Source organism: Andrographis paniculata, unplaced genomic scaffold (genome assembly GCF_009805555.1).
Source record: "Andrographis paniculata isolate CXL003 unplaced genomic scaffold, ASM980555v1 Contig70END, whole genome shotgun sequence".
NCBI classification, from domain to species: domain Eukaryota; kingdom Viridiplantae; phylum Streptophyta; class Magnoliopsida; order Lamiales; family Acanthaceae; genus Andrographis; species Andrographis paniculata.
In genome coordinates, this window is record NW_026137607.1 from 1,794,201 (window position 1) to 1,866,289 (window position 72,089).

At 29.8% G+C, this 72,089-nt stretch overlaps 3 protein-coding genes across 3 annotated transcripts; 1 reads left to right on the forward strand and 2 right to left on the reverse strand.

Annotated features, from left to right (window-relative positions):
• Positions 1 to 10,264: 10,264 nt before the first annotated feature.
• LOC127264518 (probable protein phosphatase 2C 11) lies at positions 10,265 to 15,638 on the forward strand. The gene is made up of 8 exons (XM_051294087.1): positions 10,265 to 10,676; positions 11,048 to 11,190; positions 11,382 to 11,480; positions 11,574 to 11,732; positions 12,760 to 12,846; positions 13,283 to 13,374; positions 15,041 to 15,112; positions 15,195 to 15,638. The coding sequence occupies exons 1-8, from the start codon at positions 10,492 to 10,494 to the stop codon at positions 15,318 to 15,320; spliced, it is 963 nt and encodes a 320-aa protein (XP_051150044.1). The 5' UTR covers positions 10,265 to 10,491; the 3' UTR covers positions 15,321 to 15,638.
• A 9,095-nt stretch (positions 15,639 to 24,733) lies between these two features.
• LOC127264357 (acetylajmalan esterase-like) lies at positions 24,734 to 27,277 on the reverse strand. Its single transcript, XM_051293838.1, has 5 exons — positions 27,058 to 27,277; positions 26,137 to 26,346; positions 25,413 to 25,561; positions 25,022 to 25,307; positions 24,734 to 24,942 (listed from the first exon to the last, which is right to left on the reverse strand). Exons 1-5 carry the CDS (start codon positions 27,275 to 27,277, stop codon positions 24,734 to 24,736), a joined length of 1,074 nt encoding a protein of 357 aa, XP_051149795.1.
• A 23,704-nt stretch (positions 27,278 to 50,981) lies between these two features.
• Positions 50,982 to 54,426, reverse strand: LOC127264500 (acetylajmalan esterase-like). Its single transcript, XM_051294060.1, has 5 exons — positions 54,150 to 54,426; positions 53,349 to 53,558; positions 52,379 to 52,527; positions 51,990 to 52,275; positions 50,982 to 51,377 (listed from the first exon to the last, which is right to left on the reverse strand). Exons 1-5 carry the CDS (start codon positions 54,424 to 54,426, stop codon positions 51,169 to 51,171), a joined length of 1,131 nt encoding a protein of 376 aa, XP_051150017.1. The 3' UTR covers positions 50,982 to 51,168.
• Positions 54,427 to 72,089: the final 17,663 nt, after the last annotated feature.

A 72,089-nucleotide genomic window follows, 5' to 3' on the forward strand; every position in this document is an offset into this window, starting at 1 on the left:
TTAATTTGTACTACGTATTCATATAATAATTAATATTAAAAATAAATGAGAACCTTAATGCTAGACGAAGATAGTATATTCTTTCCTTTATAAAATATATCATCATTATTATTTTAATGCCAAATTCAAGTAAATTTTTTTCCAAATCTATAAAAAGAAACATAACTATGCATGTAATTAGGGTAAGCCCATTAATTTTATTTATCCTTGCTTCCAAAATTATATACTAACATATTATAATGGGTCAGATAAATTATTTGATTTAATTACATTTAATTTGATTTGGGCTTCAATAAAGAGCAACTGAATGGGCTCAAACAAATAGCACAATAAAAGTTCCAATATGCCTTGGCAAGGCATTGTTGGTCATCCGTCCCACTTACTGTATCCGTTTTTTTCTTTTTGTTTATCTTATTTATTTTGTCATTCTTTTTAAAAAAAGAACAATAAATTTTAATTTATAATTTTATAATTATTTTTATTGATATATTTTTAATTATTTAAAAATTATACCTCTATTAAATTCTTATGTGACATTGTAGCCGGGACGAATGGAGTATTACTTAATGAAAAAAGAAAAAACACACCACATTAGACAACAAGATCATTTGTTCCCTTAAGTTGTTAAAAACTAGTACTAATCTCCTATCTGATAATTGAAGCATGAATGTTCTGTTCTGGTATGGTCTTTAGTCTCCCATTTCTTCAACTAAACTACTAAGGTTCTTATTAGAAAAATTTAAAGAATATATGGGTGTGTACATTTAATATTTTTTGATTGATCTGATTTCTAAGGAATATTATAAAAAAAATAAATTATATACATATTTTTAGGCAATACATAATATATACTTCATCCGTCCGACTCTAAGGTCTTATTTACCTTTTGCGTCATTGTAATTAATATTAAAAATATTCTTATATTTGTATAATATTTTGTACAAATATCCTTTTATTAGTATTATAAGACACTAATGGAAGCATTTTTGTAATTTTTTCTTAATTTGTACTACGTTTTGATATAATAATTAATATTCAAATATCAACACGCAAAAAACTTAAATGAGACCCTTAGAGCCGAACGGATATAGTGTATTCTATTTATCATAAAAAATTAATAATTTAATATAAATATTCTTATTTTTATATTATTTATATGATTATCTATTCCTAATATAAAAATATATATATATATTTACTCTATGCTATGCCAATGTAACAAATGAAATATTATAATTAAGGGTAAGATAAATCGTATAATACGACATTATGTTTCTGTTGAAAATTTCTGTCTGTTCAAGATCTAATCCAACGAGTTTTTCGATAATACAATAGTTGACCCACTACTTAGTTCAGTCCACCGGACTCGACCCAATCCCTTTAACCCAAACTCAAATTCTTTACATTAAATTCAAATCACAATTTCAAACTTTTAATCCTAAGCCCATTAGTTGGGTTTGTTAGATTATTTTTTGGGAAGTTATGAGAAATAGATAGTGAGAGGGCTTAGAACAAAAGGAGAGAAGAGAGAGCAGCTTTCTGAGAAGTTTTCCGGTGAGGATTATAAGTCTTTTTTTGTGCCGACTTCGGTGGATGTTGAAACATAGAGTAAGGAGCGACTTTCACTTTGAGACATGGTTACCTCATGCCATTTCGCACATTGGGCTGTGCCGAACAAATCGTCCCTATTGCAAAATGGAAGTACAGTCAATTTGCCAAATGATGCAGCTGTTGCTAGAGCCAAGCCAATGTTGTTTGTCGGAGGACTGTCGGGAGACTACCATCGTTGAGCCGCCGCCGTCCGAGAGATAATAACGTAGACACGGTAGGTGGAACAAAGAGAGTATCAGATTGTATTAAGTCCGTTCTTGAATTCTAATGAGCTTCCGACAAAAATAATAAAAAAGTATATTTTTTATTTAATTTTTATATTATTTATTTATATATAAATAATATGAAATTTTTAATTATTTATTTATTTTAGTTTGTTTGATTTTGTTTTTAATAAAAAAAATATATATATTTTTTTCATAAATCATCGTATCAAAATATTTTTAGATAAAAAATTCAAATTTAAATGTAACCACATAAATTTTAATATACGTTCTTTCACATTATACATATATTTTATTTTATTTTTGCTTTATATATATATATATATGGTAAAAATAGGCCAAAAAATTTAGAGTCGTAGATTGTGTAGAAAACACCAATTAATAGATAAACACTAAGCTTAGGAAACATTTTGTAATACAATTTACTCATAGTATCTTTTAATGTCATGTTTGTAACCAACTCTCTTGATCAAGATTAATCAAACTTCAAGGGTAAATCTGTTTTGCTTCTGTATAAAAGGATTATTAGGATACAATCAATAATTATATTGGATACTAACATTTAAGTAAGAAATTCTATACCAAAAAAACTGCTTAACACAAGCTAAATTACTTTCAAAATTTACAGTTGTGTTTGTTTGGGATTTTTTAGAACATATGTTACAATTGCCGTGATTGTTTTTTCAATTTTTACTATAAAAATTAATTACCTTTCTTATTACCTCTTATAAGGAAATACAATTATTATATATTTATTATATTTCTACTGATTACCTTAAAAAATAATAATAATAATAATTAAATATTATTCAAATTTTTTTGAAATTTCAAGATGTTAAATTTTAAATTTAACATAAATTATATATAAATATAAATGTTGATTTATTTTGAATACTTTCAAATTTTTAAATAGTAAATTATATATTTCAGCATATTAAATTTTATACAGATTAATATTAAAAAATTAAAATATTAAAAAGTTAAAAAATAATATTATATAAAAATATTATTAGACAATACAAATATATAGAAATATGTATATATAAATAAATAATATGTATTATGTGATAAAAATATATAAAAATAAATAAATTATTGTGAGTCTTGGGTGATAAAAAATAATAGTTATTTGAATGTCGAGATAAATATAATGTGGATGAGAGATAAAAAAGATAATGAAGTAGACACTCCATATGCTCTTACAAGAATTTTATTATTTATCAAATATCTATTTTTTTATATTCTATTTAAAAAATAATATTTGTATTTAAAATATCGTATCAATACATATTATATCACACCAAATAATTATTCAAATTAAATTTTTTCTATTTAAAACTCAAATTCGAAATTCAAACCTTCAAATAAACACACTCATTCGTGAAGTCTCGTAGAATCATTCTTCTGTTTCAATTAAAAAAAGAAGCCGAATATCAACAAAGTTGCGATCTTAGTTACATAACTATTCTTTCTTCTCAACCCAAGTATATAAATTACTTCAATGACGCTTGTACTTTTTACTTTTTCTTGATGGCTCTTGGACTTGAGTGTGAGGTTGTGTGTGCATCCAGAGGCGGAATTAGAACTTAGCCGGAGGGGTAGTTAATTTTCTAAAATCGAAAATAATACAATTATATTTAATTTATACATACAAAAACATATATTTATTTATTTATTTTCGGGTAATTATATTTTCGAGTTATTATACTTTAAAAATTATGTTAGATATGATGTTGATTAGAGTTAATCATTACTCACTAAATTGTAATATAATATGCACAATATATTTTTGTTGACAATTTTTTAACATACTGACAAATAATAATTACATATTGTAGATATATTTTTTATATTGTTTAAAATTGATAAATAATACATATATTTTTTTTAAAAAAATTACTTTTATTAAGAAAATCATTAAAGTTAATTATTTCATTCCCACAACTAAAGATTTGTTTTGTTTTAATTTGAATTTAAATATTATATTTTTATTTAAATAATATTTTTATATGATATTTTAAGAAAAAATATATTTTTATTAAAAATTATACAAATTAAATAATAATAATTTTGATTTAAAATGAAAATCTAACAAATTTTCAGTATTCTTTTTATGATTTTCTATCAATTTTTATATTATATTTACATATATTTAATAAAAAAAAAGGTCCGCCCCGCGTGCATCTCTGTTACAGCGATGTCCATTGTCTACTCTTGATGTTACTATTTAGGAGATTATATTTGAGGAAACTCGACTTCAGTTAGATAATGCACCAAACTCTGATTTTATATTAGTTGTATCTTCTTCTACTAGTGGATCTGCTTCACCTCGCCAATCCCGACTACCTAGTATTGGAAAGTGTTAGGTTTGCAGGAGTTGTGACCACACTTTTGCCACATCTTCGTAGACCGAGTGTCGCTTCTATCACTTATGAGGTCATATTGATCCAGATTGTCCCATTAGATCTCAGCGTTTATGTGGTTCTGCTCCTAAATACTCAGGTGGCTGCTCTCCGACATTCAAGTTGACATGGCCCGATACGTTCACAAGTGGCTCAAATTCCAAGCCTCGAGAGACTCATTCATCGATTGCTTTTTAGTCATAGTTGTTGTTACTGAGCCTCAACACTCATCTTACACTCTTCAAGACAGAGATCCCATCCTCAAGCAGGTTATCCATGCCAATTAAGCCCTATTTGTCAATTCAGATATATTTAATTGTATTTTGATTTTGGTTGTTGTAATCATATGATCTCAAATCCTCATAATTTGTCATTTATTTTTCATGTCTTCCCATTACAACCTATATACACTACCAATAGTACCTCAATGCGTATTATTCATACTGGTCTCACGTCTTCCCATTTCTTATATATTTCTGATACATATTGCATCACTAACTTAATATTAAATCTTATCTTTATTGATCAATTAGTTGAACAAGATCTTACCATAACATTTTTATCTTGTGATGTGGGGGTTTAGGATTCACGGACATGTCATATTCTCATGATGGGCCACAAGACAGGCCGATTATTTGAGTTAGAGTCTCTCCGTACTTCTCATATATATCCTTGCTCTGCAACTCTCACCTCCGAAAAATTTAGTCTTCATTGGTATCGTCGTCTAGGTCAAGCATTTTTTAGTAAGGTCCAGTCTCTGAATAATAAAGTTCTCTTTTCCAAAAATTCTTCTACGATGACTCAACTTTTTTCTTTAGTGCACTATGATATTTTGGGTCGCTCTCTTATTGCATCTATAAATAATTTTTAATATTATATTATATTTTTGGTTGATTTTTCATGGTACACTTAGATTTAATTTTGAAAAATCTTCTGAATTGTCCGCTATATATGTTCAATTTGCTTAGATGATTCGAACTCAATTCTCTCGTCCTATTAAAGTCACGCATACTAATAATACTTATGGGTACAATGAGTTGTTTTTTTATAGTTTCTCTTTAGTCAGGGTACCACGGTACTCCTACCCTTATACATCCCAATAAAATGGGAGGGCAAAACGCAAATACCGTCATATTCACTATTTGTGTCCTTCTTCTTTTTGTTCAATGTCTTAATTGCTTTTGAGGTAAAACATCTTTAACTGTTGTTAATAATCTTAACCGATTATCCCCGTCAGTTCTTTAGAACATCGGTCCCTTTGATAGATTATATGGTTAGTCCCATGATTATAGTATGCTATATCATTTTGGTTGTATGTGTTTTGCGTTTCAATCTTCTTATGAGCGGACAAAGCTACAACCTAAGACTCGTTTATATTGTTTTTAGACTATGGTGGTAGAACATAAAGGCTATTAATTTTGGGATCCTATCTCTAATAGGTTACATATCTCCCGTCATATCACATTTTGGGAACACAATTGTTTTTTCATCTTATCGAAGTTTAGCATACCTTTTAACACGATTCTCCATTTGTCTCATCTCCTCCCTCTGATGTCTTTCTAAACATTCCTACCTCCTCTCTCCCACGACTCACTAATTAGTCAACTTTGCCATCGTCTTATGAAATTTATTCGTTAGCGTCTCTTGAGCCACCGCATTCTCTTGATTCTCCTACTAATCGCCATCGCTTCACTTGGGTAAGTAGACCTCTCGCTCACCTTATTGACTATCATTGATATTCTATCATTTTATTTCATCATGAAACTAGGTTATTTTATAAGGCGACTGCTGATCCATTGTGGCAAAAACCTATGGCTGAGGAACTACAGGCTTTGAAAAAAATTCACACTTGAAATTTGGTGGATTTGCCTTCTGCCAAGACATCCATTGGGTGCAAGTGCGTTTTAAAAATAAAAAATAAATTATGATGGTCCCATTAAGCACTACAAAGCTCTCCTGGTGGCTATGGTTATTCCCATGAATGTAGAGTCAACTCTGAGAAGACTTTTACTTTTGTTGCTCGACTCACTACTATGCGTTGTCTTCTTGCAGTTGTTGTTGCTCGTCGCTGGTCCCTTTTCAAGTTTGATGTCAAAAATACATTTTTGCATGACATTCTTTTTTAGGAAGTCTATATGACTCATCCTCTAGGTTTTCCATCTTCTTGAAAGATTTTTTCGTTTATGCCAAGTTTTATATGGGTTGAAGCAGACTCTTTGAGCTTGGTATGCCACTTTTTGCTCTGTCTTATTGAAGTTTAGTTTTACTACGAGCGATCACGAATCTGGATTGTTTCTTTTTCGTTCTCCCTTAGGGATCATCGTCCTATTCCTTTATGTTAATGATAAGGTCATCACAATGATGATGTTTTTAGTATTTCTGACCTACATACGTATCTCCGTCAGCAGTTTGAGATGAAGATCTTGGATCCCCTTCGCTACATTTTGGGGCTAGAGATTTCTGATTCTCTAGATGATTTTTATTTGTTTCAGACTAAGTATGCCTCTAATCTTATTTCTTGAGCTAGTCTCTCTGATTGTCAGATCGCCTCTATACTTCTTACCCATGCCATTCGACTCACTCCTCATGATAGTTCTATTTTGATGTTACTATATACATTTTGTTATTTCAACACTATTTTTCAATTATGGTTCTAAAAAAATAATAATCAACAACACAAAAAACTTTTTACAAAAATAAAATAAAAAAAAAAAACTTCAAATACTTATTACAAAAAATCAAAATGTCAAATATTCAACTTCAAATAATATATTTTATACTTTTGAAACAATTCTCTGTATCACACACAAAAAATAATTCATCTTAAAATGCTATGTGAATGCGTGGACGAGCCATTGTATCGTCAGCTTGTTAGGAGTCTAATTTATTTAGTGTCACTCGATCTGATATAGCTTATACAGTTCATATTGTGAGTCAGGTAATTGTTGCTCCGAGGACTATTCACCCCTCCGCCGTCTTACATATTTTTCATTATGTAAAGGTAATTTCTTGCATGGTTTACACTTCTTAGCTCATTCTTCATTGACACTTAACAATTACTTTTATGACGACTGGCCTGGTGATCCTACCGATCATCGTTTGATTACTGATTTTTGCTTTTCCTTGGTTATTCTCTTATTTCTTGGCGCATCAAGAAACAGACTTTGATTTCTCGATCGAGTGCTGAGTCAGAATATTATGTTCTTGATGACTCTACATTAGAACTACTATGGCTACATCGGTTACTTACGAATCTTGGTGTGCCTCAACCGGTAGTGAGAGTGGTATGAACATAGCCATCATGATATTTTTCATGAGCGGATCCAACACATTGAGCTTGATTTCACTTCATTTGCCAGCATGTTGCCTATGAATCTGTATTGGTATTTGTATTATTTATGAGATATTTGACAATTAGTTGTTAGGTGATTTAATTAGCAAGTTTGACTAGCTAAATATTTAACTACCAGTGTTAAGGTGTTTGGTAAAATAATTGTTTGTTTTTAGTAGTTTATACGTAAATTGAAATTACTGATAGTTTATATCTTATTTTTAAAGTATTTAATTGTGTTCCTTTGGTGCGTAGGATTTTAAGAATTTTTGTTATTAGTTATTAAAAATTGTTAAAATATTTACTTTTGTTATTTTTTTTAAATATTTTGTAAGAAAAATAATACTCCATTTGTCCCAAGTTAAATTATTATTTTTACCATTTCACATTTCCCGTTTAAAAGTATCACTTTTCTATTTTAGTAATCATACACTAATACCAAAATATCCTTAACTTTTAATTAAATTATAAGTATACCATTACAAATATAATTACTTATACATAAAATTCAAGAGCAAATATGTCAAAACTTCTTACACACTTTCACTAACTAATAAAAATATTAATATTATTTCTTAATCTATTACAAATAAAATATATATTTTTTTCACTAGATATAATATAAAATATAAGAAAATAAATTCTTCGTATATTTATATTTATTAGGTTAATTTTTTTTATTAATTTACTTTTCAATAAAATTATAATTTCAAATAAATTTATTCCAAGATATTTATTTTTAATAAAAGGTCATATTTGGCAATTAGTTGATAGCTGTTAGTTGTTAGCTGATTCAATTAGCTGATAGCTGTTAGCTGATTCAATTAGCTGGTTTGACTAGCTTATTCGATTAGTTGTTTGTATTAAAATGTTTGGTAAAATAACTATTTGATATTAGCTGTTTATACGTAAAATGACAATTGAGGACATTTCTATTTTATTTTTGTTTCTAATATATTCAATTATATTCTTTTGAGTTAAAAATGTTTAAAATTTTTTGTTATTAGTTATTGAAAATTGTAAAAGTGTTATAAAAGTATTTATTTTTATTACAGTTAGATTTAAAAAGTAATATATTTTTATTAAAATATATAAATAATTTTTTCTATTGAAAATTTTTGTTATTAATTATTGAAAATTGTAGAAGTATTATTAATATATTTTTTTTTACTATTTTTACATATTTTTGTAAAAAATAATACTCCATCCGTCCCTTAACAATCTATCATTTTTTTTTTCATTTTATTTCGTCTCATAATAAAGTATCTATTTTATTTTTTTTAGTAACTGTACTATCTACCTAACTTTACAATTCCCTTCCAATTTACAATATATTACACAAATGTGATTACCTTTATATCATATAATACTAATAAGATTAATTTAGTCTTTTTACCTTTATTTATACTATATCTCAATGTAATATTAATATTTTTAAAATTTCGTGTAAAAAATAAATATATAGATAAATATGAGACGGAGAAATTAATATATTTTTATTAAAAAAATACTCTAATAATTTTTTTATTGAAATAATATAAAATATAAAAAAGCAAACGTCTAATATATATATATATTAAATATTAATTAATTTATTATTAGTATTTTCAATAATTCAATATATATAAAAATAAATTATATTTTTAAAAAAAATTTAATAAGTTAATATATTTAAAAAAATAAAAAAATAAAAAAATTTAATAATTTTAATTACTTAAATTTAAAATGTTAAACCATAATTTACTAACAATAACAAATATATTAAAATAGTAAATAAAAATGTGTAAAAAAATAATTATTCGAAGACAAACATAAAATTGTATCAATAATAAAAAAATAATACTCTCTCTTTCCCATTGAAAGGATGTCATTTTTCATTTTCGTCTGTCCTAAAACAAGGTTACTATTTCCTAATTTAGTCATTGTACTATTTACCTAACATAATAAATACTCTTCTAATTTACAATATATTACACAAATGCCATTACTTTTATATTACACTATACTGATAGGGGTATTTTTTGTCTTTTTTAGTACAATCCAATATAATACTAATATTCAAAAATTTACCTATAAAAAGCAATCGGCACTCTTTCACCGGAACTAAAAAAGTATTAAAAATAATTAATAATAAAATATTTAATAACATAATTAACTATTAAATTAAAACATCATGTGCTGAAATAAAAAATTCAAACAGCTGATCCACCTCCATAATATTTTATATTGAATTTTTTTGTTAAAATAAAAATAAAATATATTATATGAATATGAATATATATATATATATTGTATTTTATAATATTTATAGAAATCCTATCACATGAACAAATCCTTTGTATTTTCAGTTTTAAATTATTTTTTTTAAAGACTAAATATTAATTATTATATCAAAATACAGTAAAAATTAAGAAAAAATTGTAAAAATACTTCAATTAGTGTCTTGTAATAGAATGACAATTGTAAAAAAAAAAATTATACCAATATAAAAATATTTTTAATGTTAAGTACAATAACGCAAAATATAAATATATCTCTACGGACGGACGGTGCGAATAATTTCATAAAAGAGTAATACTCTACATTATACTGTTATAAAAAACAAGTAAAATTTTAATTTTGTAATGAATATAAAATCAGACATAGGTAAACAAGAATTGGGTTGTTATTACAAAAAGATATCCTTTGCTTATAATTATGCATTATTCCGTACTCTTAGCTGCGGTTAGCCATTTAATAATGGGTGCTTCGAGTTCGACGCTGTAAACTTCCCCATCAAGATTGCGATTTTCGTCGCGAGGAGACAGACAGATTCGGCGCCTGATGATGAACGAATGAATCAATTGAGGAGAATCTTCTGAGTTCCAACGCCGTTGTTGATCAATTTCTCGTCAAATTAAGGCTGTTTTTGAATGAATGCACGATGAACACTGCTCCAGAGCAATACCAATCACCATCGCCGGCGCCGGCGGAGGCGCGATCTTCTGGTGCCCAGGAAAAGGCTCCTGCAGCCCAGCAGGTGTCGGTGGCTGAGGAATTCAAAGCGGCGCCGACTGCGAAGCTTTCGTTCCCAGATCGCGATGCCCTCGTCAGCGGCGGTGGAAAGAGGTGCATTTCGTAATCTGAAATTCCAGATGATATATATATATATGTATGTATGCATATGTATATGTCTCAATGTTGCTTGATTAATTATTAATTTGCTCGATCGATCTTGTTGGCCATTTTGGTAATTGATTAATTAATTTGCTCGATTTTTGGCTGGTCTTTGTTGTTTGGGTAAAACATTTGAGATCTGTTCTAGGGTTATGTGGCTGCGGAATGATGATAGGTATTCTTAGAAGCATAAAGGGAATTAGAATCTGAAATGTGTGTGAGAAAACATTTGTTGGGATTAAAGGAATTTCTTGAGTCATACATTTTAGAAAGAATGTGGTTGTCGTTTTAATTATGACTTTAACCCTTTTGAGTTGCTGCAGCTTTCTTACAGGAGATAAAAAGGGCAAGATTACTTATGGATATTCCAGTTTCAAGGGTAAACGTGCATCCATGGAGGATTATTATGAGATACGTGTCTCAGAAGTTAATGGTCAAACAGTTGCCCTATTTGGAGTTTTCGACGGTATGTCTCGCAGTTTGTTGGACAGCTACTGCATTAAAATTCTCATTTTTTGTCGTTTCTTGATCGAATGTTGCATGATATCATCAGAATATTCATAAATCTCTTAAAATAGTTTTATTTCTCTGACATGTTGTCTCATCTTAATAATTCGAAAGTGTACACAAATTGATCTTATTACTGTTTGATATCAGGGCATGGTGGATTCAGAACTGCGGAGTACCTGAAGAAAAATCTGTTCAAAAATCTAAGCAACCACCCAGAGTTTATGCGAGATACCAAGGCAGCTATTGGTATGAATTTAAGAAATCTAAGTCCATAAAATGCATATGAAATTAACAATTTTGTACGGGATTCTAAGTAATGTGAAAGGCTATTGGTTGCAGTTGAATCATTTAGACAGACGGATGATGACTACCTTAATGAGGAGAAGAACCAGCAGAAGGATGCAGGTTCAACTGCATCAACTGCAGTTCTTGTACACGATAAACTTTTCGTTGCGAATGTGGGAGATTCTAGAGTTGTTGCATGTAGAGCCGGTTCAGGTTTGATATCTTTCGAAAGTGTCTTTTCACCGTTTTTCCGCACTGATTACTTTACGTAACTTTCTCTCAGATCATGAGTAGGATGATTCTCTCTCTTGTTTTTTTTTTTTTTTTTTCCTTTTAAATTTCTAATGCATCTTTTTATCTAATAAACTAAATTTCCAAATATGTCGTCCTTAGTTGGTTGGCTAATAATGAAATAGGTATGTAATTTATTACAATAACTTGCTGAAGTTGTTAGGCTTATATTGCTTGGGCTGGTTGGAAATATCCATTGTGTTCAACTCACCTATATCTAAAATATCTTACTTTATGTCACAATCATAAATCAACGAATATAATATTATGTTCATTAAGACCCATATTAAGCTCATATGAACATATTTATCAGTGGTCGGGAAGAGTTAATTTTCAATTATTGTATCTATAGGTAAGGATAGAGGCTGTGTACGATAAGATTGTATCGTTTTGAAGTTAATTGTTGATATTGGACCCATGTAAGTGCTAAAGTATTCAATACTCTTATGCCAAAATAATGAAACTACATAGATTTGTCACTAAATAGTCGTGCATTCTTCACGTTGTCTTCCCATAATTTTGATTTTATTGTTAAGCCATTAAATATTTTAATTGGGCCCTAGTGGGCATTCACACCCCATTTGGAATTGACGCCAAATTCTTGTTTGGATTTTGATGCTAGTTTTGTTTTCAAAACATTGAGAGAACTTGAAATGCTCCGTAAGGAAATTTCGCTTTTTTGCTTTTCCACAAAATTTTTAACTCCAAAGTGACATAAAACTCTATGGGAAGCCAATTATTTTCATTGGTAAAATAACTATTAGGCGTGGCATTGATAACAGGTTTCTCTATATGAATGTTGCAACTTAAATATATAGCTCAATTTCTTTTATTTGCCAAGTAGAACAGCTTATAGTTGTGGTCCTTGTGGATTATAATGTCCTTGGAAGAAACTAAAGTCACATATGCTTTTCAAGTTGTTGATGGTCGCTCTCACTGCTTTATGTAGCTGTTCCTTTGTCTATCGACCACAAGCCTGATAGGTCTGATGAACGAGAAAGGATAGAACAAGCTGGAGGTTTCATAGTTTGGGCAGGTACATTTGGCTTCGCCGATTTATCTAACTCTTGTTAATTATACATTTTGGGACTATATTGGTATATTATGCGTTATGTGGAATTCTTGCTGTACTATTTTTTCATGAGTAATAAACTGCCATGTTTTCAGCCAAAGATTTCTGAGGAAATAATGTAGTAATCAAAATTAAAAACCCTTTTGTTTCTTCTCATAATGATGGCTGTTAAGGATAATTTTACATCTTCCCCTCTAGACTGCAGTTATCCCGGACATCCATATTTCTGGTGTAAATTCAATTGTCACTAAACCTGGTCGGAAAGAAAATGTTTTTGTCGTGTTGGATTTCTTGTTAGAAGTCAATGTAATGTACATTGCAGATTTGAATTGAAAGCTACTGTCTGTTTCGCTATCATCTTTTCCTTCATCATATAGTTGATCTATACTGTCTTTGTCAGGGACATGGCGAGTTGGCGGTGTTCTTGCTGTTTCTCGTGCATTTGGAGATAAATTACTTAGGCCATATGTAGTGGCTGAGCCTGAAATTCAGGTACTGCTCATCTTCAACTCAGTCATTTATAAATTTTTTTCATATTCTAGGATAAGTATCAAAATACTAATTTGAGTTTTTGTTTAAATAGTTTTTTGATATGATTTTATTTTTTAGAGAAAATCACATATTTTTCTTGAAAATCGTTCGGGTTGAATAATATAAATCTGTGTTTGAAATCATAAATAAACAAACCCCATCTAGCCTGAATAAATTCCAACTACAAGAATTTTGTCTACGTGACACGGCATGACCGTGTATAATTATGCTCATAATAATTTTATTAGTCACAAAGTTCAATAAAGAACCAATGGTTCAAAATATAGGTGAAATAAGGGAGAATAAAGAAGAAATCGTTAGTGCAAAGAATGTAAATTAATATGGATGATAACTAACTATGGGAATAAGTCGCGGACCTAAATCAAAATCATAGTTAAAACACAAACAATAAGCTAACTCCTACTGCAAAGGATTGGAGACCACGAACCGATGGAATTACTCCAAAGAATATCTAAGTAGAAGAAAATCACATTCTAACACTAGACAAATATTGAGAGGGAACAATAAAGAAAATTTATTAAAGATTCACTCTCCTCTATTAGACAAGGATCTTATACAGAGAGGAGGTCTTTGAGGAAAATATCTTATATAGACAGGAGGTCTGAGGAAAATAAAAGGCAATAAATAATAAAGAAAATAGTCTAACTATAAGGAAACTTCTAGTTATAGAATTTTATTATATGAAAACTTATAATAAAAAGTAATACACCCTCTGTCCGCCTTTAAGGATTACATTTACCTTTTGCTACATTGTACTTACATTAAAAATATCTTTATATTTGTATAATTCTTTGTACAAATATATTTTTATTAGAAGTATTTTTACAATTTTTTCTTAATTTGTATTACATTTTGATATAATAATTAATATTTAAAGATCTAACACGCGAAAAGTAAATGAAACTCTTAGAAACCCTTAAAACCGGACGGAGGTAGTATATAATAAGGTAACGTTGAGATTCTTTTTTAATTATTTATTGTCTTAGTCTCGAAGTCCTGGTTCTTGTGACCCTGGCCCCGGTATGACACGGCTGGGTGACTTTTGAGTCGGATACAAAAGAATTGTAATGTCTAGCAAGTTCATCTTTAATAATTTTTTTTTTTTTTTTTTTTTCTTGAGCTTGGATGGCCACGTCACTAGGTGAACTAGATGTATCATCTCCTGATTGCTTTTGTTCTCCTTATATGTATAAGCACTGGACCGGTTCTGTATCTGCTGCTTTGACCTTACAACATATATTTGACATGTAATGATAATGCAATATACAAAATATATTCTAATAGGACATGACATCATTTCACATAACATTGTATATTATTGATTACAACATACTAAGCATATATATACAACACAATATAATATATAAATTACAAAACGTATGTTTTTACAAGATACAATATAATGCTGTGATATATATATGCATGCACTTTCGGACTAGCTGATTCGTGCTGACTGGATCAAATCAGCATAAACAGTCTCTGTATTGTATATATGTTTACCTACTTCCCTAACTATTCCCAATATCCTCTACGCTGTTCTATTATCTTGCCATTTCATTTGAAACCAAGTTGCTATGATCTTTGGCTGTTCTCTCCGCTTCCTCAGGAAGAAGAGGTCGATGGGGTGGAGTTCATCATAGTTGCAAGCGATGGGCTTTGGAATGTTCTCTCAAATAAGGTTAGTCTATTTCCATTTCAAGCTTATAATTTTCTGCCGAGGTGAACAATCCAAATTGATTACATCTGTGTTTCTTATTCAGGATGCTGTGAATATCGTGCAAGATATCACAGATGCTGAAGCAGCTGCACGAAAACTCATTGAAGAAGCGTATGCTCGAGGGAGTTCAGACAACATTACCTGCATAGTAGCTCGTTTCGAGAACTGACAGCAGACAACAACAACTTTTACATTATCCGGTTACTTGTTATAGCTTCTTCTTCTTTTTTTTTTTTTTTTTTTTTTTTTATGTTGGGTCATAAAATTTGCAGGCCTAAGTTTTCAGGTAGTGTAAGTTATGGAATTAGTTTGTTTAGTCCTTGTGGACAATAATCTTTGAAAGGGTTGGAAACAAATGACTACCATATATGAACCCGATTCAATTCTCTGATTGGATTTGTTTTGTCAAGAACAATTTGTATGTTGTTTTGCTTCTTTCCCTGGTTTAATTGAATAAAGTGGTTAAAATAAAGCTGTCTGTGTGTTTTCTGTCTTTGCCATTGATTCTAGTTCTGTCCCACTGTGATGTGTATGACTGTAATTTAAACTTCTGTAGTCATTATGTTTTTAATTTTTTTTTTAAATATTACTCTCTCCCTCCAATATAATTTGGCTCTATTTTCTATTTCGGTCTGTCCCACGTAACTTGTCTTGGACTTTAATCGCATTTTAAATTTTAAATTTTATAATTTTTTTAATTTTAATTAAACTATTTATTTATTTTAATCTTATTCTATAATTATTTTTATTAAATAATAATTATTTTTACTAATACATCTCTTAATAATACATCTCTTAATTACTTAGTAATTATACTTTACCTAAATTCTTGTCTCTACAGTCATACACCCATATTACATGAGACGGAGTACATCATGCTGTACCATTCAAATTTTTCTATTATTATCCCTTTTCATTAAATAAATATATTTATATACAGTTCAATTTCATTTTTTTTTTAATTTAAAAAATATAATATATGTCAATTATAAATAATTATTATTTACAAAATGATATTCATAAGATATATATTATATTGAAATATAATTTTAAAAAATGTGAATATATTTAATTTTTTTTAATTATATTTATATTGTATAATAAATTAATTTTTAATTCAATAAATTACTTCCAACTTAAAATTCAACTGGTAACAAGACGCACAGCAAATATTTGGGTCTATTGTGACGATGAGTTCAATCCAGCAACACCTTGCATCTTACTGCATGGGCCCCTCTCTCTCTCTGCATTATTTTTTGGCAAGAACTATTGATCTGTTCGTGCAATAACGAAAACGTGATGTCACTAGAGCTCGTATGTGAACTCGACTTGATTAAAGTTCGTTCGCGAATGTTAACGAATTGAGTCGAACAATATAAACAGGCTCGTTTGGTTAACGAACGAACCCGAGCTTTGTTTGCAAATGATTCGTTTAACTAATAAATTTATTATAAATATTATATATACATATAAAATTATAATTTATAAATAAATAAAAATATTATTTTAAAATATATAAATAAAATAATTTTAAAATTTCTTTATAATTTATATATAAATTTTAAAAAATAAGACAAACGAGCTTGAACGAACCCGAACGAGCTTAATCGAGCCTAAACGAGCCGAACACGAACACGAGCTCAAACAACAAAAATTGTTAACGAGTCAAGCTCGAACTCTACAAACAAGCTCGAAAGCTTAATAAACGAACACGAGCCTTATTCGCAAACGTTAACGAACACTTAAAATTTGGCTCGGCTTGGCTCGGATCGGATCGTTAACAGCTCTAGATGTAACCTATATAAATTTTGAAATACATCAAAAGCTTAAAATTTGTAACAGATACATATTGCAAAATAGTAGAAGGATTGGCAAAAAAAATATGGATTGCTCAACCATTTCCACTCTATTTATGTGTTTTATATTTTATAGGGATGATCATAATTATTGTCCTAATACTTGTTTTCAGTCCGTGTTCATATATCTTTAATTTTGCAGAAGAAATTGTTCCTAAAAATTACTAATAAGCGCAAAATCTAGTCACACCGTTAATTAGGGTGTAATTAGTTAGTTCTGTTGACAGAACTAATACGTGCTTGACATATGACTATGTTATACCAACTTAGGCAATGAGTTCACTCGATTTCAGTCAAGCCCTAGCACCAATCGACTGTCGCCATCTGAAATCGAGCTCCATTGCCGACCAAATTGACCAATTTTCATCCCGATTATTGCAAAATGATATCGACATTTTCATCCTGAATGATTTTCTTAAGAAATCTGTGGATTTCAGAGTCCTTGGTCGAGGATATTCTCAAGTTGGTGTGTAAATATGGTAATGAGCTTATATGCTTGCATCGTAGAGCACAAAGTAATCTTAGTATGAGATAACTTGATTTTCGTTTTTTTTTTTTAAAGTTTATGTTGAAGCTGAATTTTTGTGAATTAACATAATTTTTGTAGAATGGTGGAAATTACTATGATGTGTTCGAATAGTGGGATAAGAAAGCCCCTATCATATATAAGGAAGCGATCAATGCATTAGTATGTAAAATCCATAGGCTCGACAATCTTCAGAAAAGAAAAAATGTTATCGATGTCACTGCTGATGAAGTTCAACAAGACAAATGGATGAAGAAGATAAATATATTAGAGGAGAAATTTAAAATACTACAACTAAAATATAGTAGACCTTGAGCGGTGCAAGTAGGCTTTGTTAAGGAGCATGACAATTTAATACTCCCTCAGTCCACTTTGAAAGTTTACAGTTACATTTTGCGTTATTGTACTTAACATTAAAAATATCATTGTATTTGTATAAGTTTGTATACAAATATCATTATATTTGTATTATAAGACATTAATAGAAGTATTTTTGTTTTGTTTACTTAATTTATACTATATTTTGATATAATAATTAATATTTAAAGAGCAACACGCAAAAAGTAAATGTAAACCTTTAAGGCGGACGGAGGAAGTATTATTTAATATACGTGTTGTTGATATCGTTTTTCTAGTTTTCGTGTGTGTAGTCATAGTTACCACCAACTCACCTGCTAGGTTGGCTTTGACCGATTGGTAATATTGGTGACTATATATGTGTGTTCTGTGTTCCGAGTGTTGAATTATTGTTGTTTGATCCAAGGTTGTAGTACCGGTATATTGACTTGATCTTTTGTATGTTATTTGAAAATTTGATGTACTTTAAGGGATTTGGCTTAGGTTGTTATTTGAACCTATGTTATAGGTTAAGTATATTGGATTGAGTTGTTCTAGTTTATGAGAGTTGGCTTGGCTTGTGTTGTTATTGTTTGAGGCTATGTTGTATTTGTAATGTGTTGGCTTGAGTTATTGTTGTTTGAAACTATTTTGTTTCGATGAAATATGGTCTAAGTTAATAGTTTGTGTATACGTAAATGATGTTGATTTGTTAGGTTCATGTAATGTTGTGATACACATCTGCCCATGTATAGAACATAAACCTACACACAAATACTTGCGACTTGATTTATATTGCGACTCAAAATGAGAATTCTATACACTACTACTATCATGAAATAGGCTAATAATGCAAACAAAAATTTAATTGCAACTCACAAAATATAAAACAAAGCATATTATATTAACTACTGTGTCGGAATATATGTTTTACTAATAAATTAATAAAATTTTATTAAATACTTTTATTTTTCTTATTTATATATTATAAATGCAAAATAATTCTATTTTCTTTTTTATTTCCCTTATCTAACAAAATATAAAAATACTATTTTTTACCACCACAACATACTATTACAATTTTAATATTCTTTCCCCTCGCTTCGTCTCTCGTCCTTTAAACCAAACACACCCTAAGGGTCCTTTCATAAATTTTCTTAATAGCCGTAACTCTTTTATCTTTCCTAAACTGTTTTATTTGACTTAGGGTTGGGCTCTCCTATTTGCTTTTCAGATGAATTCTTACCGATTTTGGGCTATACTCACAAATTCAATAACCAAGCACGTTTGTTGGACTTTAATTTGGGCCGTCTTTCATTTGAGACTTTTAAATCTTAGGCGAAACATACTTTGAACTTCAAATTTTAGTTAATCATAGTTGCGCTTTGGATTGATGGTAACAATTATATTTTTGTAAAATATTGTTGTAATCATATTCAATCTATTTAATGAGATCTTTTTGTTTGGTTTTGGTTTGAATTTGAGACTTTGATTTAAATACTATTTTAATGGGAAAAAAATTATTTTTTGTCCCAATATAATAAAAATTTATCAATTTTGGTCCCAATATAAAATTTTTATCAATTTTGGTTCAAATATAACCAAAACTCATCATTTTTGGTCTCAATATAACCAAAACTCATCATTTTTGGTCCCAATATAAAATCTCATCATTTTTGGTCTCAATATACCAAAACTCATCATTTTTGTCATAATATTATCAAACCTTATTTTTTTTTGTCCCACCGTCAACAAACCGACGGAAAATACTGACGTGAACTTGCAAGATTGTGCAATTTCTTCAAATATAAATATAAGGTTTTATTTCTTTTAACGCTAGCATTTTCCGTTGGTTTGTTGGCGGTGATACAAAAAAAAATAAGGTTTGATTATATTGGGACAAAAAATGATGAGTTTTAGTTATATTGGGACTAAAATTGATAAAAATTTTATATTGAAACAAAAAATGATGAGTTTTGATTATATTGAGACAAAAAATGATGAGTTTTGATTATATTGAGACAAAAAATGATGAGTTTTGATTATGTTGGGACCAAATTTGACAAGATTTTTATATTGAGACTACAATTGATGAATTTTGGTTATATTGGGACCAAAAATAATTTTTTCCCAAAAATACTAACTCCGTCCAAGACGGAACTTTCCATTTATATTTGGCGTCATTGTTGTTAGTATTGAAATATCCTTATATCCTTAATTTGTACTATATTTTGATATACTATCTCGGTCCGGCTCTAAGGGTTTCATTTACTTTTTGCGTGTTAATATTTGAATATTAATTATTATATCAAAACGTAGTACAAATTAAGAAAAAATTGCAAAAATACTTCCATTAGTGTCTTATAATACTAATAGAAGAACATTTGTAAAAAAAAAAAAATATACAAATACAATGATATTTTTAATGTTAAGTATAATGACGCAAAAGATAAATGTAACCCTTAGAGACTGACGGAGAGACTAATAAATAATATTTAAATATTAACGTGCAAAAAATAAATGAGAAGTTTAATCTACTTTGAATTGTTGATTAATCATTAGATTGGACAACGGTCTATATTTTATGTGTAGTATGCACAATATTAATTAAATGTCAATCAACACTCTTAACCATTTTCGCCACCACACAAGATAGGTGTGGGAAATGGTTCATAAATCTTAATAAAATAGGCACACCCTAAGCACGACAAGCCTAAAATTGAGCTAAGCATTTAGGATCCACTCCATTTAATTTTAGTTAGGCATTAAACCTCCCTAAATTTTCAAGATCATTGAATTAAAAAAGATGTTAAAAAATTAAATTCCAAAAATTTAAATTCCAACTATAGGGTTTTTAGATATTTATTAGCATTCTTGGTAACATCGAAGGTTGCATCACCTATCTTGTTTTCTTTGTTTCTAGCCAAAAATTGGGCTGAGAAACGACGAACCAATGGATAAAGTTTAAAAAAATCTTTGAAAGGATTCAGAAAATTCGAGACATTTCTATAATTATATAGAATTGCATATAATCTTTTAGAAGCTCTAGATCTTACCAATGGATTATATTAGTTGTTACGTCGAATTGATCTCTATTGTTAATGAGCAAGGGGCAAATGCATTTTATAAGAGTGAGTTTATTTATACATTCATCGAACTTGTAAATAGTTTCGAGTAATACAAAGCATTCTCCAAAAGTTCATGTATTCTCGTGATATGTTCGTTGGCCTTGGGAGTTCACTTCTTTCCAAAGTTGAGTCACTATGCCCTCTAGTTATTCGCTATCATGTCTTTAGCTCAATAATCTTCTTGTCGAGGGTTGTTTGCAGGGGCGGATCTACATTATATCTGGTGGTGGTACTGTTGCGGAAATATTAGGAAATCAAGATGAGACGAATAAGGATACAAAAATACAAGAATTTGGTAACTCAATTCGATCAGAATTATCTACGTCTGTGGCACTGCCAAGTCAAAAATTTTACTATAAAGTACACTGACACACAACACTTATTAAAATGCGTGATGTAATATTCAAATCATATCTCTAGATTTTAGATATAATCAAGCTTCGTATCCCAACAACCACCTCCTACCAGTTATTTTTATATCACCAAAATGAAATTTTATAACTTAATAATTATGCAACCACTAAAAAATTGGAGTGCCGCCGTTTAAAATTTGAAATTGATCTTTATCCCAAAATTTAAATGAACTGTTTAAATTTTAATATTTAAAATGTCATTAATATTCAAATAATTGAAATTCAATCCAAATAAAATAATTAATTTATATTTTAAAATATAAATATACAAAAATAATTTTATATTGTTATTATCATTATTATTATTTTAACTTTATATATATTGTGATACCAGTGAAATTTTTTTGTAAAACTCAGTTGATGGCTGTTTGGTCGGCTTGAAAAGTAGCAATGCACTCTATGAAGTCTATCTTCTAATTGAGGGTTATTCCTAGCCTCAAGGTACTGATAAATACAAATGTAGTTTGAGCCAGTTTTGATGGTTTTGGAATGCCAACCAATTAGTCTTGTCCATGTTACTTTTTGAATTAAATTTTTTATGAAGTGAATACTTATGAACAAGTAATAAAGCCTTGAAAACTGCGCCTTAGTTATAATTTTTGGGTAAATTATATAACATTCTTTTGTGTTTTTAGTAAAAATGCACAAAGCATCCTATATTTTATTTATTGCGTGAAATCCCCGTGTGTTAATGTAAAGTTTGCACGAAACACATTTTTTGTCCAAAACTGATATTTAGTTCTAAATAAAAGACCTAAATTACGCAAGTTTTATACAAATAAAAAACGTAAAATATCTTAAATATTTTTTTTGCATTAAATAAATAAATAAATAATTTATTAATCCTTCATTTTATATTTTTTTAGACAAATTGTTGTTTGATTTTTATAAAAATTATAAAAATAAATAATTGATCAATTATTTATTTATTTATTTATTTTATTCAAAAAAATTTATTTAAGATATTTTACGTTTTTTATTTGTATAAAACTTACGTAATTTAGATATTTGTTTCAATCCAAACATCAATTTTGAACAAAGAAGATGTTTCATGCAAACTTTTCATTAATACAAAGGGTTTGACGTGTTTTGTACATTTTTAGTAAAATACAATAAAATTTATATAACTTACCCATAATTTTTTTAATAAATAACTATTTAGATAATTTTTCGCTGTTAAAATAATATATATATATTTTTTATATTGATATAATTTTGATAACTTGGATACGTTCATGCCATATCACACCAATTTTTCCGTGTCAATCTTGTATCTATTTTTCTAACAATGTTTTAAGTGTAGAAGTAGAGCCGACTTTTAGCATGAGCAACTTGAGCAATTGTTTAGGGCCCTACTTCAAAGAGGCTCATATTTTTTAATTTTAATTATTATTAGATATATTAAAATTTATTTTAAATTTTATACCATAATTTTCTCAACAATTACCTAATTTAATTTTAATTCTAAACTTAAATTCTAGTCAGAATTTTTCTATAATCTCATTTTTCTCACATTTGGAATTCATAAATATTTATAAAGTTCATAATTATTATTAGATATATTAAAATTTAATTTAAATTTTATCTCTCTTTCTTTCTTTTTTTTTTTTTTTTTTTTTTACAATATACTCAATTCAATTCTAATTCTAATAAACCTTATCAATTTTTTTTTTTTTTCTAACGCTTATATTCTTTGCCTTTAGAATTTGTAATTATTATTATTATTGAGTTATTGGCTTTATAATAGTCAAAATATTATAAATTTTTATAATGGTCAACATATGTATCACAAACTAGGTCCGTGACGGGACACATATATTTCGTTTATTGTATATATAATTAATATAATTTTTATTTTAGTGGAATTTATTATCGTATTGTTCGTTGATAGTATTTTGAAAAAAAAAAAAAATAATTTGTTCATAGGGTCTATCATTTAATTTTGCTCAAGGTCCTAAAAAAGTTCAAGACAGCCCCGTATAGATATACTCCCTCTGTCACTTAATAATTTATCTATTTTTCCATTTTGGTCCGTCCCATAACAAAGTATATATTTCATTTTTAGTAATTGTACTATCTACCTAACATTACAAATATCCTTCTCATTTACAATATATTATACAAATGTCATTACCTTTATATCATACAATACTAATAGGGTTAATTTAATCTTTTTATTTTTATTTCTACTTTATTTTAATATAATACTAATATTTCTAAAATTTCGTATAAAAAACATATGAATATATAGATAAGACGGAGAGAGTATTAAACAATCCATAGTAATGATGATGTTGTATGGGAGGTTCATTATAAACAATATTGAGATATATTTTTGAGTTTACCTTAAATTTTAGCTTAGTTTAAATTGCTTGGGTTAAGACCACGGATTCAACATTATAAAAAAGAAGATAACTAGTTCGTTTTAGATAATAAACTTATAAAAATTAGTTACTAATATATATATATATGCGTGAGTTTATATATTGTATTTGTATTATATTATATATATCTTTTGTCAATTTATGCTTCATATGTTGTTGGTATATATTTTATAGTGTAAATTATATAATATCTCCTTATGTTTTAAAATAAATAACTAAAATACCCCTTATTCTATTTATTATATGAAACTTTTTTCGTCTTAAATTAAAGTTTGCATAAATACTCTTTTAGTTCAAAACTAATGGGTGTATATACAATTCTATTTTATACAAATAAAAGAGGTAAATATATTAAATAATATTTTTTGAAATAAATAAATAATCCTTTTATAAGTTTCAAAGACAAACTTTTATCTTGATTTTTACAAGAACCGTAAAAATGAAAGTCTTGATCAATTATTTATTTATTTATTTTATTAAAAAATGAATATTTAATATATTTTACTTATTTTATTTGTATAAAATTTGCATAGTTTAGGTCCGTATATACAACCAAACAATATCAGTTTGAACAAGAAGAGTATTTTGTGCAAACTTTAATTCAACATAAAAAATTTCATGCAATAAACAAAATACAATGCATTTTGTGTATTTTTACGGGTTGTTATATAATTTAGCCTATTTTATATGTTATGATCGACTATAATTAGAAAGCACAATAATCGCAACAATGTTGCGCGTATTTAAAAATAGAAATTGCATATTTCCCATCAAATTCAGGTTCACTAACCTCTGGTATTCAGTTTTATTCTCTTCATGAGTACACACAGTTACATTATTCATAGCCACACTACAGCTTCGACATATGATCACACTTCTTTTATTTATTATTAAGATGCATATATATATATATATATGCATATCTCTTCTAAATAACATTTAAATGCATTGCGCCTTCAGCTCACGTATGACAAATCGAGCCATTTGTTTATAAGAAGCTTGTGTTAGATGAATGCCATCCCAATGTATATGGTCATTCGGATTCGGACACAATGGTACGTCTCCGTTTCCACAAAATATCGGCCCTAGAGTGAGATAAAAACCCGGGCGTCCACAACAAGGCTTAAACAAAGTGTTTGGGTTAAACCCTGAAAAAAAACCAAGAAAAAATCGATTAGCACTAAACATTTTAAATTATATGCGCCGCGACAAAAAATTATTACATACCGAGAGCGGGTGCTTTTATAAGAAGTGTTAGAAAAGCATTATAGAGGTCAGAGTAGAGTATGTTGACATTAGGAAATTCGAGCCGGAGTTTGTTTATATCTCTTTCTAGGTCATTGTTTCGAGAACGAATTAAATCATTCAAGCCTTTTAGACATCCAAATTCATCTTTGGTTCTTTCATTAAGCAAGCTATGATCGCGATCAGCCGAGCTCAGAGAAAAAGGGAAGCATCCGAGTGGATAAAGTCCGGGGACAATGACTTGGTCGGCGCCTAATAGGATTACCTCCTAAAGAATCGAAGAAAACAAGAATAATTATTTATCACTTGTATATTTTTTTCGATAATAAACTATGTAATAGAAACTTTGAACAAGTATTGAGTCTTCGATTACTCTTGTCGCATTGAGGATGGCTCCATTAACGAGTGGCAAGTATGTTTCGATATATGCAAGGGATTTCCCTTGTTGAAATGCGTATGCAATGTCATTGTACCCGAATTCACCCACAAACACGAGCGATCTTCTGAGCTTTAGTTTGCAATCTAGTAAAAAAAGAAAAAAAAAAAGACATTTTACTTTCGCAAGAATAATGAATTTGTGTTATGGTTAACCTTAATATTCTATGGTGCTTGTTGTCACTAGTCCTTTAAGTTTTTTTGGGTAAATAACTTCGATGAATTATTTGATTGATCAGCGTAAATAACATTATACCCCTTATAATTCACCAAAACTTATCATTATATTTATCTATATTTTGTAAAACTCTACTCAAAACCATCATCACCTAAAATTTAATGAAAAATATGTATCAAATGTTGTTACTACAAGTGAAATTGTATATTTGGCTAAAAACATTGTTCATCTCAATTTCAATACTAGCAAGTGTGACTTAACATTTGATTAAGTTGAAATTTACTAGGTTTTTTGTGAATAGTTTTTCAAAGAACATTATTTTTAAACTATAAAAGAGAATGACGTTATTAAATGAAGTGTAATAACAAATAAAGTAAAGTTTATGATAACGCGGAACGTGGAAGGTTCGAAAAAAAAAATAATTTTCATGTCTTCTTTTCGACAAGCAATCGAAGTAATATAAAATTGTTTGTGGTGATCAAACCTGCTGGAGTGAGGCAAATCTTCTTAAGATATTTCTTAAACGCCGCCAATTGAGCAAAAAGTGATGGAAGTGGTAGAACCTTGGTCCCTCGAGCTGCATAAAACTTAGGGCTGAGAGTCGTGCTTCCGGCCACAGCAAAATTTACGCCATTGAAGAACGTAGCATTTTTGTCCAAGTTAGGATTCAATGGCGGAAGCCCAAGAGATGCAGCTGCGAAAATATGTGTAATAAATCAATTCACAAATTATCATATCATTACATTTATCTTCGTGCCGCTTTACTGTGACACATTGTGTGCTAACAGACAATATATTATATAACTATAAAAAAAAACATACAATTTGTCTTAACATAATATAAATCAACTACATAATTGATTTCAACACTTACTTTATATTCATACAACACAGTTTTTATATAATGTAACATATGTTGTCTGTCTGTGTTATACGTATGCTCAGCGGCGGACCTATTAAAAGGCAAGGGTGGGCTGCCCCACCCCACCCTTACTCTTATCTCTACTTTTATTTTTATTTATTTAGATATATACATAATAAAAAAATTGAAATAAACAATAATTATAATTCAATTATTTTTTTTTTTAAAAATAATTATATATTTTTTTTATATCAAAGAATACATATATATGAATATATACAACCTATAGCAATATATATTATTATTGATGATATTGTAATTTATTATTTTGTAATTAAAGAGAAATAAAATATATCATTTTATATCAAAAGATATTTTTAAAGTTCTAAAAGAAATTGCCCCTCCTCGAATTTTATCCTAGTTCCGCCACTGCATGTGCTCGCTGAGGTAAATCAACACTATATTGATTCGACCTGCTAAACACAATAATCATCTCGTGCATGTATATATATATATATATGTGCATGCGCATATATTACAAACCAATATAATCAATGATAAGTCGACCATCCGACCAACGGCCAGAGGGGAATCGTGGAAAAGTTTCTCCATAAGGTAGGCGAGCCGCAGGAGCTGCAGGAATTAGTCGAATTAGATTCCCGGTGTCTGCTGTAGAGTCTCCAAGCTGATATATGGATTTTATAGGACATCGTATTCCTCGAAGTGGATCAAGACATACAAAAGATGAAGGAAAGATTGTCATGAAAATTACAATGGAAAATAAACAGACAAGGCTTGGCGCATGGTTCGACATCTTGTTGTCTTTGTTTGAGTTTAATTCTCTCAAAAGTATTGTATGATCTAAAGTATTGATCGACATAGGCTTAATATATATAGGGAAAAAACAATGGGTTTGTTTGATTTTGATTTGATTGAGCTTTTAACTTGTATTTTGGTTTAAATAATGCTCTCTAGCTCGGTCCGACTCTAAGGGTTTCATTTACATCTCATTGTATTTAACATTAAAAATATATTTATTATATTTGTATAATTTTTTTTTTACATATGTCATTATAATAGTATTGTAAAACACCAATAAAAGTATTTTTGTTAGTTTCTCTTGATTTGTATTACGTTTTTATATAATAATTAATGTTCAAATATTAATACGCAAAAAGCAAATGAAACCCTTAGAGTAGGACGGATGTAATATTTTGATATGATCTTTTATGAAAAAATAATAATAAATTTATTTTTATCTTGCAGGCTTAATAATTTGAATTTGAAATTCAAAATAAACACACTATGAATTTAATACTACTAATAGTGACAGTAGAAAATTTCAAAATTTTGAATGGACAATCGAATTTCTTTTGAAGATAAAATTTAAAAAAAGAACTAATAAAAACTAGGGAAATAAAATAATGAAAAGAAATGTTTTTTTTTTAAATAAAAAAATAAAAATTAATGTCTTGATTTGAATTTTGTTTGAAATATTTTATGAGAACAAATAATATATTTTTATTACAAATTACTAAACACATCACAAGTATTTAGATCATCTTGTACTCCCATCCATAAAAGAGGAATATTAAAAGTTATATAGAATAATATAAAAGAGGAATATACAGAGAATATATTTTTAGAGTAAAAATTGAAGTTTATGATTTGAGTAAAATTACTGTAGATCAACTGCATTTTTACTATAGCAACTGCAAAAATGGAGTTGAGGGTCGGAGATAGCCTTAAAACTAGAAATTAGGTATAGTTATATTGATTTGAAATTTTGTTTCAATTTTTTTTATTATATACTTCTTCTATCCAGCTAATTTGTTCATTTTAGCTAACATTAAGATAACTAAATAGTTTAATTAAAATAAAAATAAATTATAAATTATGAATTATTAATTTTGAAATATAATTAAAGTGTCTAATTATATTTCTAAAAAAAAAAGAAAAAACAAATTATGTGGACCTATCGAAATAAAAAAAAAAAGAAAAAGAAAAAAGGACAAACTATGTGGAATAGAGAGAATAATATTTAGAGATGATTTAGTTATATATAAAACATTATATTCAAACTATTGTAATTCAAAACTAAAATATAAGAGTTTGGTTCACTGTTATTTGTAAACTTGTCAAAACAGGTTAGCAGGGTGGATTGACCCATAATCCCCACCATAACCCGAAAATAAGTAGGTTGTTTGCGCGCCAACCCACGACGGGGTGGACTAAATTTTCATCAGTCCAACCCAATCCACCGGCAGATAGCGAGCTAAGCGGGCTAGCCCACGGGCTTTTTAAAAATATTAAAAAATATATAAATAATATAAATATTTTCGTAATTAATATTTAAAAATAGTTTATAGAGTTTAAATAATACAAATTATTTTTTTAAAAAATAACAAGTATAAAAATTTTCAATTCTAAATATTTCTATTAGTTGGTGTGTTTAAAATTAATTAATAATAAAAGAATATTTTAAAATAAATCATAATTAATTTTATGAATATGTGAATAAATTTTAGAATTAAAAAAAATTATAAAACAAAAAATTGAAAATGAACAAAACAAATGAGAACGACATCGGGTTAGAGAAGAAAAGGCAAAGCGTAGATAATATTAATTAATTAATTTAAACTAATGATAATATAAATTATATTTTATTTGTCTTTAACAAAAAATATCTCTTTTTAGTAGATTAAAAAATAATATGTTATTTATTAAATAAAGTGTACAAGATTGATTTTAATATTTTTTACTCTTTGTACTATTATTTATAAATGAATTGTATTTATAATGATATATTTCTATAAAATTAAAATATATCATGATATTAATATTTCATTCATATTTTAATAATCTTTTAATATAACAGTAAAAATGGTAAAAAAAGAATACATTCAGGGGGTGTATTCAATATAAATTTTGTAGGATTTTTAAAATATGGGTGTATTCAATCAAAATTTTTAAAAGTCTTTTAAAATCCAGAGGTATTCAATCTAAACTTTTAAAAGTCTTTTAAAATCCCGAGGTATTCAATAGACTTTTAAAAGTCTTTTAAAATTTTGAAATATTCAACAATCATAGACTTTCAGATTTTAATCGATTCTAATGGATTTTTGTGAAAATTTTGTATAGAAAAGAATCTCTCCTACCATCACCGATTTTGATGGATTTTTAAAATTATTATTATTATTATTATTATTATTATTATTATTATTATTATTATTATTATTATTAGAGTAAACTGTTTTTTTAGTCCCTAACTGGACCCCCTTATCATTTTAGTCTCGTAGGTGGAGCCTGTCGAAAACTAGTCCCATAAGTGAAAACTTTTCGCTGTTTTAGTCCTCCGGCGCCGGAGATGCCCGCGTGGCTCGCCGGAGGTGACGTGTCCCGCCAAGTGTCGCTGACCTGGCGGGACACCTGGCGGACACGTAGATTTATTTATTTATTTTTTAATTTTTTTTTAAAATTAAATCAAATTAAAAAATTAAAAATATATAAATAAAATTAAAAATAAGTTTAAAAAAAAATTTAAAAAATAAAAAATAAAATAAAAAAATCCACGTGTCCGCCAGGTCAGCGCTAGGTGTTGTTGACCTAGCGGACACGTCACCTCCGGCGAGCCACGCGAGCGTCTCCGGCGCCGGAGGACTAAAACAGCGAAAATTTTTCACTTATAGGACTAGTTTGCGACAGGCTCCACTTACGGGACTAAAATGATAAGAGGGTCTAGTTACGGGACTAAAAAAATAGTTTACCCTTACTATTATTATTATTATTGTTGTTGTTGTTGTTATTTTTGTTATATATGTGATCAATAATATGATAATATTTATTACTATTATTATAATTTTTAATAAAAATAATAATTTAAAACTAAAATATATTAGCAAATTATTATGATTTATTTTTAAATATATTTTTATATTATAAATATAATTTTAAAAAATATTATTATAATATTGTCGTCTTTTCTTTTCAGTTATCGAATACACTATATTATCATTACGATAACGGTGAAATAGATATTTAAATATATATTTTTTGTTGAACCGTTAATTTATATTTATTTATTTTAATATTTTTTTCAAAAATCGTATATTATTTATTTATTTATTTTAATATAACCTTTTTACCTAAAAAGTAAATACATATATATTATTTATTAATATTAAATATTATCTTATTAATAACTATTTATTATATTTATAAAATTTGTTGTTTGATATAAATTTATATAATTAATATATATGAAAAAAATTATTTTACAATCCTACAAAATCCATATAAATCCATAAAGAATTCAATCTAATTTGTAGAAATCCATCTATATTAATTACTAAAATCCATCAAACTCAACGTAGACTCTGTGAATTTTCTAAATCCACGTAAATCTATAGACTTTTTAAAATCCATAAAAAAGTCATTAAAATCCCAATTGAATACAACCCTTAGTTAAGACGTGTGCGAGTACTAATTATTATATTTACTTGGCCCACGGGCTAACTCATCCCAGTGCAGGCTAACCCACTCCCAACCTACGGCCCACGTGATTTGGCCTGTTTAGGCACGCTTTTTAACAGGCTTAAAAAATTACAACTCAACTCTCCTTAAAAGTTCTCGATTTGATCAACTATGCCCCCGGGCCTTAGCCCTTGCCTCACCAACTAGCTAATCAGACGCAAGCCCCTGCTTGACAACAGTCACTCCTATTAGGTCACGAACTTCCTTCACTTCAGAGAGCAGGGTACCCCTGATTGGATCTGCTGACAGTTGCCCCTGATTCTCTTGTGAATTCCTCTCCCATGTGTCATTCTTTTCAATGGCTCGAATCTCTTCATCCATGGCTTCAATCTCATTCTAATTCAGTGCTCTCCGAACCGTCCAGACACTTATTTAATTGAAACCTTATAAAACTAAAAAGAGTGGACTCTGCGTTGACAAAGAAGAAAAGAGCATTAGTCAAGAGGGAAAAGACAGCGAATCTTTTTTTTTCGTACTTTCTATTATTTAGATAGAAATCAGTTGGAAAGGAAGTAGGCAAGGATCGTTCGCTAGAATGAGCTTGAATATGGCTCCCTTCACTATAAATCAGCTCTGGCCAAAGTAAACTGGTATAATTATCCTCCTGTCACTAGTTTTTATTCTAGTATGTTAGAATAGGAAAGCAGGATATAAACCTCTCGCTGGTTTTTGGAATTCGACATCAGGAAGTCAAGAATACACAAGAAAAGCACTTCGAATTGTTGATTAATCGTCAGAGCCGGATGTGCTTGACGGTCCCCCATAATACGCTCACTTGGGGACTTCTTACTCCAGCTGTTCCAAGAGTCTCCGCTAGTTGAACCGCGTCCAGTAGACTCCCTGTTCCGACTTTTTTCCATTCTCTAGAATTGTTTTTCTCTTACTGTGTAAACAAACTTGAGGCGGAACGGACCAACCCGACGGGCTCAGCTCATTTTGATGGCTCTAGTTATTTGAAATTAATTTTTTATTATTATTTTAGTTTAAATATTATTTTTAACATAATATTTTATTGGTGAAAATAATATTTTCATCATCAATAATGTTGTTGGTCATTGAAATTTTTTAATAAGCCAAGCCGAAAAATAGTAAAGATTTTTTTTTTTTTTAATCGGAAAAGAGATATATATATACTAGAACACGCTCTTGCGCGGTATACCGCGCGACTATTCTATAATGTAATGTAGTGAAACATTATTTATTTGAAATATAAACTGTAAAACAAAAATGTAATCGAATTATTTGTGCTCAGGTCGGTGGGTCAGGTCGTTTGATTTGGTCGGTTGGTCTGGTCGGTTGGTTAGCGGTCGGATAGGCAGGTCGGAAGGTCCTCGGTCGGTTGGTCTGGTCGGTTGGTCCTCGGTCGGATGGTTAGCGGTCAGACAGACAGGTCTGATGGTCTGCGGTCGGATAAAGTAGGTCGGCTGGTCTGCGGTCGGATAGGCAAGTCAGCTGGTCCGCAGGTGGATGGACAGGTTGCTTGGTGGGTGCGGCCAAGGAGTCTTTTGGTCTAGCGATTGGTCTCTGGATTGGTCGATTGGGCTATTTGAGTTCTGGAACTGGTGGAGGCGTTTGGCGAGGCGGTTGATGTAACCGACCAGACGACGTTTCAAAACGTTTCGTCTTGGGCGGTTGACGGCGGTTGCTGGCGACGGTTCGAAAACGTCTTTTCAAGCCAGTACAAAGGTAGGGTAAGAGCTAAATTGTCATTTTCGAAATGAGGGGCATGATAGACTTTTCAAGTGACAAATCCATACAATCTCGTGTATAACAACATACAAGTTTTAATACCCAAATCAACTAATACATAAGGTCTTGTTACGTACAAAAATAATAATAATAATAATAATAATAATAATGGTAGCAGTGTCTTGAACGAATATCATCAACATATACTAAGGAAACAGTGATCAAGTCATTTACAGTCCTAACAAACAAAGAGTAATCATGAAGGGATTGAATAAAACCAAACTCTAGCATAGCTGTCTTTAGCTTCTCATTCCATTGTCGAGGAGCTTGTTTCAATCCATAGAGGGATTTCTTCAAAAGACAGACTTTTTTCTTAAACAGATCTGCATACCCTTCAGGAGCTATCATGTAGACTGTCTCATTAAGATCTCCATGCAGAAACATTATTAACATCTAATTGGAAGACTTTCCAACCTCGACTAAGGGCTAAAGATACAACACAATGGACTGTAACCATCTTAACAACCGGTGAAAAAGTTCCATGAAAGTAATATTTAAGGATTTAGATTTTTTATTTTCAAGCATCTTCAATCAACTTCAACAAAGCAAAGTCAGATTTGGGGATCACCACTTTAAATTTTCAGCATTTTAATTTTCCAATCAATTTCCTTTTATGTACCGTACAGTGTTTAGAGATTCCTAATCTCAGACGCTAAAAAATCAAATTTAAGGTGTTACGTACAAAAATAATAATAATAATAAAAATAATGGTAGCAGGGTCTTGAACGAAGGTAGGACCCGAAGTCGGACAGAAAAGTAGAAAAATTTGCGCTCAGGTCGGGAAGTCCTCAGGTCGGGAGGTCCTCAAGACGGAAAGTGGTCAGGTCGGGAAGTCCTCAGGTCGGGAGGTCCTCAAGACAGAAAGTGGTCAGGTCGGGAAGTCCTCAGGTAGGGAGGTCCTCAAGACGGAAAGTGGTCAGGTCGGGAAGTCCTCAGGTCGGGATTTCCTCAAGACGGAAAGTGGTCAGGTCGGGACGTCCTCAAGATGGAAAGTGGTCAGGACGGGAAGTCCTTAGGTCGGGAAGTCCTCAAGATGGAAAGTGGTCAGGTCCGGAAGTCCTCAGGTCGGGACGGCCTCAGGTCGGGAAGTTCTCAAGACGGAAAGTGATCAGGACGAGAAGTCCTTAGGTCGGGAAGTCCTCAAGACGGAAAGTGGTCAGGTCCGGAAGTCCTCAGGTCGGGAGTCCTCAAGACGGGAAGTGGTCAGGTCGGGAAGTCCTCAAGATGGGAAGTGGTCAGGTCGGGAAGTCCTCAAGACAGAAAGTGGTCAGGTCGGGAAGTCCTCAGGTCGGGAGGTCCTCAAGACGGAAAGTGGTCAGGTCAGGAAGTCCTCAGGTCGGGAGTTCCTCAAGACGGGAAGTCCTCAGGTCGGGAGGTCCTCAAGACGGAAAGTGGTCAGGTCGGGAAGTCCTCAGGTCGGGAGTTCCTCAAGACGGGAAATGGTCAGGTCGGGAAGTCCTCAAGACAGAAAGTGGTCAGGACGGGAAGTCCTCAGGTCGGGAGGTCCTCAAGACGGAAAGTGGTCAGGTCGGGAAGTCCTCAGGTCGGGAGTTCCTCAAGACGGAAAGTGGTCAGGTCGGGAGGTCCTCAAGACAGAAAGTGGTCAGGACGGGAAGTCCTCAGGTCGGGAGGTCCTCAAGACGGAAAGTGGTCAGGTCGGGAAGTCCTCAGGTCGGGAGGTCGTCAAGACGAAAAGTGATCAGGTCGGGAAGTCCTTAGGTCGGGAAGTCAACAGGTCGGACAGACGGATGGTTAGCAGGTCGGACAGACAGGTCTGATGGTCAGCAGGTCGGATAAAGTAGGTCGGCTGGTCTAGCAATTGGTCTCTGGAATGGTCGGTCGGGCAAGTTGAGTTTGGGAACTGGTGGAAGCGTTTGGCGAGACGGTGCAAGGCACGTGTCAATAAAGGAGGAATTAGAGAAGGTAGATTAATGGCTAAATTGTCATTTTCGAAATGAGGGACTGGATAGACTTTTCAAGTGGCAGATCCGTACAATCTCGTCTTTTCAAGCCAGTACAAAGATAGGTTAAGGGCTAAATTGTTATTTTTGAAATGAGGGGCAAGATAGACTTTTCAAGTGGCAGATCCGTACAAAACTCGTATTTATATGATATAATATATATTTGATTATGATAGATCCTATGCTGAAAACTCCAAATTCAACATGCTGATGGATAATCTCCACCTTTAATTCAAAAAAAAATATATATATTTAAATGACTGAATTAACTTTATTTAATTAAAAACTAAAATATAATTCAACAATGCTGATTTAGAATTTCATCTGAGCACATGATCCTTTATCATATTTGATTGTATAACTACCATTGTGTCCATGATATTCAGTATGTAATTTTTTATATGTAAAAGATAATAAGATATATAATTCTATATTTTTATTTTTATTCATTTTAAGTAATTTCTAAAATGCTATTTTAAAAAATATAATATTTAATAATTACTTTTTAACATTGATTGAAGTTTATAAATATGTTAAATAAATTTTAAATAAATGCATAACTAAAATTTATCAATGCAATTTGAATAATTGTACAAATATTAAATTTAAAAATTATTTTTACCCATAAAATATCGAAACAGATTTATTGAATATTTTTTTTATAAATTATATAATTACAGTCATTATTTACTATAATATATGGATTATATGCAATGAATACAAATTAATTTTATCATTTTATTTATTAATATTGAAAAACAAGCTATAAGGTGTCGATCATACACCATTTTATTATATATATTGTTGAGATATTTTAGATATTCAATTTTAGATTTAGTAGATTTATATCTACATTTGATCTTATTCATAAATTAGATTACTTAGATTCGAGTCTATCGAACTTGTTTTGTATTAGTTTCTTATTTTGATAATCAATAAGACAATCTCATTATTTTTCCCCAAAATTTCTAACACGGTATCAGAGCTATTTTTTTCATGCCGTAGATATAGCCTACCAATCTGTGTTTCTCCGGGTACATTCAACCTGGATTGTACCCGAAGCTCTTGTAATTTTGAGATTATGCCTTTGCAAGTTTGTCTTTTTGTAAATCTGTCTCGTATGCTATTTGTATCTGTCTGCTGTCTGTCTGGTCCTGCATGCAATCTGAAATTTGTATGCGATATGCTATATGCGATCTGTCTGCTATCTACCATATGTCCACTTTTTGTCTGCTGTCTGCGTGCAATTAGTCATCTGTCGTTGCCTGGGTGCAATCTGCCATCTTTCGTTGTTTGTTTGTTGCTGGAAATCTGTCTACAATCTGTCATCTGTCTGCTGCTTATCTGTTGCCTGCGTGCCATCTTATTTGTCCGATGTTTGCGATTTGTCTGTTTTCGGCTCTGGTGGAGTCATCTCGTTTTTTGCTATGGTGGTGAGTCATCTTGTTTTCGACTCTGGTGGAGAGTCATCTCGTTTTTTGCTCCGGTGGAGCGTCATCTCATTTTTTGGCTCCGGTGGAGTCATATTGTTTTCGGCTCCAGTGGAGTCATGTCGTTTTAGGCTCCGGTGGAGTCATCTCATTTTCGACTTCGGTGGAGTCATCTCGTTTTCAGCTCCGGTGGAGTCATCTCATTTTCGACTTCGGTGGAGTCATCTCGTTTTCGGCTCCGGTGGAGTCATCTCGTTTTCGGCTCCAGTGAAGTCATGTGGTTTTCGGCTCCGGTTGAGTCATCTCGTTTTTTGCTCCGGTGGAGTCATCTCGTTTTCTGCTCCGGTGAAGTCATCTCGTTTTCGGCCATCTCGTTTTCGGTTCTGGTGGAGTCATATCGTTTTAGGCTCTGGTTGAGTCATCTCGTTTTCGGCTCCGGTTGAGTCATGTCATTTTCGACTCCGGTGAAGAGTCATATCGTTTTCGGCTTCGGTGGAGAGTCATGTCATTTTCGGCTCCGGTGAAGAGTCATGTCATTTTCGGCTCCGGTGAAGAGTCATCTCGTTTTCGGCTCCTGTGAAGAATTATCTCGTTTTCGGCTCCGATTGAGTCATCTCATTTTTTGCTCTGGGGTGGAAAGTCATCTCGTTTCCGGCTCCGATGGAAAGTCAACTATTATTTTTATTTGTGTTTTGGTTTTGCATTTATATTCAATTCTTATCAAATTCAAGTTGGTTTCTATTATACCACTTGAGTTTGAGGGGATTTTGAAATATTTTAGATATTCAATTTTAGATTTAATAGATTTATATCTAGATTTGATTTTATTCATAGATAAGATTACTTAGATTTGAGTCTATCGAGTTTGTTTTGTATTGCCTATATACAGACTTCTTATTTTGATAATCAATAAGACCCCATGGAAGACTGATGGTTGCTATTAGTGATTTTATTTAACTAATTCTTTTTTTTTATATAGTTTAATAATTGTGTTGTAGTTCAAACGTTGCAATGTTTCTATTTAAAATTTAAAATTTGTATTGTTATCACAAAAAATTAAATACTCTCTCCGTTCCTCTCTAAGAATTTTATTTATTTTTTGCGTTATTGTACTTAACATTCAAAATATTCTTATATTTGTATTATTTTTTGCACAAATATAATTGTAATAATACATTAATAGAAGTATTTTTGTTATTTTTCCTTAATTTATATTACGTTTTCATATAATAATTAATATTCATAGATCAACACGCAAAAAGTAAATATGACCTTTAGAGCCGGACGGAAGTAGTATTGCTTACATTTTATAAGTTAAAATATCACCAATATTCAAATAATTAAAATCTAAACCAATTAAAATAATTAATTTATGTTTTAAAAATTAAATATACAAAAATAATATTATATTATTATATTAATAGGCTAAAAGAAATCATTTGTGTTTATATTATCAACAATAATTCATTTGTTTATATTGTATAGATACGTGTAAATAATATATTTTGGTAATATCTATTGAGAATTGCCACTACAAAAAAATAGTATATTTGTAACGAAATTTCGTTCTTAAAGTTCACGATAGCTAACGTGATTTAATCCCCAATTCCGTCACTAATAGCATTAGTAACGGAAAAATTGAATTTAGTAACGAAAAAATGTAGTTAGAAAATTGATATTTTCTTGTAATGTGCACTTCCTAATAAAATATTGGATGATCAAATCCAATAATAATAATAATAATAATTTTTTCAATTTATTACTCAGTTTTATCTTTTAATTATAATTGGTCTACTACATAGTTAAGATTATTTTTAATATCAATCACTTTGTATATCACTAAATTAGTTCTATACAAGTCTTATAAACAACACAACTTCAATGTCTTAACTATAAATTGAAAAAAGTATATGGATACAATTATTACAAATTTCAATATATATATATATAATACAATTTTACTGAATTTCATGTATCAAATAAAATAATTTTTTGTAAATTGTGTTTCTTTACCTGGCTTCCACTTTAATGATCATATATACATATTTTCATTATTATATTTATTATAAGAGATCTAAATCGAACTGTTCATAAAATCTTCATTTTATTTTAGAATTATTAATTTTTTTTAAAAGCTAATATTGTACTACTATATAATATGAAACAAAAAATTAAAATTGTCCTAATAAATAATATGAGAAAATAATTTTAAAATTTTTAGGAGACATTTATAATATTAAATTACAACTAAGGGGAAAAAATACAAAAAAAAAAATGGACAGCAATAAATTATTCATCCAATTTGGGTTTTCCAAAAAAAAAAAAACATATTTATTTGTTTAGACCATTTTCATATTCAAATACATATTTTATCTAATAAAATATCATATTAAATACTCAACTTATTTCTATTTTAAAAATATTATAAAACTCAAAAACTTAAATAATCCCTCCGTCCACAAACTAATGTTCTACTTTCCTATTTGAGATGTTCAACAACTATTGTCCTATTTTTTTTTTAACACAAATTTTACATTTTTACCCTTAATTCATTTATTACTTTTAATCTCTACTATACAATTAAGGGCAAATTTGTCAATTCATAACAAAAAGACAATCACCTAAAAACCGTGCAAATATACTTTAGGATAATAAAAATTGGACGGAGGGAGTATAAAAAAGGCTAAAATATTTGAATAGATTATAATAATTGCCCAACTTAAATAATAAATTTAATCAAATGACTATATGATATAATCATAGATGTGGTAAAGGACACATTTGTGTTTGTTTGGCAGATTGTGTAAAATTTTTACTATTTATTAAATTTTTTTCTTCTAAAAATATCAAATAAATACCTATTTTTTATATTATAATATAAATCAATTTTTGTAATACCTCGGAGTTGGGCCGGTACTAAGCCAACTCCCATGGATGAGCCGGTGTCAGGTCATTCGAGGTTAAATATAGGTTAAATAGATTCAATAGACTACTCATGTTAACAATTCATTTTCAATAGCCCTACTGAAAAAACTTATATTCAAAGTATCACATCATACAACTATTTTAATTTAAATTTTTTACTGTTCAAAATATCGCATCATACACCTGTCGTATACTGTTGTCCCGCATGGTCCCTTTTGGAGTTTATATAGTTTGCATTTTTAGTGTTTAGGATATTAAATGAAAATAAATTAAAATCTTAAATTAATGTTTCAACCTATTAACCTCATTTTTATGAGGCAATTAAACCCATTTAAACGTTTGATGTAATTAACGTCAAAATTAATTGTCTTTTTGGAGTTTAATTTAATTTAATTTTTTTTTTTCATTAGGAACAACAATAATTATATAGTAATATTTAAAAAAAAAAAAAAACTTGGGAAAAAAAAAATAATCTAACACTCAAAGTTTGAATCAAACTTTTCTTGTTTAACATTAATTGTTCATCTTCTAATGTAATATATATCAATGTTGTTGTTATATTTGTGTAGTTGAAAATTTTTAATCGAATAATAATCAAACGTATTTTTTTGAAAAATTTAAAGTAATTAAATATTTTATTTGTATCAAATATGACACAATGTCCTGACATTTGATAATAAAAAATTAAAAATAAAGAAAAAAAAATGTTAAAAATTTAAAATAAAATACAGAGAAAAAATAAATAAATTTAATTGAGATATTGAAATTTAATTTACAATAATTACATAAACCTTATATAAACAGTGTCTCTGAAGCCGGCCACAGTAGTACATAGGGCTAGGGTGCAGTTGACCCCAAGCCCCAACCCTTCAAATATAGGGTTAAAAATAATAAAATTATATATTTTTTTATTATTTTGGCCCTCGTACTTTCAAATTTTTTTTTTTAATTTTATAGTGCAAAAAATAATAATTTTTTTTATTTTGTTGATTTATTTTTTAGATTTAAATTTTTTAGTAAAAATTATTGAATTTTATTAAACTTTCTTAAATATTTCTCTAAAATTTTAATTTTTAGTTATTTATTGCCTTCTTCTTGTTTATCCTGAAAAAAAAAAAAAAAAAAAAAAAAAAAAAAAAAAAAAACAGTACTAAATAAAAAATAAAAAAAAAATGAATGGACATTTTTCACCATTCCATCTCCCAAAGTTTTAGGGTTGGTTCTGTGAGTGTTTGAACCTACATGTTATTTCTGACTTCCGAAAAAATGCATAAAGACGTATGAAAAAGCAAACATAATTAATAAAATGAAGGCATAAATGAAGATGAACAAAAACTGACATAAAAACAAGAATATATATATATAGACGAAGAAGATGCAAGATTTTGGTTGTGTGTCTGTGTGTTGTTCTATCCTCCACCTCTTCCCCTTTAATTTTCTTGATGAATCATCATTAATAAGCTTCATCTATGCTCTTTGTTTTAATTCGAACACTTTGTAAAATAGGAACTTATTAATTTATACTATGATTTGGCGTGTATTTACTTTGGAGAGTTAGAGTTTATAATACTATTTTATTCCACATAATTATGCATTTACTATGTATTATTATAATTCGGGATAAAGTAAAGTCCTTATACAAATATTATAATCAAGGATTATTAATACTTGTCTTACATGTGGTACTAAATAATACTAGCTCATTCATTCAAATCTATGCTCACTTTTTTTTTGAGTTGTCATCGAAAAATATTTTCATTTTTGTTGATGCAAATTTTCAACAATAAAAAGTAAAACCTGAAAATAGAAATTATCTTCGAATTTGATAAAATAAAATGGCTGAGATTAAGAATCCCTAGACACCGTACGATACATAAGTAAAATAAGAAAATAAATACTACAGACTGTAAAAGTAAAATGGTAATCCCCAAAAGAAATTCATTGAATTTGATGTCGATTGAAGATGGTTTCTTTAGGTTATGATCAGGCCTATTTAAAACCTATGTCAACCGCCACAACCAGGTCATGCCTTCATATCTGCTCGCCGGTTGTAACTTCTCTCAACCGTCTTAGAACCGCTTTTCGTCCGACCGGCAAACCTGCTGCTACGTCTCCTCTTGCCCGCCTTCCACTTGTCCGATCCGCTCGCTGGTTGTAACTTCCCTTATATGCCTTCTAAGTCGGTTATCAGATCGTCACTAACAGTTATAACTGACAGAGAAACCTCATCGTGTTTACAACCGTCTGAAAAACTGTCTTTGGTCGCATTTATATTTAGCAACCGTTTGCTCGACCCTATAACTTTGAAAACAACCTTCGCCTTCTCAAACGGATCATAAATCACCACCCGACTGAGAAATTGTTTGGACCATCCACCGACTGAACCTACCGAATAACCCAACGATTGACCAACCGACTGATCCAGATACTAACTGGTCGCTAGACCAAACGACTAATCGATCGCCCACTCGAGCGACCATCATTCAGTTCTTTCAAACGGCTGAACAACCATTCGTCCAGACGATTCATCGATTGCTTAATTAAGCGACCAATTAACAGACTTTTCTTCACCCAACCAATTAACAGACCTTTCCTCTTGTCCGACCTCCGTGTCTGCCATCTTATCTTTCTTCGCCCGACTTCCTCTTTTGACCGACCTCCGTATCGGCCATCTCATCTTTCTTCAACCGACTTCCTCTTTTGACCGACCTCCGTATCGGCCGTCTCATCTTTCTTCAACCGACTTCCTCTTTTGACCAACCTCTATATCGGCCGTCTCATTCTAATCACAGGTTTCTCCCGAAAAAACCATTTTCTTAATAACAATTGGGCCGTTTGGTTTATATTCAGACCCATTTAGGATCCCACTGTCATTAACAGGCCCATTGATCCTAAACCCTAAACCCTAAACTATACACCAGTCTACAGTCCTAGGCCCATTCTCGAAAACCCTGCACATTGGTTTTTTTCTTACTCAACAATTTTCTTTTTAAGTAAAAATTTATTCCATTTTTGTACTTTTTTTACTATAAAAGGAAAAATTGTAGAAAAAATTTTATACCGCGAGAATATCAAATAATTATTGAAATATAAAATTCGATATCAAAATAATTTATCGGAATTAATTCAATAATCAATCGAAATAAATTCGATAATCACGACAATCTTATTGAAATAAATTCAATAATCAATAATAATTTATTGAAATAAATTCGAAAATCAAAATATCGAAATCAATTTATCAAAATAATTTTGATAATCACAACAATTTTTATCGAAATAAATTCGATAATAAAAATATCGGAATAAGTTCGATAATTAATCTATCAAAATAATTTTGATAATCAATTTATCAAAATAATTTTGATAATCACAATAATTTTATCGAAATAAATTCGATAATTAATTTATCAAAATAATTTTTATAATCACAATAATTTTATCGAAATAAATTCGATAATCAATTTATCAAAATAAAATTTGATAATCACAATAATTTTATCGAAATAAATTTGATAATTATCAAGATAAATTTGATAATCACAATAATTTTATCGAAATAAATTCAATAATTTATTTATCAAATAAATTTGATAATCACAATAAATTTATCGAAATAAATTCGATAATCAATTTATCAAAATAAATTTGATAATCACAATAATTTTATCGAAATAAATTCAACAATTAATTTATCAAATAAATTTGATAATCACAATAATTTTATCGAAATAAATTCGATAATTAATTTATCAAAATAAATTTGATAATCACAATAATTTTATCGAAATAAATTCGAAAATTAATTTATCAAATAAATTTGATAATCACAATAACTTTATCGAAATAAATTCGATAATCACGTCGAGTCGAGGTAGAACCTCTTTCCGTAAAAACAAATATGCCCCGGTAGTGCCTCCGGTTTGTGGCGTAACGTTCCCAAAGATAAAACGACGTTCGTCTCCGAATTAGGTGGCACTCCAATATTTCGGAGCTCCGGCGAACTAAAATAAGGGGACTTAAGCTATGTCGGGAAGCTAGGTAAGTATAGATTCCGGAGCTTGCCGGAAAACTCGCCGGATATTGAGTGGGGTGGAGAGGATTAGAGAGGAAGAACTCCTCTTGGTGTTGTTGGTGTGGTAATGGGGTGGTGGAGAGGGCCTTTTATAGGCACCTCCATCAAGCGGGGCTATTAACGCCCGAGTCGAAACCACCGTAACCGAAGATAATTAAATTTCGGTAATGTCCGGCCATAAACTCCATACTTAATTCCGGTCATAAACATCAATTTAATTCTGGTCATAAACACCAAATTTAATTCCAGTCATAAACACTAAATTTAATTCCGGTCATAAATATATTATTTGAATTTCAAATAATTATTTATCATATATGCATATAATTATCTGGTCCGGACAAGTGGCACGCGCGTCTTTGGCTTACCGGCATTTATATGCCTAACCACACTATCAATAACCACCATACAACCCACATGCATTTTAACTCATTGAATAATCGGTTCCGAAAATTATAAATTTAATTTAAATTTAATTCCATCGATTAAATAATTAACCGATTTTCCAACAAACTCCCACATGAGTGAAAATGCCCATTAATAGGACACCACACAGCTTAATCCAAAGATATCGACATGTCGGGATAGGTAGCTTGTGGCTTTGAACCTTCCTTAGTCAATATTATTGTATGTACCGGTGGCCTAGTTGACACGATGCATTGAACTATTCCACCTCTGTGTACATTTTAGTCAATAATATTGACATGCCGTTATCTCAACCTCATTTTGTTCTCACGTTTTGATCCGTTTCGGCCATGGATTACTCTTTGGATTCATAAGTGTTTCATTTGAAGCGGCCCTCACTTCACACTTATATAGGTAATCCTGTCTTAAAGTATTCAACTATACTTTTAGGATTATTAAGAGTCATTGACTCAACCTCACCACTTTGCACATTGTAACACTCTTAGCTATTTAGGGAATGGTAGTCGAGTGTTCGTGCTGAAGTATTATAACTTAGTTTTCCCATTGAACCAAGGATTGGGATCTCCAAGTGATTTGGTTGGGTTACCACTGTAATTGTCTCTTAATTCGTAGATTTCAAATCAATTCCCTTTAGCAATTTATACATTTGATCAATATAACCATTTGGTTAGCGGATCCGCAAGATTTTACACTGACATATAATCGATATTCATAACCCCACTAGTGATCAATTGTCACACAGTGTTGTGTATGTATCGGATATGTCGGGATTTACCATTGTAAATCTCATTCTTAGCCTTTACTTTTGCATTTTGGTTATCACAATATATCATCACCGAGGTACGATTTTTTTTTTTTTTTTCAAATGGATCGAGCTTTACAAATTTATTTCGTGGACTTTCACGAAATTGCTCCACCTCGGGTCATAAAAGACATATCCATTTGTAGACAATGAATATTTCGTTTCAGATATTCCGTTAGCATCACAGTACCCTGCAAGTACTTGAGGATATCTCGCGTAGTGTATGCCAAAAGTCGAGAGTATACTTTAAATACCTCAAGACTCTTACTAGCTTTACACAATCTACCGCTTTCTCCGCAATTTTTTTTTGGAGACGGTACTTACACCCCTACACTTCAAATATTTGTATGAAGGTTTCTTGTATTTCCACAATTTATAAGGAACTTTATCCTTACCTTTGAGTGAAATTTTATTCAGAATATATCTTGCAGTTAAAATTGCCCCCCACAATTTTTGAGTAATTCTGAATAAATCAACAAGGCATTTATGCATTTCGTAATGTCATTCGATTATGGTGAGTATGATGTCATAGTCTGATGAATTATGCAAGATAATTCTTCATACAGAGCTACACATTTATCGCCTCAATCACTTCGACTGCCTTGAAATCACAGCTTAGCTGATTCGCTGCCTTAAAATTATTATTTTTTAAGGCATTATTGCTTCTCTCTTTTCCCTTAACGGATAAGATAGCAATATCTTGTGCAATCATTTATTAAGGTGATTAATATATATTTTTTCACTTGAAATTTGCACATCTTAAATCACACATATCAGTGTGAATTAAATCCAATGGCTTCACTTTTTTTTTTATCAGGATTAGCCACTTTTGTCTCCACCCAAACTTCATATAGTTTAAGTGTCAATATTTAGTAAACTAAAATTTACTAATCTTTTTATAGCATTTAGATTAGTATTACCCAATCCACAATGCCATAAATCAACACACTCAAAACAACATTTTGTTCCGTCCGACCGGCATCTGTTGACACAGTAGAAAACATCGACACCGGATGTGCCTACACTCGAATTGCCGGCAACATCCATGATATTGGCAATTTAATCGAGTGACGATATTCTCGCAATATATCAAATATATTCGTTTTTACGATTGTTAGAAAAATCTTTTAAAACCGAATATCAAATAATTATCGAAATATAAAATTCGATATCAAAATAATTTATCGGAATTAATTCAATAATCAATCGAAATAAATTCGATAATCACGATAATTTTATTGAAATAAATTCAATAATCAATAATAATTTATCGAAATAAATTCGATAATCAAAATATCGAAATCAATTTATCAAAAATTATTTTGATAATCACAACAATTTTATCGAAATAAATTCGATAATCAAAATATCAAAATAAATTTGATAATCAATTTATCAAAATAATTTTGATAATCACAACAATTTTATCGAAATAAATTTGATAATCAATTTATCAAAATAATTTTGATAATCACAATAATTTTATTGAATTTAATAATTTTATCGAAACAAATTTGATAATCACAATAACTTTATCGAAATAAATTTTATAACCACGTCGAGTCGAGGTAGAACCTCTTTTCGTAAAAACGAATACGCCCCGATAGTGCCTCCGGGTTGTGGCGTAACGTTCCCAAAGATAAAACGACGTTCGTCTCCGAATTAGGTGGCACCCTAATATTTCGGAGCTCCAGCAAACTAAAATAAGGGGACTTAAGCTATGTCGAGAAGCTAGGCAAGTATAGATTCCGGAGCTTGCCGGAAAACTCGCCGGATATTGAGTGGGGTGGAGAGGATTAGAGAGGAAGAACTCCTCTTGGCGTCGTTGGTGTGGTAATGGGGTGGTGGAGAGGGCCTTTTATAGGCACCTCCATCAAGTGGGGCAATTAACGTCCGAGTCGAAACCGCCGTAATCGACGATAATTAAATTCCGGTAACGTCCGGCCATAAACACCATACTTAATTCCAATCATAAACATCAAATTAATTCCGGTCATAAACACCAAATTTATTCCGGTCATAAACACCAAATTTATTCCGGTCATAAACATCAATTTAATTCTGGTCATAAACACCAAATTTAATTTCGGTCATAAATATATTTTTTGAATTTCAAATAATTATTTATCATATATGCATGTAATTATCTGGTCCGGCAGGTGGCACGCGCGCCTGTGGCTTACCGGTATTTATATGCCTAACCACACTATCAATAACTACCATACAACCCACATGCATTTTAATTCATTGAATAATCGGTTACGGAAATTATGAATTTAATTTAAAATTAAATTTCATCGATTAAATAATTAACCGATTTTCAACAAAAATTAACAATTATTACTCACTTTTATTAAAACATGTGTCTGGTCAAATAAGCACACATTTGCATGACGGAGGGCGTACAAAAGTATTATTAATGTTAAAAGACTATTTTATCTTTCATTATTAACTAACTTAATATTATTTTATCATATAATTAAGGGTATTTTAGGTAAAATTAATAATTTTATACAACAATCGATTAAAGTAAACATTGAATTATCTTATCATATGATTATATAATTTATTAGAATAACAATGTATTATAACCATATTGTTGAAACATGACTTGAATTTAGCAGTCTACCCGATCCGAAACTAAAGCGAAAAGGCTGTTTTAATTGGCAGGGTTCCTTTTGGGTCCATCCTAATTAGTAACAAATGGACTTAGGGTTTAGGGCGTTTTGAGGGTGCTTATAAATAGATAGCTATGACTCCTAGGCATACGACAATGATTGTAACTCTCTGAATCAGTATAATAAAATCTTTCCGTTTCCTGCCCGTGGACGTAGGTTGACCTACCATCATTAAACCATGTAAAATCTATATATTCTTTAGTTTATTTCTTTCTCGTTTTCTCATAAAAAGTGGTATTAAAGTCATATCTAACTAATTGAAGATGTCCTCGTATAAGTTTGATCTTGAGAAGTTTAATGGGTCGAATGACTTCACGCTCTGGAAGGTTAAGATTGGGGCACTTATGGTTCAAAAAGGATGTGCGGCTGCGTTGGAGGGAGAAGATAAGTTTTCTAAAGACACGAAGGAGGAGATGAAGAAGGAGATTTTGGCAAGGGCTCATTCCGCGATCTTGCTGTCAGTTACTAATGAAGTGTTACGGGAGGTTAAAGATCAGACGACGATTTCTGGGCTATGGGATAAACTGTGTGAGAAGTACCATAACAACTCTATCATGAACAGGCTATATAAGAAGCAACGACTTTACACCTCTGAATGCCCGAAAGTACTCAAGTAAAGGATCATCTTGATACATTTAACCGTATTACTCTTGATCTTCGAGGGGTTGAGGTTAAAATAGATGATGAAGATTAACCCCTAATTTTACTATGTTTACTACCTGGTTCATATGAGAATTTTTTAGATACTATGCTATATGGTAGAACTACAATTTATGTTAATGATGTGAAAGATGCCCTTATGTCCAAAGAATTGAAAAGAAAGGTTTCCATGGAAGAGGGTTCTCGTTCAGGTTTGTTTGTAGGTAGGGGAAGACCACATGAGATGGGTAATGGGAATGGAAGGTTGCGTTCAAAATCAAAATCCTTTACCAAAGTTAAGTGTTATCTTTTCAAGAGGAAAGAGCACATTAAAAGGTATTGTCCACATAATAAGAGAAATACAAAAGTTGAGTTTAGTAACTGTGGTATTGTTGTTATGGTACAAGACAGTTTTAATGATGGAAACCTTGGTAAAGTTCTGACAGTGTGTAGTGCTAGTACTGTTGATACTTGGATTATGAATACGATTATGTCTATGTGATATGTCGTGAAGTTGTTGTGATATGATAATATTAATTTCCAAATGAAGTTGATGTGATATATATTGTATATGATAAATTTTTTATTGGATTATTGATGTTTTTGTGGGCAAAAAATTATAGATAAATTGTATAAGCCGTGGATTTAGCTAGATTTAGCATTTGATTGGCAAGTCGATCAGTAAATTATATTAGCCGTGGATTTGACAAGACTTAGCCGTTGATTAGCAAGTTGATTAATAAATTGTATAAGCCGTGGATTTGGCCAGACTTAGCTGTTGATTGGCAAGTCGATTGATAAATTCTGTATTTCATAAATTTGGCTAGACTTAGCAGTTGATTGATAAATTATGATAGCCGTGAATTTAACTAGACTTAGCTGTTGATTGTAAATTGTATTAGTCGTAGATTTGGCTAGACTTAGCCGTTGATTGGCAAGTCGATTGTAAATTGTATTACCTGTGAATTTGGCTAGACTTAGCCATTGATTGACAAGTCGATTGGTAAGTTGTATAAGTCGTGGATTTGGCTAAACTTAGTCGTTGATTGACAAGTCAATTGATAAATTGTATAAGCTGTGGATTTGGCTAAACTTAGCCGTTGATTGAGAAGTTAATTAATAATTGTGTGAGCTAGTAATTTGGCTAGACTTAGCGGTTACTTGGCAAGTCGGTTGATCAATTGAGTGAGTTGTGGATTTTGGATAGTTGTAGTTGTTGTTTGGTTAACACGTATTGTTGGTACTTTATTTAATGCATTGTATATTTAATTTCTTAATCAACTCTTGCTGATTTAACTGTTTTCTTCATTCATAGTTGAAATCTACACTTTCATCGACTTGATGCATCATAGGGATGGATTATTGTCAAACATGCATGACCTTCTACAATTACATATTTTAAAATAATTGTGGGTGTTTGTAAAAATATTTTATGACTTTCGAAAAAAAAATGTTTGTACTTATGTTTTAGCCTTATTACCGAAACACAATACGTCTATATGTGTTGTTGTTCGGTGTTGACGTGTGACATTCTCATAAAATTTTTTGAGTGTTACACAAAGACATACCAAGACAAGTACATGCGGAATTTTCGCGGAATTTCAATGTGGCAATGCAAGAAACCATAGCCGACACAAGAGAAAGCCATAACTATGGAACGAAAAACGTGATCGAGATTAGCAAAGAGTCAAGAGGAAACTTGTGTTAGTTAACAAAAAACATTGCAAAATTTTAAGGTATCGAAGATGGTGTATAGTTCAAGGGGGCAGGGGGAAGTGTGGAGAATATCACGTATTATGGCTAAAAATGACCAAGATAAAGTCCCAAGGTAACCGACAGAATAATGTAGATTGGGCCATGATCGAGAACAGACAGAAGAAAAGGGCCAATGTGTAGAAACTGTTGAAACCTTCCAAAACATTCTAGAACTCTTTAGAATGACCTATTCCCCTTTGACTAAGTCCAAGCTTATCCATTAGAATAAACTTAATTTATGTCTATCCCGTAGCATCAATATTTATACAATAACAGATAGAGTTATTAATGTTTTCAGGCATGTGATAATTAGACTTGACCCGACCCATCCATTGTGTCTATAAATAAGGGACTCCTATTGTCCCATAAGGGATGGCCTGATGGTGTAGGGGTTGGACTTGTGACCGTGAGGTCATGGGTTCAAACCGCCGAGGGTTTATCCAGTGTGCACTTTCAGGTAGCGGATTTTATCCGATCTAATTTCATAAAAGTCCATTGCATGTTCTAGGTTTCTTAAGTTCTGTGTGCATTTATGCTTGTTTACCGATGCTTAAATAGTGAGGTTGTCGAATAACAAACCGAATACATAATTATAAAAATAAAAATAAAAAAATATGTACAATGGTAACTAGATTCAATCTCCATCTAATTTAGATCGTTGTTCTCCGTTTCTATCCGTGGACGTAGCAAAAACACGTTGCTGGTAAACCACATTGTCTTCTTTACGTTTCTGTTTGTTATTCGATCGTTAACCCTAATCCATCACAACACATTCAAACTTAGTAGTATCAATTATATACCACATACACCATGGCTAGTTAGTTTTCGCCTTAAAGGCCATCTCAATCTTATGTTGTTGCAAAAATAATATTGTATATGTGTGACAACACAAGTATTGCCCCAATTAATAAGCTCACAAATCATATAAGAACATCCAAAAAGCTGTGAACAAGATTAAATATACGGATGCTTTCATTTTATACTTGTTCGATCTCTAAGACAAGTAAGAAGCAAGCCTTCTTGGATCTTCAAATAAATACATCAGTTGCTTATTCTAAGGATATCCTTTATGACTTCTCCACATGAATATGTTAAGTATTTATTGGAATATTGAGGATGGAGAAACCATATCATAGTCTTGATATATATTCTTGTTAGATTTTATTAAATAAAAGGATGTATTGTTTCCCTCAACATTTGGAAGAAGATCTTTCATATCTTGATTCATTTTTCAAATTGATTCACACATTAATAAATTCTTAGATCAAATTCCTTCACAACAAATCAATCTTTGAATCATACTTCAACCTCTTCATTTGTGCTTCTAAATAATACCTTTGAGAATTCAATGAAAGATAATGTAAAACCAACATATAATATATATATATATATATATATTCTAAGCATTAGGAAACACAATTTAGGAAATAGCCAACAACTTCAAATGACAAAAGTTACAATTTTCCAGGCAAATTCAGGTTTACTAAGATTTGGGATATGGTTTTATTCTTTACATGACTATACTATTACATTATTCATAGCCACATTGCTATTTCAGTAAATGATCCAATAAATCTCTTACAACATCAATTGCATCTAAAAAAAAAAAATGTTATAAGCAAACCAAGTTGATTATTGTTATTACTATTATTACTTTGAATTCATTCTTGCGAAAAATATTTTAAATGCACTTCAGCTTCAAATCGCGTATGACATAGTTAGCTATATAGTGATAAGAAGCCTGTGTTAGATGGAAACCATCCCAGTGTATATGGTTATTTGGATTAGGGCACAACGGTACGTCTCCATTTCCACAAAAAATCGGGCCTACAATAACAAAGTTTCCCTCGAGTCCACAACAGGCGCTGAATAGCGTTTTAATGTTAAACCCTGGTGCATACAAAGCAAAATAAATAAATAAAGGGATCAATTAGCACTAAAAACCACTACAAAAAAATTGAAATTTAGATACAAAAAAATTTCGTAGCAAAAGGTTATTTCATAGCAAAAACATTGTTGCGATGAAACTCATTTCTCCGCCTATACTTCGTTACTAAAGGTTTTTGGCGACAAATATGATTTTCGTAACACAAAATAAGTTTTTTACAATGAAAGTTAAGAAAAGAAATGTAGTTATGAATTTTTGTAGCTAAAGCTCTTTTGCTATAAAATTAAAATCCATAACAACATAGTTTTAGCAACAAAATATCTATGATTTTTTTAGTTAAATGATTTTAGTTATGAAAAATAATTTTGTAGATAAAACCTTTTTACAATGAAGATAGAATTTTCTAGTAAAAAATTTCTGGCAACAAAATCAATTTTGTAGTACATTATTTATTTTTGCAATAAAATTAATTTTTGTTGTTAAATGATACGTTTTAACTACAAAAATATTTCGTAATTAAATATATTATAGTTAATTAGATATTTTTTGCAGTGAACTAATAACACTAAGAATAGATACACTACAAAAAAAAAAAAAAAAAATGTTATACGTACCAAGAGCAGGTGCATTACGAAGAAGTGATAGAAAGGGATCGTAGAGGTTAGAGTAGAGTAGGTTAACATTAGGATATTCGAGACGGAGAATGCTTAGTTCTCTTTGGAGGTCATTATTTCGAGAAGCAATTATATTATTCAAGTTCTTTAGGCATCCTAACTCATCTCTGATTTTGTCAAAAATGTTTGCATGATCACGATCAACCGAGCTCAAAGCGAAAGGAAAGCATCCGAGTGGAAAAATTCCGGGCACAATGACTTGTTGCGCACCTAATTGAACAACCTCCTATAAAGTTCAAAAAAAGAAGAATACTTATATCACTTGTATTTTTCGCAATAAAACAATATATATAGCAAAATATTTCAGCAAGTATTTCATCTTTAGTTACTCTTGTGGCATTGAGGATGACTCGATTAACCAACGGCAAGAAGTCTTGAATTTTTTTAATGCTTCTCCCTTGCTGAAATGAATAGCCGATGTCATTGTACCCAAATTCGCCCACGAACACAAGTGATCTTCTAAGCTTTACTCTACATTCTGGTAAAAAATGAAAACATTTTACCTTCACAAGAATAATGAATTTGTGTGATGTTTAACCTACAGGTTCTATGGTTTATATGGTGCTACTCATGCTTTAAAGTTATTTTGGGTAAATATATGTAATGTTTTTTTCCCAAAAAAATCATTATTTAACATTTCATGTGGTTTAGAATTTCATGAGATTTAGATGGCTCTCATTGTTTTGTTTATGGGTTTTCAATCTATATTTTACTATTTACTAATTTTTTCTAGTAAAAAATCAAATCAAACTCTTAATTTTTATTTTTAATATTATATAAAAAAAAAATTCCATTCAAATTTATATCAAATTATATTAATAAACTAACATATTGTATTTAGAATCCTTTATTAGTTAAAATTTAACAAAAATATATGTGTATGAAATGTTAGGGCTATGATTGAGATTGCATATATGACTAAACAGAACCGTTAATCTCGATTACAACCCTAGTACGTGAAACAAACTACTCGTTAAATTTTACTTGACAATGGGTTTTGTGTATAGCTTAACAAAAACACGAATAAGTCTCATGCAAATTCTAAACCGTTAAGGAGAATAGTGATTTTTAAGTAGAATAAATGGAAGTACCATGATGTGAGTATGTTTCTTTTTATGTAGTTTGGAAAATTTTGATTTGAGTTTGTTATCACAATAATGTATAATGGAATATTTTGTAAGATAAAAAAAAATTTATTTTTTTCGGAAAACGCAGAGTTCAAATAGTAAGAATCTGGGGTTCGGAGTTAAAGAAACAAACCCTTAATTTTCTAGCATCTATAATTATTTTGTGTGAAACCTGTTGGGGTAAGACATATTGACTTGAGATATTTCTTGAAATTTTCCAGCTGAACAAGAAGCGGCGGAAGTGGTGGAACCGACGTCCCTTGAGCTATGTAAAACTTAGGGTTGAGAACTGTGCTTCCAGCCACAGCAAAATTTACACCATTGAGGAATGAAGCATTTTTCGCCTGGTAAGGGTTCAATGGTGGAAGTCCAAGAGATGCAGCTGCCAATATTATCATACAAATTTAGTTAGGTGCATACCGCAAAAATTAAAGAATGTATTCGGATTCAGCTAAGGAAACTAACTCAAATTCAAACTAATTATTTGGTAAAATTGCTCGTAACTCCCATGTGGTTTCGAAATTCAGCGCAAAATCTTTCTATACTTTAAAAATTGCATGGCACTTCCTTATACTTTACAAAACGTCACATGAAACCCCACCACCATTAAAACTCCCAAGAAGATGATTTCCTATCTGTATGTTTTGCATGGGCGGGGTTTCATTCAATATTTTTGAAAGTATAAGGGAAGCTATGCAATTTTTTAAAGTAAAGCGGACTTACACTAAATTTTAAAACCACAGTGGACTTTCATATAATATTTTTGAAAGTATAAGGGAATGTCATGTAATTTTTAAAGTAAAAAAGAGATTTACAGTGAGTTTTGAAACAACGATAGACTTATGGTCAATTTTGCCGTAATTATTTTGGTAATGTCTCATCACCTCAATGAAACTCTGAACAAAAAAATTGTAATAGACTCCAATGAATTAAAAAATTACTATATGTTGTGTGTCAAATGAGTATTACAAACCGATATAGTCGATGATAAGCCGACCATCAGACCAACGACCAGAGGGGTGTCCTGGAAAAGTTATTCCATAAGGTTTGCGCGAAGCAGGAACTTGTGGGATAGCAAGAACTAAATTCCCTGTATCTGATATGGAATCTCCAACCTGATATATGGATTCTATAGGACATTTTATTCCTTGAAATATTTCACCTTCACATACAAAGGATGAAGAAAAGATTATCAAGAAAATTGCAAAGGAAAATGTGTAGCAAAAGTTGAGCAGATGTTGTAGAGACATTTCTAAATGGAAATGTAAGTTTCTTGCAACAATAATATGCAAAATCGCTTGAGAAAGGCTAATTATACATATATATAGGGTAGAAAATTGATAATAATTAATGTTGCGTATGACAAGCTTTACAAGCTAGTATTACTTGCAGATTTTTTACTGGCTAATGGAATTTCTTCAGAAGATGAAAAGAAAAGAAAAAAATCAGACCTGAGAGGGAATTGAATTGATGAAAACAAACAAGGATGTGTTCTCTTTACGCTACAAAAAAAAAAATAGTATATTTATAACGGAATTTCGTTTCTAAAGTTCACAATAGTTAACGTAATTTAATCCCCAATTCCGTCACTAATAGCATTAGTAACAAAAAAATTGGATTTAGTAAAGAAAAAACGTCGTTACAAAATTGATATTTTCTTGTAGTGTTATATTCTTTTTCTACATGTTTTTTCAAAAAAATTAACATATCACACATATTCATTATTTTTATATTATCTACATAATTATTTATATTTCACATAAAAAAATTTCAAAATATTTCACAAAACAAAGACAGTTGAAGTATTTTAAACTATACGAAGTTAATATAAAGGGAAGTATATGTTTTAGGTGGCTAGGAATTCAAGATTCTAAGTGATCTTACGATCTCCCATTGGTTTTCCTTTTTCTTGTTTTCCTTTACTTTCTTTTCTTAAATAATATTTTAGGTGGTATAGATTTATATTTTTTGAACTATTTTATTTCTATTTTTTTTTAATTCTTAATAAGGAAAATTTATGTAATAAAAGAAATGTTGTAGAAGTTTTGGTACATTCAAATTAAACAAAACAATAAAAAAATTGTGACCAAACATGTATAATAAAATATCGTTGGTATGGTGCTGAGTATATATTAAGTTGAACACCATGCTGAATTAATTTCTTTTATTAGATCATTTTATTTTATAATCTTGTAGCTCATAATGATCGGAGTATTTTAGGTATTGTATTAGAATTAGTATTATGACTTTTTAATTAAAGAAATCAATAAAATGCGTTATAGTTGGATATAAGAATTGTCCTAAATCATGAAAATCTGATATATTAAATTTTTAATTGAAATATTTATATCCAAAGTAATATGATATTGACAACGTGAACATATGTTCCCTACAAATGTATTAAGGTGATGTATGGTTTAAAAGTACACATAAAAGATATGATGTGAGCAATATGCAAAATTGATGTAAGTAGTACGACAAGATGATATATATTTTGGAATTATTTGGAGTTTATCATTTTATAAAATAATAAGATTGATTAGAAAAATCCAGCATGATTTTAAGGATTCATTTTCGTAAAAATAAATCACAATTATGTACAAAAAATATTGGTTATATAACACATGTAATATAATATTTCTTACCATATTTTGTTACAATATTCTATTCTATATTTTATTCTTTCCATATAACACATTTAATTTACAAAATTTGAGTAGCTTCAATAATTAAAAAAATAAATCAAAATTAAAAAAAAATAAAATCAAACAATAATTAACCTAATTTAATTCTCCATCCTTCCCCCACCTACTCATGGTCCTACAACCCCCTCGCTTATCTCGCACCCAGAAAACACTCTCGTCATCCCCTCACCCGTGTGGCTCGATGGAAGCCACGTGTCCACCAGGTAAACTTGACTCCTGACAGATACGTGGATTTTATTATTTTTTAAATTTTTTTAATTGAATCAAATAAAAATAAATAAATAAAATTAAAAATAATTTTTTTTTTAAAAAAAAAAAGTAAAATCCACATGTCCGCCAGGTCAGCGACACCTGGCGGACACGTGGCTTCCGACGAGCCACGCAGGCGTCTCTGGCGCCGGAAGACTAAAACAGCGAAATTTTTTCATTTATGGGACTAATTTGCAACAAGCTCCAGTTACGGGACTAAAATGATAAAAGAATCTAGTTACAGGACTAAAAAAAACACTTTACCCTAATGATTTTAATACAATACTTAAAATAGGAAAGATTAATGGGTACTGACCGAGAAGAAATTTGATATGGTGTATGGACGGTCATATATGTATAAAAAATTATGTTAAATATTTACGTATGTCTTCATTTGTGCAAAATTATCTATATAGCATTCAAATACGATGTCTCATATTGACATATATGTTGTATATTTTTTATTTTCTAATATAATAATCTTATTAATACATACTATTATCTATAATTAACATAATTGGTTTTTTTTGAAAAAAAATTAAGAATATATATATTGATCATAGAATATATACTATATATATATATACTTTATATAATTTTTTAATATAATATACTATTATATTTTTAATGCTTTTGACAATATATGCATATGATATCAAATTAATTTATGTATTATTACAATTTAATAATATGCTACAAAACACGTAAATACAATAATAATAATACTTTTCTATAACAATTATGACCATTAATGTATGTAATTATAATTTATGTAATTATGATCCATAATTCATGATATTTAATTCATATAATATTATTTAATTTTCTATATAAGACAAATTATATTATGCTAATTGAAAAATAAAGAGAATGCATGAAATATTTAAATATGATGTACATAGAATTATAAAATGCTGAATTATAAAATCATCCTTAAATATTGCAATACATTATTTACATGTCCTGTGCACTTTTCTCATCATTTTATCATACAATGGAGCATCAATGTTCTCCGACCAATATTGGATGTACTGCACGCGCTCGGGATGATTTTTCAATATTTTTTGCATTTGTATCCGAACAAAAAACCTAGCATATGAGCATACTTAGCACCATACCAGAACCGAATAATAGAATATGCTAGTTTTAAAACAAATAATATTATTGTTTCGCTGATGTGAGATAACTTTTGACATGGAAAATAGATCATTTAATAGTTGTTTTTTTTTTTGGAGAATTTCTCAGTCTTATATTAATTATGAGATCATAGGTCTATTATAAACATGGGGTATAAATCTTAGTCGTGAGATTTTAAAATTGATCAACGATTTAGATTATTTAGTGGGTAAAATTATCAGTTTGTCACTAATATTAATTATAGTATTGATTTCATTATGGATAAAGTGTTTTTTTAGTCCTGTAACTGTAACTGGACCCTTTTATCATTTTAGTCCCGTAAGTGGAGCATGTCGCAAACTAGTCCCATAAGTGAAAAATTTTCGTTGTTTTAGTCCTCCGGCGCCGGAGACGCCCGTGTGGCTTGCCGGAGGTGATGTGTCCGCCAGGTGCCCGCCAGGTCAGCGACACCCGGCGGACACATGGATTTATTTATTTTTTTTATTTTTTTTAATTTTTTTAATTGGACTAAATAAAAAAAATACAAATAAAATTAAAAATAAATTAAAAATAAGTTTTAAAAAAAAATTAAAAAAAAAAATTTCCACGTGTCCGCCAGGTCAGCGACACCTGGCGGACACGTCACCTCCGGCGAGCTACGCGGGCGTCTCCGGCGCCGGAGGACTAAAACAGCGAAAATTTTTCACTTATGGGACTAGTTTACGACAGGCTCCACTTACGGGACTAAAATGATAAAGGGATCCAGTTACGGACTAAAAAAACAGTTTACCCTTTCATTATTTATGGATTTAAGCATTGCAAATATATAAAATAAATAATTATACAAATTATCTCTTATTTTGGAATTTCACGCAATAAATAAAATACAAATATTTTTACTAATACACAAGGAAATGTTATATAATTAATCATATATTTATTCTATAAACATCATCTTAGGAGTAAAAAAGTATTTATGTAATAGATGGTTATCATATCATCATTTGTATTTTCACCGTGAACGAATATATTATTCATATTTCAACCTTATAAACATCTCAAATCTCACATGTTAAAGAAAAAAGTATTAATTGACATTATTATTTTAAAAGTATTTTTATCTTTTTTCAGATTTTTCCTACATTTTGCCTACTAAATTGAAATTACAAAAATCATACTATAAAAATTTGTTTGGTAGTTTTATAAATTTAAAAATTAGTCAAACTAATTAGATAAATAAAAAGAAAATTAATTTATATTCATAATATGGAAAATATTAAATTTGTTGATTATAATGCCATAAAATTGACTTATAATTTAGGTAATTGTAATCTATTTTATTTATCCACCTAAACTATATGATATTAATTATAAAACTAATTTATACATATAATTTAATTTTTTTAAAAAAAAACTAAGCCCAATAAATCAAATACTTTTATTCTTCTTAAATGTTATTTATTAAATAAAATTGATAAATTGTGTAGTCCTAATTAATAACATTATTATCATATAATAAATATATCATATTGCAATATTACAAAAAAAAAAAAAAAAAAAAAAGCCCATATTACATTGTTGATACAATGTTTGTATAACAAGCCACTTCAATTACTTGACCAAAAATTTTTCAAGCTCTGACGATGCATATAACTACAATTTTTTAAGCCGCCGATTATGAATATAAATTTATACTCATAGCCATAGTCAAATATTTTTTCTCAATATTCTAAACACAAAAATTCAAATAATTTTATTTTTCAAAAAATTAACTATAAATAAAATCGATAAATTATATTGTAGTTCCAGCAAATGACAACATTTTGATATATCATAGCATATTACAATATTGCATACGATATATTTTATGATTTTTAACATGATATCATTCTTTGAACATGTATCATAGTTAATCGAAACACACCGCATATTTCGTAACATAATAAAATATATCACAATATTGTATAATGCATCAGATCAATTTTTGTAGAAACCCAATTAGTTGGGTTATTTTTATTTTATATGAAAAATATATTATTTACAAATAAAAATCCCACTGAAAAAAATATTAAGTTAAAGATAAATCGCAAAACCTTGACAGTTCCTCACAGACCTTTAAACACCTATACCTCACAGACCTTTAAACACCTATACGAACATTTTTCTTTTCAATGTACATCATATTAATATACCAAATATCATATTCGGTTGATTTCAACATCATCTTGAATGTAGGACATTATGGATAACCAAATGCGAGATCAAATTTGTCCTTGAAAATAAAGGAGATTCAACGCGGAAGGATCCGTAGAACTGTGTCCATAAGTAGCTCAGAGAGACAGAAGAAATGCAGGTTGTTGAACAGAAGAGAGAACAAAAATACGAAGAATAACACAATGAAGAAAATGAATTTGTTTCTACAAAATTCAACCATGTGAATATTATTCTTGGTCTTCAACTTTGAATAAACCATACTTTGAAACATTCGTAGAAAGCTAAATAGTTTAATTATTTTTAGTTTATATGAAACCCATATTGCTTATTTTTATTTTTATGTGAGTTGTAAAACATATAGGAATCAAACACGTATCATAAAAAGCACTCATGGTCGAGATCCCAAAAAATCAATAACTTTATGATTGTTTCCACAATCATAGCCATAACTTTTACATAAAAAAGACCTTTAAAACAAGTTTGACATATAAAGTACCTCAAAGTATCACTGCTAGGGCGAAAAAGCTTCTCGTTGTTGATGTCAACAACCCTCTTTGGCACATATGGAAATTGTATGTGGTTGCTCTCCGTGGCCTTGGGCGTAGCCGACGCGTTAAGATCTACTATATATTCCGCCATTGATGCTCTGCATCGGGGATTAAAGATAATGAGAGAAACAAAAGAAATGAGTGACAAACCGAGTCGTAAACGAAATGAGCTATGGCAGAGCTGTCCGAATCAACGAGCATTAGTGTAGGGGTGGTCGAATCCAGAGACTTCTTGGAAATGACATGATGGGAGGTTTATGCGGACACAAAAAAGGCGTGAGAATTTGGTGCTATGGATGGACGGTGAGGGAGGGTGAATTAATTTAGGTTAATTTTTATTGATTTTTTTTTTTTTTGATTTTTTTTTTTTTTGAAATACAAGAAGAGTAATGAAAAATAAAAATAAAGGAGATAAACTCTGAGTGTTTTGTTGTTGGATTATTTATCCTCTCCTTCTTAGTCTTTACATTTCAACTTTTATATTCTCATTAATCTTGTAACTGCACTTAATTGATTGTCCATAACCTCCATCATCATTGAAGGCCATCAAAACATGTGTGAATTTTATAACTCCAAAAATTTTTCATTGATTTGATCATTTAAGCTTTGCCGCACCATTCAGTAACGGTCATAATCTTTCAAGTTCATTCAGCAATTCATCCTTTAAGCTTGGATTTGCATGAGTTGCGGGTCAAAGTGTCATAATTGGTATCAGAGCTGATCTACGATAGGCCATAGTCGTTGACTGGACTGTTCAGGGGCCTAGCAGTTAGTGAATCCTTGAGGTACAATATGGACATTGTATTCTTAAGTCGGGGATGATGTAATACCCCCAAAGTTGAAGTGATATGAGTCGGGGAGGATGTGATACTCCCGATGTTGAATAGAGGTTAAATGGATTGAATAGACTATTTATGTCAACAATGTGCACATTTCTTTTCGAAAGCCCTACTAAAAAATCTTTAAAGTTAAGTGTGTTTGCTCTAAAGTAATTTGAGGATGGGTAACTCCCTAGGAAGTCTTTCAGAGTGTGCGTGAGGGAGCTTAGAAGCACACTAAAAGGATTTGTGTTGACCTGTGGGACCAATCTACGATCCTGACACGCCCGGCTTTGCATGGCTTGTGGATTGAGGTGTCACAAATACTCCTGGATGTATTCTATATTGGACCCTACGAAATTGCTGCAGTTGTCAGTCAAACCACAGTCACTTGCCCCCCTGCCAACGGATAGATCGGTGAAATCTAGGTGGATGAACTCCATGGAACAATATAGAGGTAAAAAGATGAATTGTTGAATCCACGGCATCCAACTCCCTCATGACCCTGGTGGAAATTATGGTGATGCATTTTCTTTTTCGGACTAACCAAACTCTCAGCCAGATTAGTAAACCATCTTCCCCCTCAAGCAGGTTAGGTTGATTGAGGGACAACGCTGGCAGATCATCCGGCCACCTTAAGTGGAGGAATGCTTGCTTCTCCGGCCGGATGATATGGCCAACTTGCCCCTCAAGCAAACTAGAAAGCTTGAGAACCATATTTATGGGTAATTCATCTCCTCCAACTTGAGGAATTGTTGTTGTTTCTCTAAGTAGATCTTGGTCTGGAAGAAGCTGGATGGATGGTGCTCTAAAATTTGTATAAAATTGTTCCATAGTAGCTCCTTATTTCTTGGCTTCTTCATTCCGGAACCAAGTCACCTCATTCTTAATGGTCATTCCAATAACATCCGCAATGTACCTGGAGGTCAAAAGGGCAGAATCGTGCATGTATAATTTAAGTTCATCCCGAATATACTCTCGAAAAATATTGGTAGGCCCGAAAATAGGATTTTGATTATCTCTTCCATCATGAGATGTGGAATCCACAAAAATTGAATCAATATTACAGGGAGGATTCTCATTCCGGCTCTATCTATAGCAATGGTATTTAGAGTCATGATAGCTTCCAATAGTTGGTTCTTCAAATGTATTTAATAGAGATATAGGAAAGAATCGTGATCTCACTGGGCGTACCAATTTATTGTATCGGGAAATTTGGATGTTTAAATTTTGTGAAGTCTTGAGAAAAACCTGTAAGAAAATTGGTGAAAGGGTTTCCAATAATATTCCAAAAAACTTCTAAGAAGAATATTTCGTTTCTGCGGAAATTGACACCAAATAGAAAATCTGTCAGGGGAAACGAACTCAAACTCGACTTTAAAATTAAAATTTTATTAAAATTGGCTAAAAGAACTAGAAAGTACAAGCGAGATTGAAGCAAAGTTGGAAAATAAAAAAATGAACTAGAAGAAAATAGAAATCACAAAAAAATGAAAATACAAGAAAAGTAAAAAAATAAAGATAAAGGAGATTAACTTTGGGAGTTGTATTGTTAGATTGTTTTTCTCCTTCTTCATCTCTACATTTGAGCTTTTATACTTCCACTAATCTTGTAACTACACTTCATTGATTGTCCAAAACCTCCATCATTGAAGGCCATCAAGATATGTGTAATTTGCATAATTCCAAGTTTCTTAATTGATTTGATCATTTAAGCTTTGCCCTACCATTGAGTAACGGTTATAACCTTTCAAGATCATTCAATGATCATCATTTAAACTCTCTTCACTTCTTGATAACGGTCATAAATGACATATGTTATGTTAAATAAATATTTTGTTATATTTTAGGCGATTTTTTGGTGTGAATTGCATATATATGCTCCTAATGATGTATTTTTTTGTTGTTTACTAGGCATTGCGGAGTTGAAGAATTTTGGACATATTTTGAGAGAAAAAGCATAACACATGAATGTCTTGGGCGTGATCACGCCTAAGTACAAAACATAGTGGAAAGAAGTGAAAATTACCAAGTCCTCTGGGGTAGACCGGCAAACTTAGAAACTGTGGGGATTTAATTGCAAAGGGGATCTTGGATTACAGAAATAAAAGAAGTGTGCAACTGAAGAGAAAATGTACAACTACATTCTCACATAAAACACCTTTTCTTAAAAGGGAAAAGGGAGAAGGAAACAACGAGGTGGAGCGGAAAACTTTGAGAATTAGTGCAGATGACTTCCGGGCATTCTTCTTTCATTCTATGTATTGTTCTTCCTTGTCGATTTCCAAAAATTGAAGACATGATTAACTCTTTGATTTGTTTTATATTTTCAATTTCTTTGGATTGCGAGTAATTTCATTTCTTGCGTAGGTGTAAATTGATGTTTGGATTGAATTTGTGAGACTTGGTTTTGGTTGAATTTGATGTTAATCCATGTTGGGTATTTTTAATTTTTCTAATTTTACGAGTTTAGAAATCTTAAATTGATTATTGTGCACGTATTGATTTGAGATTTTATAGCTATATTGGAGATTGGCACCCGTAAATGTGTAATCTTCCAAAGGTGTAGCAACCTAGAGGAAGAATACTCTAGAAAAAATTAAAATCAATTTTGAACAAATCTGAGTAGGAATTTTTTTAAATTAAATTGGATCTTTCTAGTCCTTAATACTGTCGAGTCAGTAATACTACGGTCGTACCTAGGATTCTCACTCGATTAAGGAAATAGCTAACGGTCGTATATTAACTATCAACAAAGTAAGGAAAAGTTGGTCGTAAACGCGTGTAGATCAACTATAACTAATTTATCCAACTAGTCAATGAACTTGATTTTTAGTCGATGAACAAATTTCATATCCCGAACAGAAAATTCATGTATATGCTAGAGTTTAATCATCTTTGATAAACCGTCTTGCATTTTAGTTTATTTTATTTAATTGATCGAATTTATTTTTCCCCAATTTAGTGTGATAAATCAAAATCATCCCCCATTATATATATAGTATAATTATAAATAACTGAATAGTCAATATTGTTATTGTTTCATGTGGAAACGACCCTACTCACCAAAACTACTGCATTTTGTATATTTCTGTAATGTATGAACTAATACTAATTTTGCAGCTTTGCGATAGGCTTGCAATAACCTTCAACTCCTCTTCTTCTTCATAAATTCGTCAGCCTTCATATATTTTTCTTTCGTCAATATGGACTCCTCAATCTCTATTGGGCCTGTGTTACTTTCATTGGACGTTGGTCGACTTGGGTTTCCTCTTCCATTTGGTCATTTCGAGGCTTTTGTTTTCTTTATTTTTACTTTTGGCCCAACAAATGGCTCACTACTTCTTTTGTTGGGCCGGCGTTCATCCCCTGGCCTAAGAAGTTATTCTTGGTCTTATTTTGCTTCTGTATTTTGGGTTATGTAACATTCATTTCGGGTCGGATCCACCACTTTAATTGTCATTTTCGCCATCTTGATTTTTAATATTTTTTTTTCAAAATTTAGTAGATTTTCTTTATATAACAATATTGTATCTGATGTGTGAATATATATATATATTATTTCTTAATAATATTGATCGAGAAATGTGTAAATTCTTTTTATTGGATGATCACATTACACACAGCATAGGCTATTGCAATTGGAATCGATCTCAATTGTTTCCTTGTTACTGGTTAAAGGGGACAGTAATTAGGTAAGAATGACAGGATTTGAACCCGTGATATTTTGTACCCAAAACAAATGCACTACCATAGTGTACAATCTACAATAAATATATATTTACCATTGATTTTATTCCGTCACGTGTCACCTTTTAATTTTTTACTCTTTTAAAATATATATATATATATCTGGTAAATCCTACTATTTAATAATATATATAATTATATTTCATTTGATTTTTACCGTTAATTTTGTTCTGCTCTGTGTCACCTTTTAAATTTTTATTGTTTTTTAAAAATTTTATACAGTTACCAAGTATTTAATAATAATAATGTATATAATTAAACTTCATTTGATGTTTCTTTCATTGATCATTTTCTTTTTAACCTTTTAAAATTTTATTATGATGGGTCCCACTATTTAATAATATATAATTGAATTTCATTTGATTTTTTTTTAAGACGATAATGTTTAATTAGTTAATAATAATAAGTTAAGATATTATTTTATTATTTTTATGTAAAAAATATTATTAGTAATTTTAAAATAAAAATTAATATATGATTAGAATATTTATTTAGATATTTGAAAAATAATATTTTAATAAAAATATATACAATATGGATATCATTTCATATATAATACAAATAAATAAATATATTTATTTATAATTAGTATGAATTAATTTTACAAAAAATAAGTAATTTTAAATGTAGATAAAAATATTTATTTATTAAGGAGTGTGATAAAAATAAAAAAAAATTTGAATGGATACCACATGATATATAATGTTATATACAATATAAAACTAATTAAGTTGATTTATATTTTTTAAATATGTTTTAAATTAGTAAGTTTTACCAAATATATAAATGTGTCGTTTGTAGTGGAATAGACTAAAATATAAATTATATCATTTCTTATGAGACTGAAGTAAAATTTATGTTTTTTATTTTTTATTTTTACGTGAAATCCACTTTCCATTTTTTTAATTTTTTTTATGTGGGGGCATACTTTTCATTTTAATTATTTTATTTGTCTTCTCTTATAAAAAAATCCGCATGTCCTACTTCAAATAGTTTTCTTTCATCCTAACCAGTTTATGACATTTCACCTTAATATTCTAACGGGACTGTTTGGTTCATGGATTTTCTTGATGGAATTGGAATTTCAGAGTTATATGTGATGGGATTTATTATATTTAGGATTTAGAATCCGATATTATATTTGGTTGGTAAAATATGGTGGGATTTATATTTCGTGGATTTGGATTTTTTATATTCTAAATGACATAATTGTCCTCTTATGAATTTTATTTATTTTGAAAAATTAAACCTCTAATTCATTATTAATATAAATTGAAAAGATATAGATAATTTTATAGGATGACAATAGATTCGCGTAAACTCGAGACCCGACAGAGCTCGACCTATTTATTTGAAGTTGAGTCCAATTATTTGAGTATTAGACCTGGATCCGGATCATGATCAGGGTAATATAATAATATATCAACCATATATATCAAAAAAGAATTTCGAATAATATAATTATATTAAAAATATTTTTTGAGTTTAACGTATTCATTATTTTATTATAATATTTTTCTAATAAAATACATAAATTTTAATATACATTGGATCCGATACATGTGTAATTTTAAATTAAAATTTATGAACTGTAAAAAAAAATGGATTTTTCGGATCCATCAAGTCTTACCGGGTATAGTCTCGGTCGGATCTGGTATAATCGGATCCAATTTGAATCACGGATTTAACAATATATATTTGGGATGAATATCAGTTCCGACTGAACCCGACTTATGATCGTCCCTATAATTTTATAATTCAAATAAAATTTATAATAAATAATAATTTAAAAAATATTGTACAATAAAAAATAATATAAATTTAATTAAGTATATAATTCAAATAATAATTAATGTTAAAATTATTTAATATTTTATATAAATATAATACTATTATTTTTTTTATAAGAGGATATAAATATAAAAATTAAAATTTCAAGAATGGGATTTAAAAATAACGGGGGTATTCTCATTACAAAAAAATCCCTTATTTGTAGGATTTTAGACCCCTTTTTCAAATCCCATCATTTTAAATTCCACTTTCTTTTTCTTAACCAAACATAGATTTCATAAGATTTTAAAATCCAAATCCCATAAAATCCCATCAAATCCTTGAACCAAACCGCCGTAAGAGTTTCAATAGGAAGATGAAGCGGTGGATCCCACTTAAAGGAAAAAAAATCACATTTTTTTTAAAAATATGGTCTCTATCATTAATTATATACGTTAGTGTAAAGATAATTTTGTCTTTGTCTTTTGGTATAAAAATAATATTGTGATAGTAAATATGGGTATGTGTGAAAAAAAAGTTGGATATTTTTAAAGTAATTACTTTGTGATTGCACAATTTAAAATATAAATATGTATATTTTGTGAGTGAACAAATGTATTATTATACTTAAGGGTGGCAAAAATAAGCACAGCCCGAAAGTCCGGTCCGAACACGGAACCAAAAAAACGTGCTTGGGCCTCCAAAAATAGACCCAATAATTTTCGGACCGTGTCTGGCCCAACACGCTAATGAACAGGACCATGCCCGGACTCATGAAATTCGGGCCGTGTCTGGCCCGGCCTGATTTTTCAAATTAATATTTAACTTTAATAACTTTATATATATATATATTAATGTTTGAAACAAAAACGAAAATTACAACATAGTTTAATAACAAATCGGGCCGTGTTGGCCCAGCACGACTTGAAATCAGGTCAGGTCGGGCCGATCCGAATTGTCACCCCTAGTTATACTCATTGTGTCCGGTAAAATTGTGGTTTGTTTGTCACCTCTAATTATACTTAATATGAGATTAAAAAAAAATAATAATAATGATAAGTTAATATTGAAGTGGGTTATGTAAAAACTAAAGTGAGAATATTACGATAAATTTATCAAAATAATTTATAAAAAATAGTGAAACAAGAAAAAAAAATGACAATTGTGTTATTATTTGTTAAAATAAGAGTAATAAAATTATAAGAGGTTAAAATTATTTACTATAAATGAATTATATATAAATTTAGCAGACAACTAAAAAAGAACAGTGACATAATTTTGACGGACAAATGGAGTAATATTATGTTATACTATTTGTTTGATATTCTTTTGTATGTCAAATTTTAAATTAAAATAATTATGGAATTTGATATAAATTAAATTGAAGTGATATTTTTAAATAAAAATATATAATATATTCTATAAAAGTAAATATATATTTTTTGATAATTTTTTGAAAATATTTTTAGGGTAAATTGGTTTTTTTATTCCCCTAACTGGACCCTTATCATTTTAGTCTCGTAAGTGGAGCCTGTCGCAAACTAGTCCCATAAGTGAAAAATTTTCGCTGTTTTAGTCCTCCGGCGCCGGAAATGCCCACGTGGCTCGCCGGAGGTAACGCGTCCGCCAGGTGTCGCTGACCTGGCGGACACGTGGATTTTTTATTTTATTTTTTCATTTTCTTAAATTTTTTTTAAAACTTATTTTTAATTTATTTTTAATTTTATTTGTAATTTTTTTATTTTTTTATTTGGTCCAATTAAAAAAATTATAAAAAATTAAAAAAATAAAATAAATCCACCTGGCGACACGTCACCTCCGGCGAGCCACGCAGGCGTCTCCGGCACCGGAGGGCTAAAACAGCGAAAATTTTTCACTTATGGGACTAGTTTGCGACAAACTCCACTTACGGGACTAAAATGATAAAGGGGTCAATTACGGCACTAAAAAAACAATTTACCTATGTTTTTATTATATTTTGATACTCCCTCCGTTCCGAATATAACGTTACGATATGAGAATTTAAGAGGAGTATGATTAGTAAGTAATTACGGATGTATTAGCAAAATTGATTACAATATAATACAAATAATTATATATTAAGATGACTAATTATTCTAATTAAAATTTTGAAAAAAATTATAAATTATAAAATTTAAGATACGATTAAATTGTGTAATTCTTTTATAAAAAAAAAAAGTGACATAAGATATGAGGCCGATAGAAATGAAAATTGTTATATTATATATGGGATGTAAGAAATAGTAATTAATTATACTTTTGTATGCATATATTATTTTGTCACCATATTTTTTTTATCGGAATTGTTATCATATTTTAATTTGATATATCGATGTAAATAAAAATAAATATTCTAATATTTGTGATATGTAATAGAATTTACACTTAGTAAAAGAAATTGATATTTTGTATTTGAATATTGAAATAATTATAAAATCATTAGTTTTCAAAGCAACAAGAGAAGTATATGTAATTTTAAATGAACAATAAAAATAAGATATTGAAAATAAAATAAACAAATACTCCCTCCATCAATTGGTAAGCTTCATATTTGATTTTTTTCACGCGGATTAAGATAAATTACTATTTAATAGACATGTAGTGTAATTAAGTAGGATAATATCTATTTTGCCTTTGACATTAAAATAAAAATAATATTAAAAAGTAAATATTAAGAATATTTTAGTATTTAGTTTATAGCTATTTTTACTTTAAAGAAAATGAAAATTTCTACTTGAACAAACTAAATAAAATAAGAAGTTTATTATTGGACAGAAGGGACATAATTTTGATACTTTGTTACTTATTCCTATCATTTAATTAGGAATTTAGAAGAAAAAAATAAAATCATTATTATTAAATTAATTTTTTTTATTGTAAATATAAATCTTAAGAAAATTAAAATTTATATGCAATCAAATTTAGATAGATTATTATTGACTTACAAAGAAAAATAATTTATTTTTATTATTATAAATTATTTCAAATGAATAATATATATACAAATTATTTATTTGATTGTTGAATATTATTTTTCACATCAACTAATTCATAGAGTACTATTATTTTATTCATTTTCTTAATATATTTGTCTATTGATTTTTTTTTAATTATTAAAATCTACTAATCTAGATCACTAAAAATTGATCATGTGAACTGTTTCAATTTATTTAAATGATTTTCATATTAAAAAAACTGTATATATATATATATATATATTTAATAATAGGATTTGACATTAGAAAGGTGTAAGCGGGCCACATATTGTGCTTTCTAATTTAATAATTACTTATAATAATTTAATAAAATTTACAATCATACAATGTATAACACGGGTCCCAACTAATAATGAGGCAAAAGTCACAAAATTAATATTGTCTTAGGGTTGTCTCGCGGTCCCTTGCAACTAGCGATGTCAAATGGGGCGGCTTAACCCTGGACCCGCCCGAACCCGTTTTTAATGGGGCGAATTTAGGTCTAAATAATATGTTTCGAAGCAGTTATGAATTTAAAATTTTAAACCCGGCTGGGTTCGAGGCGGGTTACGGGTTTTACTAAAAACTCGCCCCAACCCGAACTCAGATATTTTTTAAAATTATTATAACTAATATATATGTATATTTATATAATAAAAATATATTATTTATTTACTTAAATAATTTTAAATATAAAATTTAATTAGTCGTTTGCTCCAAATAATTTTTTAAAATTATTATACCTAATATATGTATATTTATATAATAAAAATATATTATTTGTTTCTTTATCTTATTTTTATGGATTGATATTTGAGTGTTTTTAGATTTTTTTTTGTGCTTTTAATGCTATTTGTTTTAGTATTCGCTTGTTAAAAAAATATTTATTATTAAAAAAAACGGGTTTGCCGGGTTGGCCGGGCAGATCCGGAGGCCGGGTGGAAGCGGGGAGGGGCAGATCTCGAAGCCTAATATTTTTTAGCGGGGCGGGTCTCAGGGCCTGCAGAACCCGTCCCGAACCCGCCCCGTTAACATCCCTATTTGGGACAAATAACAACGTGCTTAGGATATATTTTGCTGTAAATTAATTAATAAGAATTAAAATCTAAATTAATGTTTTAAGCCACCGACTTCATTTAATTAGGTAATTAAATCCCATTAAATCTTCAAAATTGTTTACCTGCGAAATTTGGTTTCTCGTTTTATTATTCTTATTTTTTTTTTCAAACAAAAAAATCAAATTGAACATTCACTTTTTATTTATTTTTTTACACTAAAATTTAATTTTACATTCAAAATATTACTTCAATATATATTTATATTACATCAAACAACTATTTCAATTCAAAAATTTATTATTCGAAATCAAAATGACACTAACATATTATTAAATTTTTTTGAACTGTAAGGCTCTTAGATTTTCTTTGTGCTTTTCTTAAAAAAAAAATAATAATAAATAAAAAGATAAAAATAAATAAACATTTTTAAGGTAAAATATTTATTAGTTTTTTTTTTTTTTAAGAAATGAACGTTGGATTTAATATTATTTTATTTAGCGTGCACTTTGTAGAATGATTATAATATATATTATTCTAATAAATTATATAATTATATAATAAAATAATTTCATGTTTACTTTAATTCATTATTAAAGTACTTATTGATTTATTTTTAAATACTTTTAATTATATAATAAAATTAATATTAAATCAGATATTAATAAAAGATAAAATAATATTTTCACATTAATAATAACTTTGTATTATTTAATACTAGCTCGTAACACTGCACAGATATTATACTGCTCTCTCCGTTACAATACAATAGTCTTATTTATTATTTTTTTGTCTCAAAACAATAGTCTTATTTCCATAAATAAACATATCACCATAAAATTACTCCTACTATTTTATTTTAATTACACAATTGCCATTACTTTTTATACTAATACATTTACAAGGGCAAAAAAATCTTTTATCCATACTTTTTACCGACTACCAATACAATATCAATATTCATTAAATCTCGTGCTGCTCAATCCAATTAAGACTGTATTTATAGGACAGATGGAGTATTATTTAATTAATTTTTATTAACTTTATTTACTTTTAAAAATTATAAATAATTAATAAAAAATGTTATTTCAAAATTTAAGATCGACAATTTGTTATCTACACATAATCGAGCGAAATCAAAAGAAATTTAAAGAATCTTTTATATATTTCAAGACCAATAGAGCTCGAACTCAGTTTACCCAAATATATCAACCGAAACCAACTAGTACACAACCTAGACCCAAACCGAAAATGACATCCCTTGTAAATGCAACAATTTCACTAAAACCGAAACCTATTTAAGGAAACAACATCGATTCTCAAGCCTAATAACAATACATAAAGTTTCACTGCGAACATGAAAGAAAATGTACAAATCGAACAACCAAACCGTCAATCCTTCGCGTGTCAAAGGAGGAGGAAGAACCTTCAACTTCACCGGAAATGACAAGCGAACGCGAACAACGACAGAGAATTACGGCTTCTTAGAGAGAAAGCACGATATGATGAGGAATGAATCTGTTCTGCCCTGGTTCAACCAAAACCAAATACATATATCAAGCAGCAAATCGGTTCAAAGAAAATAACCCAGCAGCCAGCAAGTCTCACAGAGACCGGGTCGGGTTAGCGGGTTGCCGAATACGAGTTTTGATTTGGGCAAGTCGCGGATTGTGTTTAATTGGACCTCTTTAT

Excerpts from the sequence above, each read along its gene's own strand:
- LOC127264357 (XM_051293838.1), bottom strand. The coding sequence starts at position 27,277 with ATGACAATCTTTCCTTCATCTTTTGTATGTCTTGATCCACTTCGAGGA. Across the intron at positions 25,308-25,412 it reads CCATCCTCAATGCGACAAGA|GAGGTAATCCTATTAGGCGC; the intron begins GTAATCGAAGAC and ends TCGATTCTTTAG. Across the intron at positions 24,943-25,021 it reads TATAAAAGCACCCGCTCTCG|GGTTTAACCCAAACACTTTG; the intron begins GTATGTAATAAT and ends GTTTTTTTTCAG.
- LOC127264518 (XM_051294087.1), top strand. The coding sequence starts at position 10,492 with ATGAACACTGCTCCAGAGCAATACCAATCACCATCGCCGGCGCCGGCG. Across the intron at positions 11,191-11,381 it reads CCTATTTGGAGTTTTCGACG|GGCATGGTGGATTCAGAACT; the intron begins GTATGTCTCGCA and ends GTTTGATATCAG. Across the intron at positions 11,733-12,759 it reads TGCATGTAGAGCCGGTTCAG|CTGTTCCTTTGTCTATCGAC; the intron begins GTTTGATATCTT and ends TGCTTTATGTAG.
- LOC127264500 (XM_051294060.1), bottom strand. The coding sequence starts at position 54,426 with ATGTCTCTACAACATCTGCTCAACTTTTGCTACACATTTTCCTTTGCA. Across the intron at positions 52,276-52,378 it reads TCATCCTCAATGCCACAAGA|GAGGTTGTTCAATTAGGTGC; the intron begins GTAACTAAAGAT and ends TGAACTTTATAG. Across the intron at positions 51,378-51,989 it reads TCGTAATGCACCTGCTCTTG|GGTTTAACATTAAAACGCTA; the intron begins GTACGTATAACA and ends TGTATGCACCAG.